Genomic DNA, 72,089 nt, shown 5'->3' on the forward strand with positions numbered 1-72,089 from the left:
CAAAACAAAACGAAAACGGGTTAGCAGCATTACAAATACTGAAATATACATGACACAATATTCAATAGAAATTACATGATATTACATTTTTACATGAAAGTACATTTTAGTTTCCCATAATTGCTTGTCAAACCATATTTTAAAGACAAGTAATTATGAATTATGTCAATGAAGTGTCTGCAAACATTACATTCAGTCCTATAGTAAGTAGGCTAATCTAAAGTGTAGCTACTTCTTTTTCACAAAAGTTATCAAAGTTTTCTTTCACGTTTGCTAAAAAGATTCTATAAGAGACACTTCTAATAAATAAATAAAAAGACACAGAAATTGTTTCATGTAGGCCTATTGTATGAAAATAAAATAATTCGCTGTTGTAATGTAGTCTACTTGTATTGGAGGTGAGTGAAAAAAAAAATCCAAGGCCAGAAACTCTGTAGAGCCCCGTGCGGTGAAAGCAGGAACTGCAGCTCAGCGAGGAGGCGGTCGTCTTTATTTGGCGCTAGATATAATATGATATCCTCCGCGGACTGCATGTAGATCATAAACAACGTCCATTATTTAGCATACTTATTTTTTAATATTTGGCCAAAATTCACTGAGAACTGCAATGAATAATATGGATAAACAGAGGTGTATGGTGTGTTTATCCTCAGTGCACTTGAAATGATAATGATGAGGTAAGTGCTTCCGGTAGCCATCTTGTCGTTTAGCCGTGTATGAGTGAGAGAGAGAGAGCAGCGGCTGCGTTGGAGTAACCGACAAACTCTTTCCTCTGTTACCTTATTAATCTTTCTATTACGAGATGTCAAAACGGCATCGGTTGGATTTAGGCGATGATTATTCGTCGAGCAAGAAGAGATCTTCTGACGGGTATGTTGAGCTTGAGGAGGGCTTTATCTGTACGCTGAGGAGGGAAAGAGCGGCTAGGTAGCACTAGCATGTTCACACACTCGTGCTGGTGTGGCTTTAATATTCCACGGACTCTGACATAGTCGCTAATAAATAATATGTATAAAATACACAGCTGATATCCGCAGAGGTTATTATAACACTCAGGAAAAGCGTTGTTTGCACAGAAGCGCGCGGGTCTTTGTGACTAGTGCCGCTAGCACGTGCGCTCACTAGGCTGCATGGGTCTGCTCGCGTGCACAGCAGCGGCTTGACATACAGCATACAATATTTACATTTCACTTGTTTTCTTGATTCGTAACTTTCTAGTTCTGGCTCGCTGTGTGTAAAGAAGCAGACTGGAAACCTTTGTGGAGCATAGATGTGTTTTAAAGAAGGCCGCTACATAAACACTAGTGTAAATATGTTGTATAATCCTGACTTTGCCGGTGTCGGAATGTGGCTCACTCGGCTCTGAAACTGTCTGCGATGAAACTAACTAGAAAAAGTAAATTGTTATAAATGAAAGTAGTAAGTTAAATAAATAAATATTGGGGATGTGAGAGTGTAATTTCTCAGGTCTTCTACTAATGAGCCGGATTTTTGGTTGCACACGGTTAAAACGCGGCCTACTGTTTAACTTGGGATCATGTGTAGTTTTCAATGGAATTTGTTTTTATTTTATTTTAAATAAGAGTTTTAATTTTTTTTTTTTTAATGATTGCTCGTAGTCGAATGTGAGTAGCGTTGTCCGAATCTTAAACGAATCGTTCTTTTGTGTCGGAACCAAATGGGTTAGGTCGCCAACTTGTTGAACCGATGATTGAACGTAGTGAATCAATGAGTTTACTGTTCTTTTAATTTAACAGCAGAAATAGCGTAAATGTTACGAATAAAATGTACTAGAACCATGATTACGGTTTGATTGTGTGATTGTCAAAAACTTCCTAACAAAGACATTAAGCCAAAAAATGTTTCATGATTATTTACTGCAAATGCAATCATCCTTAAAGGGATAGTTCACCCAAAAACGAAAATTCTGTCATCTACTCACCCTCATGTTGTTCCAAACCTGTATGAATTTCTTCTGCTGAACACAAAAGAAGATATTTTGAAGAATGGTGGTAACCAGACATAGTATGGAAGCTTGTTTCCGCCACTGAATAAAAAATAATAAAGGTAATTGCCACTTTTTAATCTCACAATTCTTTTTTCTTGCAGTTGCGAGTTTACATCTTGCAATTGTGATGTTTTTTCTCAGAATTACGTGATATGAACCTGCAATTGTGAGTTATAAAGTCAGAATTGTGAGATATATTATAATTCACAATTCTGAGTTTATATCTTGCAATTCTGCAAAAAATAAGTTAGAATTGTGTGTTTACATCTCACAATTGTGAGGGGGGAAAAAAAGTCAGAATAGTGAGATTAAAAAGTCGCAATTACCTCTTTTTTTTTTTTTTTTTTTAAATGTATTAATAATTCTTAATAATAAAACCTAATGTGCAGCAGTCAGGTTCTGGAAGTAAAAACCCCATTCATTCATAAGGGAATTGATACTGTATGATAACTCTTTAAAGGCAGACCTCTTTTGAGTTTCGAGGTTGTTCACTTTTTTAATTTTAGTTAGTGTGTAATGTTGCTGTTAGAGCAATAAACAACGTCTGCAAAGTTATGAAGTTCAAAGCAAAGGGAGATATTTTCTTATACAGAAATCGCTTTTTAAAGGAACACTCCACTTTCTTTGAAAATAGGCTCATTTTCCAACTCCCCTAGAGTTAAACAGTTGAGTTTTACCGTTTTCGAATCCATTCAGCCGATCTCCGGGTCTGGCGGTACCACTTTTAGCATAGCTTAGCATAGTTCATTGAATCTGATTAGACCATTAGCATCTCGTTAAAAAATGACCAAAGAGTTTCAATATTTTTCCTATTTAAAACTTGACTCTTCTGTAGTTACATCGTGTACTAAGGCCGAAGGAAAATTAAAAGTTGCGATTTTCTAGGCCGATATGACTAGGAACTATACTGTCATTCCGGCGTAATGATCAAGGAGCTTTGCTGCCGTAACATGGGTGCAGCAGGCGCAATGGTATTACGCAGTCTCTCACAAACGTCTCTATGGTTGCAAGGCACGCTCCCTGTGCAAGCAGGGGGTCACAGACGCTGCGTAATATCATTGCAAAGTTCCTTGATCATTACGCCGGAATGACAGTATAGTTCTCACCGCTGTCAAAATAAAAGTCCGCTGTGCCGTCAAAATAAAAGTACCAACAACAAGCGCAGTTTACGTCACTTTAGGCCCTAGGGGAACATTAGTTCTCGGGGAACCACACTGGTGGCAAAAGCCATGCATATGTTGACTTTTTTTTATTATTTAAAGAAGAAACCACACCAATATATAGTTGACATTTGAGGTTTAATGCTAAAGAAAAAAAAAAAAATTGTTTTCAAATTTTTTTTTATTTTTATACAAATATGGCATGCAGTTGCTTCAAATAATGGTATAAAGCTATTCAATACATCATTCAATGTAAATTGTGATAATTAATAATCGCAATTACTATTTCAAGGGAATAATCGACAATTATGATTTTTGTCATAATCGTGCAGCCCTAATTTTAGTCCTTTCCCTCATTAAATGCATCAAGAACAGACTTTTTGCCTGATTTTTAAATACCCTTTTGCTTAAAATCAAAGCTTTTAATGTTGAGATTTACCTTGTAGGTTGATTTGGTTCTCTTTAAAAACACATTTTTAAAATCCCTTTGGGAAAAATACTTGCGTAACCGAGGCTGCGTAAAAAAAGTGGGTGTGGACTTCTGCAATCTATAATGTGATTTAAATGTATTTTCCAGCTGATCAACATAAAAAATTAAAATCTCCCAACATTAAAGTCAGCATGAAATCAAATTTGACAATTCTTGTCTTTACATCACAATATTTAACACATTTCAAAGTGACCGATAACAGCCAACAGAAGTGACATGACTTCCAATCACTTGTAGATATCTGAAATCTTGAAGATTTTTCTGGCCTCTAAGAGACTCGGTTTCATGATTTATGTACTGAACAACCACCGACAGACAAGCTGCCTCAATTTCCAAGGCATAAACAAAACAATATAAATAAGGGCATAAAACACAATGCACCGCTGACATGAGTTGCTAGCCTATCTTGAAGTTATTAAAAGAATGAATTGGTTGCACAAATTAATAATTGATATTTACCAATGGTAAGTAAGGTTTTCTAAAAAAGTGCAACTGAAACCCAACAGCTCTATAACACTGAAGTCTTTTTTTAAAAAGATATGTAAGAGTTGGTTAACAAAGTCATGTAATTGCATGCTTAAACACATTCTCATGAACGTCTTATGCGTTTGAGCATTAACTTTTGGTTTTCCAGGAAACTAAAACATTAGTATTAAACCAAAATCCCTGCTTGTGTTACTATTCCCATCAGTAAGGACCGGGACAGAGATCGGGAAGACCGGTCGAAGGATCGCGATCGTGACCGCGACAGAGACCGAGACCGTGATCGAGACCGAGAGAGAGACAGCAAGGGATCTAGCGTGCCCCTCAGCTCCAGCTTGCCAGCCGGTGGGATGCTTCCTCTGAAGCAGACAGCCATGAATCAGCAGATCAACCCCTTCACTAACCTGCCTCACACACCGCGTTACTACGAGATCCTCAAGAAGAGGCTGCAGTTGCCCGTTTGGGAGTACAAAGAACGTTTTAATGACATCCTCAACCGTCATCAGAGCTTTGTGCTCGTTGGAGAGACAGGCTCTGGAAAAACAACACAGGTTAGACAGCACAAAGTTTTCCTAATTCCTTACAGCTTTTCACAAGCTAGTGAAATTTCCATATTTTCTAAGTATGATCCATGTGAATTGTGTAAAACTGAAAAAGAAAAAAAATTCATGCATGGATTGCATGAGCTAGCATCTCACCCAGGGTCCAAAATTAACACTTGCCAAGTGCCACATATGAGTAAAAATCTGTGTATTTTTACACCAACTATACTGTATAGCAGTGTTGCCTGCCGATTGGTTGGCAAATTTTTTAATGAATTTTAACAATGCAAGGTCATAAAAACACGATATGGCTTAGTGCAATTATCAAATCACAAATTCTGCAATTTAATCATATTGCTCCATACAAGCTCTACTACAAACGCTGTGTGTTTAGGTCAATTATAACTTTTTTGAAAACTCAACGTGCACCGACCATCTTCACAAATTTGTAATCATTTATAAATCTGTTGTCAACAAAAGAGAGAAGCTTTAAGGGGATAGTTCACCCAAAAATGAAAATTTTGTCATCGTTTACTCACCCTCAAGTTGTTCCAAACCTGTATGAGTTTTTTTTTCGCTGAACACAAAAGATGATATTTTGAAGAATGTTGGTAATCATACAGTTGATGGACCCCATTGACTTCCATAGTAGGAAAAAAATACTATGGAAGTCAATGGGGTCCATCAACTGTTTGGTTACCAGTATTCTTAAAAATGTTTTCTTTTGTGTTCAGCAGAAGAAAGAAAACCTTACAGGTTTGGAACAACTTGAGTGATGACAGAATTTTCATTTTTGGGTGAGCTTCACTTTTCTGCCAAAACAGAAACTCAATAGTTTAATGATTGAAAGCAAAGAAATTAGGATGACCATAAATATTAGTATTATAATCTTGTTGTTGTTCTGTAAAATCAAATATTTATTACTATAATATTATAATACAATAATTATTTTATGTATATTATTGTTTTAACTAGGATTTTTACTGTACACTAGTAATTTCTTTATTTCTAAATTATTAATGTTTTGAATAGTAATAATTTTATTTTATGAAATTTATTTTACAGTACAATATTTCTTTATTGTTTTGTTAGTTTCTGCAATTTAGATAAAATATTTTAAATAATACACTTTTTCATGACATTGCCGAGAGGGAATCTGAGACTGGGACCATATATTAACAAATGTACTCATTCATTTGGTTTAAGGAAAGACCTGAGAAACACAGTAGAGTGTAATAATGATTTGGTCACGTCCTCTTTTTCAGATCCCTCAGTGGTGTGTGGACATGGTGAGGTCCCTCCCTGGCCCGAAGCGTGGCGTGGCTTGTACGCAGCCACGTAGGGTGGCAGCCATGAGTGTGGCTCAGAGAGTGGCGGATGAAATGGACGTCATGCTGGGGCAGGAGGTTGGGTACTCAATCAGATTTGAGGACTGTAGCTCTGCAAAGACCATACTAAAGTAAGTTATAGAAAACAAAGATTGAGACATCAAATAATCTGTACATGTTTTTTCAAGATAGTGTTAGATTAGTTGGGTAATTTGACAAAAAACAAAACACACATTTGGTCGTTTTTGTTGATACCTGAGATGATGAAGAGTGATTTAAAAATGTATTTTGTCTACAGATATATGACAGATGGTATGTTACTCCGTGAGGCTATGAACGACCCCTTACTGGAGCGATACGGTGTCATTATTCTCGATGAGGCTCACGAGCGCACATTAGCCACAGATATTCTGATGGGTGTCCTCAAAGAAGTGGTCCGTCAGAGGTCCGACCTTAAGGTATGTCATGCTGACCATGTATTTGCACCACCTTGTGGTTGTTTTTTATTTCATATGAAGTGGGGGATATGTAGGGAAGAAGTCAACTTAAAATGGAAATTCACCCCGTCAATTTTCTAAATGCATCTTAATGATCGATTACACTTTATTTTAAGGTGCCCTTGTTAGAGTGTAATTATAGAAACGGGTACTAAGTAATATTAATGAACGTGTACTTACTATAGGGGTTTAGGGTTTGGTTTAGGGTTAGTTGGACTTTATATTACAGTCCTATTCTGTATGTATATTCAATGTAGTTGTTACAGTAATTACAATAACTAGGTACTATATTCATACATTTGTCATTGAAAGACTTCCATAGACCTGATGGTTTCTGTTTGAATAATCGGTTACATAAACATGCATTCAAAGTCATAGAAAGAAAAGCTTCAGTTATGAAGCTGAATCAAGCTGAGCCAGGAGAAATTGTCCTCATAGCAAATGCAAATCATTTTGTTAGCGTGTCTGTCTCTCTGTATATTCTTCATCGGACTGTTGCCTGATGAAGCTGCTCACACACCTGACAGCTGTGTGGCCGTTTGTTTGAAGACAAACGTGGCCATTCCACTCAGAAATGCACAGCCAGTCGCTTTAGTGGAGGTAAAGCGACTGCTGCTGGGTCAGCCCATTTGAAAGCCATCAGCCCAAGGAGAGCAGAAGCGCAGCGAGTTTTATGGCTGAAATGTGCTGGACCGATTCTCATAAAGCAGATGGGTAATGACTACTTGTTGTCAGGAACAAATCAAAGGTTATACATGTGTTCAGAGACTGTTAAATAAGGTCTAGGTGACTCCAAGTGATCCCTTGGCCCCGTGTCCCCATCCGGCTTTAAAGTTTAATATGCTTTAAGAGCAATTATAACGTGTCATGATGTGGAAAGGTGCTGGGTGGACCTCAAAATGGCTCTGTGCTTTTTTTTTTTTTTTCCTCCATTAGAATCATAATGTCCCCAGAGAGAACGAGATGTGCTCGCTGTAGACACGGGCAGAGAGTAGCAGCTTTTACCAAGTGCTGTGTGAAATGGTTGTCCGTTCAAAAGCCAATTCAGTCTGTTTATTCCTCCCCAGGTCATCGTAATGAGTGCCACTCTGGACGCTGGAAAGTTCCAGATTTATTTCGACAACTGCCCCTTGCTCACCATTCCCGGCCGGACGCATCCCGTGGAGATCTTCTACACGCCCGAGCCGGAGAGAGACTACTTGGAAGCGGCCATTCGCACAGTCATCCAGATCCATATGTGTGAGGAAGATGAGGGCGATGTACTGCTCTTCCTCACTGGACAGGAGGTAATGTTACTGATGTCCTGGAGGATTTGTGGAAAATGCTTGATTTTAACCGTTATGTTTTCAAGGTTTGAAATGTGCTTGAATTGAGTATCGTCCTCGAAAATGCTTGATATTTTTTCCTTAGTTTATTATAAACTGCTTCCCTGCACTTGAAAAGCACTGACTGTACTTGGAAAATGCGGGAAAAGTTCTTTAATTTTACTTATGAACTCTGTCTAAAGTCCAAGCATGTTACTTATATATTATATTATATTATATTATATAGTCAGCCTAGCTGCTGTGTTACCAGTGTTACTAAGTAAAAATATTATATTAAAAATATTTTTTATAGAATATATAAAAAATATTTCAGCAATTAATGTAAAGCTGAAATGAAATAATAATAATAAAAAAAAAATGAAATAAAATATAAAACTCACGGAGTAACATACCATCTGTCATATATCTGTAGACAAAATATTTCATTTATTTAAAAAAAAAAAAAAAAAAATTATAAACAAAAAAAATTAAAATACTCAAACACTAAAATTAAAGTGGACATGACATGACATGTAGCCAAGTATGGTGTCCCATACTCGGAATTTGTGCTCTGCATTTCACCCATCCAAGTGCACACACAACAGTGAGTATTGAACATATACACTTTTTTTCTTTTCTTTTTTTTTTGCAATTTAAGTATATAAATTAAGGATTATTCAAAATATTAATGAATGCTAAAATAATATATAAATACTAAAATAATACTGCTACTAGTAACTAATTTTGAACAACGATCAACCATGCAGCTCTCAGATAGTGATAGTCATTTATTTTGCCTAGATTAATTATATGTTGCTTGCAAACAAAAACATTTAATTATATTTGATTGTCTGCTGCGTTTGATATCACAGCTCTATATAGGCACTAGTGAAGGGTTTGGGTTTGTAGTGCTATCAGATAATCAGCGGTGTCATGACGTGACTGTCTGCGGCTCCAGAGTGATTTAGTCACATGGCATTTATCAAGTATTAAAATACAAATATTGTAAAAGAAAACAATAAAACCCAACTGTGGGTGCTTCCTGTTGTTTTGGTTGTGTGTAGCTTTGACTTCACATTCAAGATGCTCATTATGAGCCACATTTGTCATTTTTGACATTTTTTCAAGCTGCCTCGCACAGAACAGTTAAATAGTGCAGAAGAGATCAATGCTTAGATTGATAATGGCCATGAACACAGCTGGCCTTGGCGCAAAGGCAAAAGCCTGTGAGAGATGGCAGAGAATGACCTAGATTCAGCCCTGAAATTAAGCCATTTATTATTTTACGTCTCCACCAACCAGTGCTCACCTGAGCGCAGTGGAGGGTCAGAGACCCACCCAAATGATAAATACGGTCACAGATGGAGACTCACCAGCGTTCCCTGCTTATTTGTTCTCTTCCTTTTCTCCTTTTGCAAGGATCAAAGACAAAATAACTTAAATTCCTTAGATGCTTTACATTAAGATAATGAGAAGACAGAAATTATGCAATTAAAGTAATTCAGAAGATTCAAAACTGCATTTGCAAAACATGCCAGGCAAATGATCTTTTATGCCACGTTGAGTCTGACTTGTCAAATAACTGAACATTGTACTTCCTTCATTTGTTTCTCACTTCCTTTTTCAAAGAAAAGTCACATCTTTGCACCATCCACCTAATCAGATAATTTGACACCCTATTTATTAACGGCCGACTCCCGTCATTAGTTTCTCCAGTGGGTCTGGTCGTGTACATCCGTTTTCATTTGCAGGTGTGAGATTGATCGCTGGCTCGTTGCAGAATGAATGAAGTAAGTTGCAGTTGGAGTGTCTCCACCACCATTGGATGATAATTGAGTGGAGATTTATTGATGCGCAGGATTGTTCTCTTTGCAGTGAACTAATCATTATCAAGTCCAGAATGTCAGCGAATACAAGCGACCGATCTTCATCATGAACAGACCAATTCTGTGTTTCCACTTGTGATGTTTAAGTGTGCATTTTCTGCATTGCTAGTGGTTTCAAATGTTATATATTAAAATATTGTTCTAAACACTTGCAAATCTACTAGGGCTGCACGATATATTGTTTAGCATCAATATCACCATGTACGCATCCACGATAGTCACGTAGCAGGATGTGCGATGTCAAGAATAGGGATTGTAGTTGATTGTGATCCGTATTTGCCAACTGCCCCCCAGTTCGGAACGCATGTGATTCGTGGATTAATTGTAAAGTTTAACAATCATAGACTAAAAGTTTATCATTTGCGTGTGTTTTTAGGTCCTATCAGTTTAAACATCAGGCACAAGAAGACTGGAACTTGCGCACGGTTTTCTGTGTGTGCACAGCACGTTAAACACCAAATTCAGTTCTCTTCCTCTTCTTTTTGAGCTTGAACGGGCACGTGCACGCAAAATTAAGTCAAAGCAGTCAACACAGTCAGTTATGTGTTGTAAACTCTAAACTGAGAGAAACTGACACGTATCATTATATTGGATCCTTGCATTCGTCTTAAAGTGACAACAGCCTAATAAACCCACAGCTGTTTGTCACCAATGTTAATCAAACAACAAAAGAGAGAGGAAAAAAATCACTTTTGTTGCTTTAACAAAGATAAATTGTATTAATTAGTTATTTTAATTTATACAGACTATGTAGTGTTATTTTACATTTGATTATTCAATGTCTGTAGCCGAATACAGTTTGATTTACCTGAAAAACAAAGCACTGCTTACTCCATTTGTATCTTTGTTCTATTGAGTTTAGCTTTGCTTGTAATTTGTCTTCAAAATCACCCCAATCATCCTAAAATGATTAGTTCTTTACAAATATAGCTATTCAAACCATTTGGTGAAATTTTCATATTGCAGAAAAACAAAATATCACAATGTAATTTTTTTTTTTTTTTTCCCCAATATTGTGCAGCCCTACCATTTGTCCTGCCAAACACAGTCCTGCCCCAAACTCACGCCATTGGTTGAGCAAGCAGTTGCTGTGTCAGGATACTCAAACCAACAGAGCAATGTTGAAATCACCAACATTTTTATACAGGAAGTCAACCTACATAAGGCATTCCTAATTAGTGTGTTTACATAAAAGAAATTACACAACTTGTGACTATAACTCACACTAAAGATCCTGATATATTTCAAATGAAGTCAGAGAGCAAACTAGTGTGACTCAATTTCGAACAAAATGAGGCTGAAACAAAATGTTTGGGGTTCGAAACAGCTTGACAAAGAACTATAGTATAAATACATACAACTATTTGGTTGTACCACCTGAAAAATGAATTTAACAACTAAAACTTACTTAAACATTGTTCATGACTCAAAAATATGCATTACACCAGTTTTGAAAAGATTTTTTTTTAAAAAACACCTTTTTTGATGCTTTATTTGTCAATGACCCATAATCAGATGCTTTCTTATTAACTTCTGTTTTCTCGCCGCCATTTTTGTTGAGTGCTTTTGTTACTGAGAGTAAAGCTCAACTCATATTCACACATTCATCTAAATGCCACTCCCAGCATGTGAGTGGTGTCAGTATGTTCGCTAACAGCATATAGCTGCAAAGGTATTTCAAACTTCTTTTTACCCCCAAGCGAAGAACAAAAAAGAATTTCAGATCTAGCGTTGCAGGTATTCACTTTGGTGGCTTGTTAATGTGTTTTTAATTAGGTTAACGGACTTCAAATGGACTAGGGCAGTTGAAAGTGTGCTGTGCTTAAGCATTTCCCATCTTAAGCATATGACGAGACTAATGATCACAGTAGTGGAATTGGCTATTATATTTCACCCATTTAAAGAATGATTGAATATGCTAAAATCTAGGCCAAGAATGTGTTTTTTATGCTAGTCACATAGTAGTTCAGTTTGTTCCTTTAGATCAATTAAGGCGCCTCATTTTAGTTCAGCAATTTACACTGTTTGTCCACTCCGTTATAGGGGATAAAAAGGTTACTTATTTTTCTTTGGTCCTGTTAATGGAACGAAACTCCGCAGAAGAAATGGATGACTTAACTCTTTAGGCTTTTTTTGCAAACTTGCAAACAGCAATTAGTTTTAAACAACACAATCTTTCAAAAAGAAAAAACCCTCACAGATACGGTGCAGTTATTTGTTCAACTTTGCTCGTTCAAATCAGGTCTAAATTACCACTGATTAAGATTAGTGTTTTCCTTTAGATCTGTGCCAGCTAATTTGCATCTGCAGCATGTAGATTAAAGGGGCCATTTAAAATATTTTCCTCCAGCATTGTATCGTGCCCGCTGTGAGAAGCGAGGGATCTGGATTTGGCGCCCTGCTCCAGGTGCAGGCTCTTCTGCATTGGCACAGCCGCATGTCCCTCTCTCCCCGGTGCCTTGGCAGCACGGATAGCAGTCCTCCTGACAGCTGCCGCTTCCCAAGGGCTGATGGACTATTAATACTTTGGCTAATTTGATCAATCCATTCAGATTTGCCTTGTCCTGCTCTGTTGTGGCAGAGCTTTGATTAAGATGCACATGGCCACCGGCGCCATTTTCTGCGCATATTGTACCCCAGGGAGCAGTGTAGAGCGTGCACGGACTACCGTGTCTGGGATATCAGCACGCTTACGAGCTTTAATGCTTTTATGGATAAATGATCAGCTATGGCTGCTTGGATACGCAATGAAAGAGTTTCAAGTAAAATGTCTCTGAGATGTTTAGGGCCTTTAGATGTCGCAGTGCATCGATAAATGCTTTATTATAATAGCCTGAAGTTTTTGTAGAGATCATTGCTTGACTGTTTATCATTGATCTCTTTCCTGTTTAAATCGCAATACTTACTTTGACCTCAGGATGGCAGTACTGCATAAGCTGTGACTTTGAAATCAGTAGGACCATTCCACTTGTGATGAGCGTAATGTGCTCATGCATAAAGACAAAGCTTTGTAGTAAATACAGAGCATTCTTCATTTGTGAATATAGTGAATATTTTCTCTGACTTGTGAGAGAACGCATTTAGTAATAGTAACGGTGGTCTAGATTAACTTTATTTTGACACATTCCTGTAAAATGTGTAGCTTGTTAATGGTTTGTGCTTCAGTATGTACTTTTTAAAACACATTTGAGCTGGTTGGTTCGGTGCTATCTCTAATTTGCTATGGCGACTGTCATGTATTTCTAGATCTCAAGCCCGCAATGTTTGTGACGTTCAGCATCACTTAACTAATCTGTTGTGATTTGCTCCTGGTTATGCATCATTGCCGCTTTCTCATCTCACATTAGCCCTACTACATTGCCATCTGGAATAATAAAGCTTGCGTGTGAGAGTGCACATGCCCTTGTGTCTGCCGCTGTTGATAGCGCAGCCATAGGGATCTTACCCAAGCACCATGCACGCCATGCACTCCAGCTTTTCTTTTTCTCACTCTGTCGACACAACTGGCATGTCAATTGTACCGCAACTAAACCACCCAAGCCTCAGTGATGCTGGTGTTTCCAGCATTGGGGAATTGATCTAGCAGTTAATGATGTTTGTAAAAGTGGCTAAGTTGGAGATTAATGGGTAGCTGATCCAAAATCAGTTGATATGAGTTGAAGTTGGACAAATAGAGAGCAGATTACACAACTCACTGATCTGGAGTGTATAATGTTGTAAAAGCGTATGAAAATAATATTAGTGTCAAAACACTCTATTCTCCCTGTTTTTAAAAAGATAGTTCAGCAAAAATGACAATTGTCATCATTTACTCGTTCATAGTCTTTCCAAACCTGTATGACTTTTAAGTGTAACATAAAATAAGATATTTTCCATATATTGGAAGTCAGTGGAGTCCAAAACAACATTGGACTCCAGTGATATTTGCTGTATGGACAAAAATAGTTTAAACACCCTTCAAAATATTTTCTACTCCCAGGGAAACTGAACCAGTTACAAAATCCTAAGGGAACATTGTGGTTTGTTACAATGTTTTTGTTAGGTGTCTTGGGTCAAATTGAAGGAAAAAACTAGCCATTTTCTGGAAGAAAAACGGGACTCTGTATCGGCAGATACTCAATATTCAATGACTCAGATAGGATCCAGGGCACAGGAAAAACTTGGATCGGGACATCCCTAGTTACTTGCTGTTTCATTGTAATTATTTAGACAGTGGTAATTTTGGACCTCAGTCTGTGGCCTCTAACGTCAGTCTGTTTACATTCTAGGAAATCGACGAAGCCTGTAAACGGATCAAACGTGAGATTGATGATCTCGGCCCTGAGGTTGGTGACATCAAAATTATCCCGCTCTACTCCACGCTGCCACCACAGCAACAGCAGAGGATCTTTGAGCCACCTCCACCCCGCAAACCCAGCGGCGCCATCGGCAGGAAGGTAAACATCACCGCCACACATCACGATACATGTAACAAGATTGCGTTTTGAACTGCTGCAAACACAGCATATTCATGAAAGGTATCGCTTTTAGTCCCTCTAATGTGTGGTGTTTTATTGTTTTTGGAGAGAGATTAACATTCCACAGACAAAAGTGAATGGGGCTGTTGACCCAAAAATGAAAAATTACTCAACAACAAACGTAAGACTTTCATTCGTCTTTGATTCTCTGAATTTTTGTCCATGCATTGAATGTCCATTTAATCTAATCTTCCATGCGTTAAAATGAATCATAAAAGTAGTGAACAAAAGTCTAATGGATTTGGAATAACATGAGGGTAAATAGTTTTCATTTTTGGGTCAGCTATCCCTTTCCCCTTTGTCAGTGGAATATTATATCAAACAATCAAAACATTGATATTCATATTGGCACAGCCATAGTAGCCTCTTCAATCCATTTAAAGAAAGAAGAGGATGAGAGAATGACTCAAGTTTGTCTGTAAAGGGAAGAATGAGGAGCAAGGAATGGTGGAAATTAGGTTTTCTTTTTTCTTCCCTTCCATCTTTAGCTTTGGTAAAGCAATGACTCATAACATATGCTGCTTTTGTCAGCATATGATTCTTTTCTCTAATTTTGGAAAGGAAATTTACTCATCCTTCTATCATTTGAAAAGTGTTAGAGCAGTAATTTTTTTTTTTTTTTTTTTTTCTTCTTGAGTCTGTTTTGGACCGTTTGCTTTCACTCCATCCTGTTCTGCTTCCCATCTGTCTCCTGACTTGAATATGGTCATTTGCCATTTTTTGGCATGTTGGCTTTGAAAGAATGAGATTCACTGTAGATGTTTTATCAGAGCTCATCCACTGTAAAGTGTTTCATCATCTGTCATCCTTTACACTTAGCAGGAGGTTGTGCAGACGCAATCGTCCTTTTGTTTTCTCTGTTCCCATTTCACTACTTCTCTCAAACAACCCTGACGCACCTGGACGCCTGCGTGACGGGCCAAAGATCTGACAGAATATCACAGCTGATCATCGGCTATGAGTTTGCAAACATTTAGCTGAACATCTGATGAGTTGATAAATGAGTCATCGCCCCAGCTTCCCATACAGAAACCGCTCCGCTTGTCATTATTGCGGCAAAGATTACTGATGTCCTAATGAACGAACGCAAACGTTCAATGATCCGCAAAATTCCTCGTTCTTGTTCCTTCAACTTGATGGCTGTATTTGTAGCCGTAACAAAGTCTTGGCTACATGCCTGGTTTGTGTTTTGATGTACCAAACAGCAACAGCATCAGCATCCGCCTGCTTCAGATATCAAGTATCTGCCTCGTCCATTCCTCTCCGCTAGGGCATTGTCATTTCATCTCTCCCCTGACCACTTCCATGTTTAAAGAGGCTCTGGGTTTCTCCGAGGTTTGATTACTCGTAAGCCAGGGCATAAGCTGCTTCAGAAGTTCAAACATTCACCGCTGTTTGCCTGCACTGTTCAGAAGAATATGAAAGTGAACATGGATTCACGGGGGCTGATGTGAATATGCTGCAACCCCTGTCATGCAAACTAATGTTGGGAACAGAACTGCTTGTTCAGAAAAGGTTCTATTAAAAAAAAAAAAAAAAAAAAAAAAAAAAAATTTTAATGACATATTTATTTTGTTGCTATGTGTTATTTTATCTTATTTTTTTAATGATATAGGGCCAGATTTACTAAACAGGGCAAATTAGCGTGAACGCAATTCAACAAATGCGCTGATGGGAGTGGCAAGTTCTGCGTGTGATCTGCTGACGCGCAAATTAAAGAACACAGACGTAACTCAAATCATTTACATAATGACCAATGCAATCTACCAAGAGCAGCACAAATTAGCGTTGGGTTCACAAATAAGCAAGGCTGATGCTCATCAGGTGCGGGTCGGAATTGTGATCCGTAAAATCTTCGTAAATAACTATAGGCTTGTCATACATCATTGAAAAGGTCTCTCCTAGCAGAATACAACAAGCATATTTGTTTCAGTTAGAGACCTAACCATACCAGGTATTGGTATGAAAAAGCGCCGCCAACGCACATATAAACAGTATACATATGATGCTTTTGCGTCATGTTTTGACGAAACTTCGAAACATTAGTAAACCATAGTAGGTGGTCTCGATTAGTGTGTCATGTTGCCATTTGCGCATGTAAAACTAAACCCCAGGAAAAAACAAACAAAAGAAAAAATCACGAAAATGTGTTATTTTCAAAGGGTCACAGACACCCATCTATTTTTTGAAATACTAATATTGTTGTTTAACGGATAACGATCAGTTAAAAAGCGTCGGTGGTTCAGAAAAATATTCTAAATGAACAAAATGCTCTCATAACAATTCTAAATGAAAAAATTTAATGACATATTTATTTTGTTGCTATGTGTTATTTTATCTTATTTTTTTAATGATATAGGGCCAGATTTACTAAACAGGGCAAATTAGCGTGAACGCAATTCAACAAATGCGCTGATGGGAGTGGCAAGTTCTGCGTGTGATCTGCTGACGCGCAAATTAAAGAACACAGACGTAACTCAAATCATTTACATAATGACCAATGCAATCTACCAAGAGCAGCACAAATTAGCGTTGGGTTCACAAATAAGCAAGGCTGATGCTCATCAGGTGCGGGTCGACACAACTTGTTACATGTAATATATGGGTACATCTTCCTCTGGCATTCCAAAGAAATGAATACGAGTGGAAAATATTTTCTCCCTTCTACCACGCATTCTCTGTTCTCTGCGGTGTCTCCTCCTACTAGCAACATTTTCAGCCGTGTTGCAAAATGGGTTAAGACAGGCTTTTTTTGGGTGTTAAATAATGGCGCAAATACCAGTACATTGACTAGCACAAACCTTAGTAAATCACATTGCGTGATTGATTTAAATACTCTCTTCCCATAAATTTTGCGTCTGAAAGGGAAACTCCTACAAATGCACATGCAATAAGGTCAGCCGCAAAAACAACTGTCCACGCCTTTTCAGCGCTGCGTGTCTTTAGTAAATCCCGACAGTAGTTTTTTACTAACTTCGACTAAGTTATCACGTTACTTAAAAACCATTTGCTTTACCAACAAAACGTCATTTTAAAGGTTAGAAGCTTGGCTTTACGGTGAATATAGGGATTATGACCATCACTTAACAAGTGCTTTTGAATTTGCTGACATTAGAAGTGCTCTATTTTCATAGCATCAAAAAATAACTGCTTTTAAATGGAATTGTGATCCGTAAAATCTTCGTAAATAACTATAGGCTTGTCATACATCATTGAAAAGGTCTCTCCTAGCAGAATACAACAAGCATATTTGTTTCAGTTAGAGACCTAACCATACCAGGTATTGGTATGAAAAAGCGCCGCCAACGCACATATAAACAGTATACATATGATGCTTTTGCGTCATGTTTTGACGAAACTTCGAAACATTAGTAAACCATAGTAGGTGGTCTCGAGTTAGTGTGTCATGTTGCCATTTGCGCATGTAAAACTAAACCCCAGGAAAAAACAAACAAAAGAAAAAATCACGAAAATGTGTTATTTTCAAAGGGTCACAGACACCCATCTATTTTTTGAAATACTAATATTGTTGTTTAACGGATAACGATCAGTTAAAAAGCGTCGGTGGTTCAGAAAAATATTCTAAATGAACAAAATGCTCTCATAACAATTCTCCACCAGATTTGCTATGCTGCACCTAAGTTCACATTAACTCTGAAACAAACACGAGCTGAAACCCGATGTGAGATTTGATCGTAGCCACCGCTCACGTCCATATTGATAAATGGCAAGTTTGGCATGGAAATGAGCGTACACCCAATTTTCTGTCGTACGTTCATTTAGTAAATGAGGGTCATTGTGTAGAGACCAATCGGACACCGTTTTACCACTGGAGCATGCTTGGATTGGTTTGATAGCTCAGATTGACTGGTCTTGATTTACTACGCACCATATATTGGAGCGCACAGCTGACACGGCGCTGGAAAATCACTCATCCACCAGGATCTTATTACTTGTTGTTTATTCTATGTACTTTTATTGTGGTATTTACACAAGTAGTTCTTGTTCAGTAAAATCACTTGTTTGGAGGGTTTTTGGACCCTTGGTTTGTTTCAAGATAAACAGCTAGCCTACCTAATCCATTGCATGGCTTGAAGACATTAATACATTTATGAGCCATATGCACTCTAATGATGACCCTGCTTAATTGCCCATCGATACGTTTTGATTAAATTAACGACAATTAATCGATTTGTCAATTAATCATTAGCATCCCTAGTTCCTTTTGTCATTTGTTTTAGTACATCAGGGTAAACTAAATTAAAATGAGACGATGTTTAACTATTACCTGGAACTTCATAAATTTAAGTTCCTGTGTTGGTTAATAACTAACATGCTAAAGATAACCATTTTTATTATTTATAGTTTTTTTTTTTTTTTTTTTTTAATGGTCTCAATACTGGCATTATCAAGGTTAGTTGCATTAGGTCATTTTAACAAAGTAATTTAAACAAGCAGCAAAATCTTTTTTTTTTTTTTTTTTTGAGTGTGCGGTATCTGTAGTGTCTTCGATTTATTTTTCTGGCATCTTGCTTTTCTGTCCTTCGGTGGCAGCGGTACATACGGATAGGCTCAGATTACCTTGTAAAAATGTCAGCTCTTCACACCCTCTGGCATATATTAAATACAATGCATATAAGCCACCTTTGGCAGATACGGGGTGCGTGTGTGGATATTGAGATCCGCACCTGTGCAGTCACATCCTCCTTCGGGACAAATCCAACAGCCCTATTGCACTGCTGATGCATGAATTTATTAGATGGGATTTAACTTCATGTGACTCTCAGCAGTCACATGTATGGAAATTGAGGACTGTGGCAAATTTTGGCAGCAAAATTCTTGTTGATCCTTGAGTTAATTGGGATGTGGTAAGATCTCCCTTGTGCTGACTGCAGGAATGGAGGGTTATGGAAGAATTAAGGAGATAGTAAGGTTGCCGTGTATGTGTTGACCACCTAAAACTATCCTTAACGAATACCTGCTTTGGGTTGCAAGTTTTGCTTGTTAATAACTGTAACTGGACAGAAAGTGGTCTTCCTCCAGATGCTGCAGAATGTGAGGTATTTACACACTTCTAACCTGATAGAGACCATGTTCAGGCATGCCTTAGCTTGTAGCCAAAATATTTGATGTCACTCTTCACTATAAGCAAAGTCATAAGCATGTCTGTTTTACATCCATTGGTTTTAAAGGTTGTCGATACAGCCCAGTAATAATGATGATAATGATGTTTGGAGCTCCTTCCCCTCATGCTGCTTAAAAACCCTGAGGCACAATGGAATTGCGCTATTGCTGACGAAATGTCTGTTTAGTTCAATATAGAAGCAGACAGACGGGAGCCGTCTCAGTTTGTTTGCAATTGCCGTGGTTTCCATAGTCACATTTAATTCAGTGTGATTGAAGGCAGGATCTCCCTTATATTTCAATATGAAATGCGAGCGACTCTGTCTGGTCAACTTCTGTCATGGCGGAGCAACAGTTTAAAAAGAGTTTCTCAAAGTAAAACTGTCGACATGCTTGTAGCTAATTGCCTGAATAGCAGCACATCCGATTTAATGGCACAAACATTTGAATGTAAGACTCTATCGCCCACCAGAGGCTTAGTGCCGCAACAGAAATGCAAAAAATGCACTTGTAAAAAGCATTTGTTTGCAACACTACCATCAAGTTACATTACCAGTCAAAAGTTTGGGATATATACGCTTTCTTTAATGCTTTTGAAATAAGCGTTCACCAAGGCTGCATTTAGTTGATCAGAAATACAGTAAAAGCAGTAATAATGTGAAATATTATTACGATTTTATTTCAATAAAAAAAAAAAAATTACTTTAAAGTATTTTATTCATGCGATGATTGTGTTACTCCAGTCTTCAGTGTCGCATGATCAAGAAACATTTCTCATCAATGATCGAAACCGCTTAATATTTTTGTGGAAACAGATAAACTACCATTTAAAAGTTTAAGGTATTTAAAAAAATAATAAAAAAATTAATACTTTTATTCAGCAAGGACGCACTAAACTGATCAAAAGTGACAGTAAAGACATTTATAATGTTACAAAAGTTTTCAAATTCAAATAAAGGCTGTTAAACTTTTCTATTCATCATAGAATCCTGAAAAAAAGCATAATCAGCAAAATTTTATAGCATTTATAATATTTCTTGAGCAAAATGGAGTAATGATGCTGAAAATTCAGTTTTGCCATCACAGGAATAAATTACATTTTAAAATATATTCAAATAAAAAAAAAATTGTTTTAAATATTTCACAATATATCTATTTTACTGTAATTTTGATCAAATAAATGCAGCCTTGGTGTGCATAAGAGAATTCTTTCAAAAACGTAAGTTTAAAAAAAAAAAAACTTAATTATTCCAATCTTATGACCAGTAGGGTATGTAGGGCATGTGTCTACCTTAAGGTATTTTACCAAAAATGAACATTGAATAAGAGACTCATTCGAGAGAATTGAAATTGCACTTATTCAAGTGAAATGTTGCTGGTATTAGCCTTGTTCGGTCAGCCCGCCAACTTTTTTCCAGACCACTTGCGCATGGATCATTGCCTCCTAAAAGATGCAATTTCTCAACACCTCATGGTTCAATGAGTATGACTAAGTACTTGTAATGCATTTAGTGTTTTTGCTGTGAAATTCATTCCAATGGTGCTCACCTTTCGATAATTTCCATGGCTACCACTCTGGAATATATTTCATCTCAAAGGTCTTTCCCAGGTGGCCCTATTTTCTGAAAGGATGCAGACTGGTTAGGAGCCCTCATTTCTTTTTATCATATGTCTGGAGTGCTCTGGACCCCGCTGTCATTCAATGGTCTGTTAGGAGCACCCTCTGTGGGCACTGGGTCGTAGCCCCCAGTCTCCAGACTCCAGATGGCCTTTTTTCAGCAAATTCTCCCGGCCTTTCTATGAATATATAGGTAGATGGTTCTTTTCAGCAGCTGAATTACATCGGGTCAAAGGCTTCATGAATAGAGTTAAAAAAAAAAAAAAAAAAACTGCTGAAATCAAGCCAAGCATTTTGTGGCTAGAGAGAAATCCATTTATAAAAGTAGGATTTAAGTGTCTGAAAGGCATTTGAGGAGGCTGAATTACATGAAATATAAGGTTTGTCTCCATTTTTTCTGTTAGTAATGGAGGCCAGAATAAAAGTTTTATGAAACTCAGTTTACATTTAGTGAATTTACATAGCAAAACATTTTTTAGTAGAGTGCAAAAGCAAGCACTCGTAATACTATTGCTCCCACTTAGGGTTAGGATTTTAAATAAACCCCTAACCTAATGAATTAAACTTTAGAGCTTGTTTCTGCTGTAGGCATGAATTATAGCTCAAACTATGTGCGTATTGCTGCAAGACATCTGAATTCTTTTTGATAAAAAGGTGCAAAAATCCCCTAGATTTTAATTGAAAGAGGGTACCTGAGCCATATTTAGGGACCAGAATATCACAGAGACTTAGTTGGCATGAAATGGAAATTCACCCTATTCATTTTTTTATTTTATGTATGATTCATCTATGCATGTTTCATTTTCTTAAGTTTATTTTTGATCTTGTAATTTTTAATAAAACAGTTATAACTTGATCTTCGGGTGAAACGTTAGTCTTCTCTCTGGTGATGTGCACCAAACTTCTCCAGTCATTTAATCCATGACTTGCATGCTTGTAACATTCAAAACCGTTGTTTTCTATCAATGTAAGCCTCTCTTTGTCATCCATCGACAACATCCATCTATAGCTCTGGGGCCTACTCAGATTTTTCTGGGCCACTTACATAGATTTGAATTAAAAATGATAGAGACTTCGCCCTACCGGTCACTTGACTCAGATTGGTGTTTCTCGTTCTGTGATGCATGACACTCCCATTTGGCTTTTTTGACTTGGGCCAGTAAGCCACCCTTACCTATGCAATGTTGTAAAGCTCTTCTGAAGCTTTAGCTGTCGTCTTGGACACTGTCATCTCAGTGTATCAAAGACTGTCCACAGTCTCTAGCTGAAAGATGATTTAATATGTCACTATACCACACATGATGAAGGCCACCTGTACTGTAAAGGGACAGAGAGCGAAGGAGCGAGACGTGGCATTAATAATACAGTTTCTTAGAGGTGGGCTTCTCCAGGGAGGGGAAGATGGCTGCGTGCTGTGCACAGACGTGTATCTTGCCGCCAAAAAGAGCAGTAGTAATGTGTCTGGACGGGCTGCTCGGCGGAAAGCAGTCCGGCTCAGCCAGCACACTCCCGATTTGACTTGATTGCAGCAACTGTTGCCTTACTCCCCCGTTGGGTTGTATTAGTCTTCCAGCTTGCGACAGCTCACTGAAGTGTCTTTAAGGATTTAATTCCCACTGATTTTTTTTTTTTTTTTTTTTTTGCCTTTTTTCACCCCTCTCCAGTTACCACAGAACTTTTTTTTTTAATTTGATTTTTTTTTTTTTTTAGTTTGCCTAGAGCAGTGCAGAACAGTCTAATCACCAATGAAATGTGCTAAAAAAAGCTACCCTGCTGGTGTAAAGAGTGGTTAAAAATTTGAATAAACCCGCTCCCCCAAGTATTCAACTTAGCCACATTACTTGTCCCGCACCACTTGTGCAACTGACATGAATAATTTCTCATTGTGTTACTTGAGTAAAGGGATATTACTCTTAAGACATTTTAAAGTTTTTTTTTTTTTTTTTTTTTGTCCCTTTTGTTCATTCCTTCATAGCAGCGTTCTAAAAATCAATTCAATCATTCAGAACAGAATAGCAACCACAGCAATGTTGCTAAAAACATTCAGAACATCATAGTATTTTTATAGCAACATAAGTAAAAAAAAAAAAAAAACACTCAACACCATAGCAATGTTCTTAAAAAAAAATAAAAAATTCTGTCATTTATTCACCCTCAAGTTGTCTATTCTTCAAAATATCTTCTTTTGTGTTTAGCAGAAGAAAGAAATTCATACAGGTTTGGTGAGTAAATGACAGAATTTGAACTATCCCTTTAAGTGCATTTCAATAAAAACATAAAGATGTTATAACATAAAGAACCACTCAGTACACCATAGCAACGTTCTGCATTTTTATAGCGATGTACTTAAACACTCAGAACACAGTAGCAACCACACAGCGATATTCTAAAACCCATTTAGAACATATTTACATTTTTATGAAACAGTTAAAGCACTCAGAACACCATCGTATCTGCATAGCAACACCTTGGCAACCACTCAGTCTCAATTGTGGCAGTGAGTTTAGCTCAGGCAAGCACCACTCACATTTTCTTCAGAAATGTCAAAATCTACATGCTGATTTTAAGTTTTATCTATAGTCATCCAAGTTATTTTAGAGTGTCTGGTACAACAAGTCAAAAAGCAGCTGGACTTCGATTTTCGCTTTTGTGTTTTGTTTTATTTCTTTGTCGAGTTGTCTGGTCAGTTTGATCTCAATCTTGACCGTATTGTTTCGGCTCCCATAGGTTGTGGTTTCTACAAACATCGCTGAGACGTCCCTGACCATCGATGGCGTGGTGTTTGTAATTGATCCTGGCTTTGCCAAGCAAAAGGTTAGTCTTCTCTTCTCTGCCTCACTTGTCTAATCTCACCCCATCATCTGTTTCTCTTGCCTCTGAAATCCCCAGATAAACCCAGTGGCGGGGCTCTGACAGCGACTTGAGATGGAAAAGCTAGTTATTTATTCTGCTGACATTTCCCTAGCCCAGCTGCTGCTGTCATACATGTAGTCCAGTCAGAGATGAAGGATGGCTTCGCTTTGGCATATTGCTGTGGTGCAATGGTGTGCATTTATTATTCACACAGCTCTTTCCTTCTTGTCGCACAGGTGTATAACCCTCGTATTCGAGTCGAGTCGCTGCTCGTAACGGCTATTAGTAAGGCTTCAGCCCAGCAGAGAGCCGGCCGTGCTGGACGTACGCGCCCGGGAAAGTGCTTCCGGCTCTACACCGAGAAGGCCTACAAGACTGAGATGCAGGTTTGTGAAACGGATCATTACTGCTGTAGGCATCTGGGAAGCGATTTGATTATATGCCAGTGATGTTGGTTGGGTCATTTGTTGATCAAACAGCAGATGAACTCAGTGGTCAAGCCAGACCCTGGTTCCTTCACAAGTCTTTAGTACTTCTGGCCACTTCTAGCCACCTTTTTGTACACATACAATGGAAAATGTCCATATCAACTAAATGAGTTGGAATATTTCCTCAGGAGCAGCAGCTTGAAGGTGTTAATAGAGAACATCAGCTAATTTGTTTTCCTTTTTCTTTGTTTATCTTCATTTCTCCTCAGGATAACACATACCCTGAGATTCTCAGGTCGAATTTGGGCTCTGTTGTGCTACAGCTCAAAAAGCTTGGTATCGATGACCTAGTGCACTTTGACTTCATGGACCCACCAGGTATAGAATAAAGTTTTGAGTTTGTTCCTCAGAGTCTGATACTATAAAATGGTTCTGTGTAATGGGACAGCACACTTTTCCACACATAAACAGACTGATATTTCTGTGTCAGGCTTTGCTTTGATCGTGTAATTGCTTTTATGCTATATGAAGACTGATGTGGACATTCATTAAATCTGCATGATGGTCAGGCTTGTAATCGCTGAATAGTAACAACTGGAACATTTCCTTGTGATTGGCTCATCATCTCTTCTGAAAGGTTCATGATCTTAAAGATCTCTGAAGTCAACCTAAAAGTGCTCTCTCTTATTGAAGCTTTCTATTTCTTAACATACTAATACATTTGACTACTTAAATCCACCTAACTAAACGTATGGCTGGGTAATATATAAGAAAGGCAATATTCAGTATCGTTATTTATGCGTTTGTTCTGAAATATCTTAAAAGTGTGAATTTTTCCCCTCCCCCCCACCACCATAAACCAGGAAGCAGAATATATTAAAAATGAATTCAAATTCAAATGAAAATGTAGTTAGTGACTGTTAATTTATATAAACCAATATAACAATACAAGGTAATAATACAACTCTCTCTCTCACGCACGCACACACTTACACGTAATTATATAAAAAAAAATGTATTAAAATATTTAAAACTGTTAAAAAAAAGTTAATTTTTGATGATGCTAACAAATATGCTGAAACTAATATAGGTCTTTTAGTTGAAGTTCCCAGGGTACCAAAGCTTATGTATTTGTTTACCTGTATTCAGTAAGCATGGGATTAGATGCACTCAATCTGGCACACAAGAAGCCAAATGAAAACAGCAGGAATTTGTAGCACCGGACGAAGCCAATAGAAGCCATTTGCCTAGTGACATTTGCCAAATGCTCGCTTATACTTTCCTTATTTTAATGTACCTTTAGCTTTCTCTCTCATTGATTTGCCTTCAGTTAACACATCGGCACGTTCCCTGCTATAGTTCATTTCTGATGTGGTGTCCACAGTGTGTAAATTACTTTTTCCAGGCGGGCTCACTGCATGGCATCTGTATTTAATTATTGCCCAAAACGGATTACTTGCCTTAGCATGAGTAATGCTATATCCTTTCTAAACAAATAGAAAAAGTATGTCTGATGTACAAGATCAATACTTGTTCATAATAACAAACTGACCGCTGCATTTTTTAATTTTTTTTTTTTTTTTTTTTTTTTTTTTTAAATTAAGTTTTCCTGACTCATTGATAAAGACAGCCACAGTCTTTCATCCTATTCAGCAAACCCCACCAAACCTTAGGCAATGCTAATTTTCAGTTAACATGCAACTGGTCATTAGAGCCAAACTCTCTAGAGCCAAAGGTCAGTAATTGAATTTGTTGGTGTGTGACCGGTGTTGATGCATTAAGTAGAGGTTCCTCCCTATAATTGAATTAGTGGCGCTGCTGTTTGGAACTGTTTGCATGTCAGATGAAAAATTAGCCCCCTTTGTCTTGAATTAAAAGTTAGTTGTTGTCCAGAGGACCACAGCCGCAACGTTTTCACTTGTTGTTGCTTTTTTTTTAATTAATAAATAACCAAGGTAGCTAATGCAAGTATCCCTTATTACTTTTGCTCATGCTTTTGGTTATAATGTTTGATATATATATATATAATATAATGTATGTCTATGATAATATTGCAATTGTTGTTTTAACAATGTGCAACCTGACATTGCCACTTGCTTTGCAAAAACCAAACAAAAGCATGCCTTCAGAATCCAGGCTTTCACTGCGAGAGCAGAACCATTATGTGTCTCGGAGCTGAATGAATCTGCATTTTCGAACAAATCATTTGATTGAATGATTCAGTGACTATTTCAGTTAAGGTTGGGCCGATAGACGATGCCATCGTCCATCGCTGATGGCAGACAGACATCACTGTTGAACCGGCAAAAATGGCAAACGAATTATAGGCTACTAGATGTTTTACACAAACTAAACCATAAAATTACTTTTAGTAGTCATTTAATTGAAGAACATCAACAACAAGATGCATAAGCGCCAGGTAACAAGTTAACAACTTTACACATAACAATTTTTTTTGTCATTATCGCACAAACCTACTCAGAACACCTCCAACAATCTGGCGTTTTACTCCAGTGGCATTTTCCAGTGGCATAGTTTAATACACAAAAAATTCACAATTTATTATTGTATTGTATTGTATTGTATTGTATTGTATTGTATTGTAATGTAATATAATATATTTTTCTGTCAGCTCCTGAGACACTGATGCGAGCCCTGGAGCTGTTGAACTATCTCGCGGCACTGAATGACGACGGTGACCTGACGGAGCTGGGCTCCATGATGGCTGAGTTCCCTCTCGACCCCCAGCTGGCCAAGATGGTCATCGCCAGCTGCGAGTTCAACTGCTCCAATGAGATCCTCTCCATCACCGCAATGTTATCAGGTAGTATATGCTCATGTACACACATGATCCCTGCATATGATCTAAGAATTATTAGAGAAGAATGGCTATGAAATATAAATTATTTGTAGCTCACTCATTTTCAATTAGATGTCTGTCTGAATATGCTCAGGACAAAACAACAAACAAGATGTTAGTCTTCTGTTTTATTGTCTACATATCCACAATTTCAAGTTGCCAACCAAGTTAATCGTAATGGTTGAATAAACAGTCTGCTTATGCGTTTAGCTGCTTGGCTGAAGCCATTATATAGAACGACTCTCAAAGGAAGGACTCACAAACTGTCCGGTCTCTTAATGTGTCGCACTGTAAGACTGCCAAATCAGAATGGCGTTTGAGCTATTAAATGTCTGTGATGCAGAGGGGTGGGGGAGAGTAGGACATATGATACAGCCGCTTAAGAGCTCGCTTACTAGGTTCAGGCTTTGTTTGTCAGATCTGAACTGACCTGAGTAACCCTTTAAACAATGCTGGGCTTCAGATCACGTCCAATGTAACCTAAAATCATAGAAATTTGAACCTCAGTTTCCTAATTAAAAATAGAAATATATTTAAATATTTTAAAATATTTAAAAAATAATTAAAATAATTCACACCAAAAAAGTCTCACCTGAATTTAAGATTTATGTATTTGAATTGCATATCAAATTTTCATCCATTTGGATTAGTTCTAACAAATTTAATAAAAAGAAACTTAAATATTGATCATAATTTAATCTGAAATAAAATAAACTTAAATTTAATGTGACTAGGCCTGTTATAACTACTTTTTGTTGGGCGATATATTGTCCCAGAAATAATTGCGATAAATGATAGTCATTTTAAGACCTTTTTATGCCACTGAATATAACAGCATAATAATGCAAGTAGGCCTACAGTGTCAAAAATTTAAATATCTTAAATTGAGTAAATAATAAATAAATCTTTGCTAAAGTGCAAAGTAACAAGTAGAGAAAAAAAAAAAAAAACACACTTGCAAATGCACAAGTCACTTGCATCTACAGATTTTCCCCTGACCTTCTTTTCTCCGTAAAGTAAGGGTGCACATTATTGCTGAAAAACAAACCCTACTTTACAGTCAGATGTCCATATGAATAAATGCCCAACAGGCCATATCTGCTGCTAAATCTATTGTTCTAGGGGCGTGTTTTCTAAAAAGTTGAACTTATTTTTCCTCGAGCGCCACGTTTATAATGCCGCGTTATGGTCGAGATGTTGCAAAAGACATTCTCAAATGATGCCTCCTTTTCACCCATCAGTGTCCGCTGTGTATGACGGAGCTGGCCAAGCTCTGCTTTCGCTTCCGACATGGAGGGCAGATAAGAAGATAAATTATCAGTCATGTCCATATATCGTGCGATAAGTCGATATATTGATTATCGTTATGGGTTTAAATGTGACGCATATTCGTCAGTCATAGATAAATGAAACAGGTAAGCTTTTTCGTTCAAAACTGTAATCCAATTGAAAATTTTATATGCAATTCAAATAAATCCTAAATTTAGGCCTAAATATATATATATTTTGAGTATATATAGCAGCATGTATTTTAAATGAACACAAGTAACGTCAGTCAGGATCGACTGTGCCGAGTGACCTCGTCCTCCCCAGAGGAATATCAGATCACAGGTTTAGCTCAATTTCCACCGCCGCAATTTCTCTATTCCAGAAAGGCAAATGAAAAGCCGAAAGCAGCAGCTCTCCCCCTACCCCGTCCTGCTTTTTGGTGTAGCGTACCCTGTGCCGTGCTCTAGCCTCAGAACTAGGCCTTGTGTCCTGTCTGGGTGAACGCTTGACTCATCCCTATGGGCGGCTATGTTGGGGCCCATACCAACCTTGTTTAGTCCCACAGTGCTTTGTGCGTCCCACCGAAGCCAAGAAGGCAGCTGACGAGTCCAAAATGAGGTTTGCCCACATCGACGGGGACCACCTGACCTTGCTCAACGTCTACCATGCCTTTAAACAGAGTACGTATATATATACACACACACACACACACACACACACACACACACACACACACACAGACACAGTTGCATCTTGTGCTCATGTGAGATGATTCCCTCCCCCCATTTTTAATTAGCCTAATTGCCTAAATCTATTACAACTAATTTCAGGTTGTTTTTGTAGGTGGCCGAAAATCGTAATTTGCTTCATCAAAATCAGTGCCTGCGAGGCAACGCGGTACTAAAACTGTTCTGAAAGACAGCAAATTATGTGCAGTTCATTTCTCACTTCAGCTTCCATATTTTCTCTCAAACTCTCATGGGGTTTCTTGCATCTCACGTTATCTAGTAGTCAGCTCTTATTTGAAACTTGATAACAATCATGAAACTATGTTTGTGTTCATGCGAAGCTGACATGTTTTTTGTTACAGCGTTTTTATCTGTCAGTACAAAACTCCAGTGAATTTGATTGTATACATTTTATAAACCCTTTAAATTAGCACCAAATTACATGAATTTTGAATTAGCAGAAAGCCCTCAGAGACCAAACTATTGATATTCATAATTTTGAATTTGCATTGTGGTATAACTTGGAAAAAATGTTGCAAAATTGCAATGCTGATCATTTAGGGTTGCAAAATCACCACTGTTTTTCAATACACTGAAAGTTAAAGGTAAGGATATAGTCAAAGTCAGGGTTCCTACGCATGTTGGAAAAGTATGGAATTGGATTTTAGTATTTTCCAGGTCTGGAAAAGTATGGAAAAAGGAAGACAGAGTATGGAAAAATATTTGTTTCCCCAGACTATTTTCCTTATTCAGTTTTATGAAATACAGAATTAAGAATTTCTAAAAAATAAATCTTATCAAAGTGATTTTTATGGCAAAAGTTCAGTGATTCTCAAATTCAAATGAATGAATTCAAGGCGCACATATTCATTATGCAAAACTGTTTGTCTTTACTATAAGCCAGTCTCTTTTTAACTTCACTAATTGTGTCAGAGGTGAATATATGCAGGTTATAAATAATGCTACAAAAAACAATTATTTTGATAAGCTATTAATCTAATTATTAGAACAGTTAATTGACTGTTATTGACGATTATTTCACTGATTAATCAGTGTGTTTGATCGATAATTACATTAGTTGCGTTACAGCACACTACTGGTCAAACTGCGTTATTGCAGCCCCTACAAAAATATTTGTCCAATTATTTATTTATTTTATTTTTTTATTGTCCATATCAACTAATCGTTTCAGCCCAAGTTATGAAACGTTTTAGGTTTCTTCTCATCATGTAAGCACATTATCACTTTGAGAAAATCATTGGGAAAGATATAATGCTGAATAATGAACTGTTTATGCTAAATACTAGAGGTTTGGAAATTTGAGTCTGGAAAAGTATGAAATTTTGAAATTGAAAATGTGTAGGAACCCTGTAAAGTCATGAAATATTTATATATGTATTGAATAGTTTTTGTAAGCTTTTTCCCATAACTGGACTAGTAGAAATAAAATTGTAAAAAAATTAGATGTTAAATACTTTGTGAATGGATGCATTTTTCCAGTAATTTTTTTTTTTTAAAGGTGAAGTGTGTAAATATTTCTAAAGTCAAGTAAGCCATTTGTAGTTTGATTTCCTCGAAAGCATGATGTGGTTCTGAGCCACTGTTTATTTGAACCTCCTGACAACATTGCCTGAAGCAGTGGCTTGAGTTTGGGGTGGGACTTTGTTTGGCCTGCTAAAAGCAGATGTGGAGAAATGTTTTGGAAAAAAAATTGTTTAAAATGGTCCAATTTTGTCCAAATGGTGACGCGAGTGCTGCAGAAGTTACACACTTCACCTTAAATCTTAAAATCTTTGAAATATGTCATTTTTGTTATTAAGCTGCATAATTAGCTATTTAGAAGTTTATATAACTTTGCAGTGGTGGTCTAAGTTCAGATCTGTTTGTATGTTGCTCTTAACCTGGTTTTAATGTGTAACCATTCTATTCCAAGACCACGAGTCAGTGCAGTGGTGCTATGATAACTTTGTTAACTACCGCTCGCTGATGTCGGCTGATAATGTGCGGCAGCAGCTCTCACGCATCATGGACCGCTTCAACCTGCCACGACGCAGCACAGAGTTCACCAGCCGTGACTACTACATCAACATCCGCCGCGCTCTAGTCACCGGATTCTTCATGCAGGTGTGTTTGTCTATAAAGGTGCCAAAAAGATTCAATTACGCTTGTTTGTTTAAACTGTTAACTGTCACTGTCCTGATAGTAGGATACTTGGTGTTATTTTATTTTATTTATTTTTTTTTTATTACCTTTTGTCCCCATCACATATTTTAGTAATCATCAGGAAGTAGGTGTCATTTGAAAGCTTAAACACTCAACCCAACCTTAGGTCAATATTCAAAAGCATTCGTGAATTACATCCATATAAGTTCAGATCTCTGCTCAAGAAGGGGGACGGTGACAGTTAAAAGGTTAATGAACAATGTAAAAAAAAAAACCAACCTGCTAAGTCTTGTGAATTGCGATTGTAGATATCCATGCATGAAATTGTGAGATACATGAGATGTATTTTTTGGTAAATTGTAATGTCCTCAAATAGCAGACCGCAGTCCGGTTCTGAACCTCGGTTTGGTTCCAACCGGACCACCAGATAAAATGACAACTGTAGTAACGGTAAAATATTGCTTTAAAGCTAGCAGCACGTCAAAACAACGAAGCTGTTCACACCACAAGCGCTCAGGGCCGTTTATGGTAATGGTCATTCTGTATCCTCTAATAATATTTTTATTTAGTGGCAAATACACTTTATTCAAGCCCTTTCTGCTCCGTGCGCTCTCCCGCTCAAGAAGTAATATGCTACGGTTATTTTAACAACAGCAGCAGAAACACTGAGCAGCGACAAAAAAAAAAAAAGATAATTTCATTGTACATTGTAAACATTGAACATTGTAGTGCGCCTCCCATCCAATGAATGGCAATAAACTTTGCATTGTTACTTTTGAAATGAAACCGTCTCAGATTACAAATTCTGTCCATTTTGTTAAAAAATTCAAGCGATAAATACCATTTTGCTGCTCTTTAATGCGGCGTAATAGATTGCTGTAGAGCCTCAGTTCAAGTGAACTGATCATCTCTTCCACTTTAGTATTAGTTACAGCACCAAATAAACATGAATGAACATCAGGTGTTGAAAGATACAGTGGAGCTTTCCAAAATCCATGTCACGTCTTGTGTAATCTCTCAATCAGTGTTTTAACCGCAGAAAGATGTCAATAAAACAGCTTGTAGACAATGTCACGTACTGTTGCATTTACCTCAGAAAAACCATTCACAGATCATAAACTCGATAGTCAGCTAGAAATAAAACTCATGCATTTGCTAAATATATGCACCATATTACATATTCATTTTTTTTTTTTTTTTTTACTGTTCTTCAATATGTAATGTATGTTTGAATAAATCCATGAAGTTTTTGACAGCCACAATTTAAATGTTTATATATATTAGGGCTGTCAAATTTAACGCGTTTACGTATGCAATGAATTGTCAGTTTAACACGTTAAAAATATTTAACTTGATTAACACAGCATCTGTTTTTTTCCGTCATAATTTGACTAGCGTTAACTAGAACACGCTGTCTGTGAACGACTCGTGTGCACAGAAAGACATTCGCCAGTATCAAGTTGCTCCCTTTGTAGGCCTCACTGAGCCATCGGATTTAAACAAAAATATCTCAATTTGCGTTCAGAAGATGAACGAAGGTCTTAAGGGTGTGGAACGGCATGAGCGTGAGTAATAAATGACAGAATTAAAAAGTTACAATAGATCACCCTCAGTGTCAAAATGACTGATGTCCAAATCAACAAATCTCTATTGTGAATGTAGTCACAGCTGAAGGGCCGTCAAGACAATAATGCCCTTTGGCCATGATTATTTATAATAGAGAAGCCTTGGATGATCTTATAGCTTAAGGCTTTAGTTAATTATTAGTCCACTTTATTTTTTTTTAATCTTAAACTAAAGTACAGCTACTTTTAAAGTAGAGTTTGATTTCTCCTTCTAATCTCTGTCTGAATTAGAAGATACAGTGTCTGTTGGGAATGCAGAATCACTGAGGCTTGCTAATGTAATGCAAGGCTTTCTATCAAAGTGTGACCATTTAAACGCTTGCAAGAAATCAAGGCAATTTTCATCCCACGTAGTGAAAATAAATGACGTTTTTATCGAGTCGCTCTCCAGGAGGGGGTACCTGAAACAAGTGACCTGACTAGTTGAATTACTCCATTAATATTGAAATATTTGTCAACATTAACCTTTACTGGTGAGACAAATTTCCGCCTTGGTGTACGAATTACCGGGCGTTCTATTACCGACGTCTCTGTTTGAGTCGGCCGTTTATTGAGACTGATTGCTCAGGTTAATCTCGACATCCTCACGCTGCCCGTGTAGGTGCCTGAAGAAACGTCAGTGTGTGCGCGTTTGGTTCGCTTGTGGTTGATTTATTTGTTAATTTGCGTCTCTGGTGTTATCAGGTTGCTCACCTGGAGCGCACTGGCCACTATCTCACAGTGAAGGACAACCAGGTGGTCCAGTTGCACCCTTCTACCGTACTGGACCACAAGCCTGAGTGGGTTCTCTACAATGAGTTTGTGCTGACCACCAAGAACTACATCCGCACCTGCACTGATATAAAACCCGAATGGTAAGCTAAAACATTCAAATACAGAATCTGTTTGTGCACTGTTGGCAAAGAGTAAATGTTTTTGCAACAAAGAAAGGAAAAAGTGAGTAAACATTCTGTGTACCATCTCATCCTGTAGGCTGGTGAAAATCGCTCCACAGTACTACGAAATGGGCAACTTCCCTCAGTGCGAGGCTAAGAGGCAACTGGAGCGCATTGTTGCTAAACTTCAAACCAAGGAGTACTCTCAATACTGAAACTACCCAACGGTATAAGGACTATACATTTTGAATTCAGTATGCGCTGTGCAATGCTTCTGAGGTTGTACATCGTCACACATTGTCATTCAACATTAGATTTCTGTCTGTTTTGTTTTCTGTTTTTGATTTGTTGTCAAGATATAATTATTTTTTTATAACTCTTTGCTCCCAGCTCCGCCGTGCATTTTGGCACCTGATAAAAACATATTGTTAAATTGGTCAATATAGGCACTAAGGATTGATTGGGAGCAAACGCTTAACAGGGATACCACCATCAACTTTTTTTGCATGAGCATTCATGTGGATGTTGACATTCCTTATTGACATTGAGAACTTCCTGCTATGTTATTGAGTAGAAAAGTCCCTGTTTATTCTGTAAAGGAGCTTTTACTTCAATAATAAAAAACCTTGATATCAGTCATGCTCAATCAAGTTCATGTGTACTATTCTTTTTGTCGACTTCAAATAAAAGAATCAATTAATACAAATAGTTACTGCATTAGCTTACGACGAGGGCCTAAATTGCACAAATGCATTCACAGCTTTGCAGTTAGGATCAAAATAAAGCAGTATAGATCATAATGTCTATTAATGGTTTGGGTAGAGATTTATTGAATGCGAGTTCTGTTCAGCTATTATTTCTGTAAATTGTTTTAATAAATTAATGAAGTACATCAGTGGTCATCTTTGTTAGGGTTGAGATTAGGGCAGTCATGCTAATGTGCTCATTTATGAGGTTAATTGCATGTTTTCCAGCATTAATTTTTTAATCATATTCACCCAATTTGGGATTCCAGCAGTTTTGTTCTGTTTTGTCAGATTTCTAAAGACTGGTAGAAATACTTCCACCCAAGAATAGTTGTTTTGCTCTGTTGAATACACACAACAATCCAGTATCTGGGTGCTTGTTTCTCTGTTAATGATGAAGAAAAACTGGATTCCAATGGGACTAGTGAAGTCATTTGATTGCTGTCTATTAAAGAAACAAATGTACAGAATGTCTAAAATATCTGCATGATTGTCTTTTGATTAAGGTTTTTCTTTTCTTACATTTTCTCAGCAATTAAGCATCCGATGCACTGTAATTTCTAAAATATAAAATTATAGACCTGGAATACTGTTTGGAGCACAAAATATTATATCTTTTGAAAAACTTTGAATATTGTGTGGCTTATTTGAGTTCAGTATCATTCATTCAAGTTAATCTAATTTGTCTCTTAATTCAGTTTGTAAAGCATCACTCTTATGTATTGTTACTGGAAAAAGTGGATACCATAGATATTGTGAACAAACTATTAAAACCATAGGAAATAGGTCAAATTAAAATATAAAATAAAATAATTATAAATAGAAGTATTTAAGAAAACTAATAAAAAATGACAAGCACATAAAATTACTTGGATTTAAAATAAAAATGTAAAACTTTTAAATATTAAATACTATAAATCTAAAATGTCTACAAAGTGATCGAAATAGTTATAATTCATTATCTAAATAGCCCGTTTAATATCTAAATAACTGGTGGTACTAATTAATTTTTAAGGTCACGTAAAATACATGCAATTTGTGCATCATCAGAGGGTTTCAACTGATTCTATAATAAATACACCTCAATATGGAAAATCCAACCTCTGGTTTATCAGTTTTGTTGCAGAACCTGAAAGAAAAAAAAAATATTGAAGAGCACAAGGCAGGTGATGGATACAAGTCATTAATTAGCCCTCACCCTTGGAGTTCAGTAAAATCAATAATTAAGAAATGGAAAGAGTATGGTTGTCAATGTACCTAGAGAATGATGTCCTCAAGTGGCCATGCAAGAAGGACACTGTTGAGAGAGGCCACCAAGAGACTGATGACCAATGAAGGAGTTACAAGCTTCAGTGGCTGAGATTGGAGAGACTGGAAACAACAACTGTCATCTGGGTTCTTCACCAGTCACAGCTTTATGGAAGAGTGACAGAGAGAAGCCACTGTTGAAAATGTCATATGACATCTCGGCTGCAGTTTGCCAGAAGGCATGAGGAAGACTCTGAAGCCAGATGGAAGAGTCGTCTCTGGTCTGATGAGACCGAAATTGAGCTTTTGGCTATCAAACTAAATGCCATGTTTGGTGTTAGCCAATTGCTGTGCATCGTCAGAAACACACCATTCTGACCATGAAGCATGGTGATGCTGTGGGGAAGTTCTCTGAAATTGATGCAGCCAAACACCGGTAAAGAAATCCTGGAGGAAAACCTGATGCAGTCTGAGACATCTGCGACTCAGGAGATTATTTATTTTCCAGGACAATGACCCAACCATTAAGCCGAAGCTACACAAGAAGTCCTGAAGTGGCCAAGCAGAGATCTCAATCAAATTGAGAATTCATGGGTGGACTCAAAAAAGGCTGTCCACTCACAATCTCCATAAAACCAGACTGAGCTTAAGAAGTTTTTCAAAGAGGAATGGGAAAGCATTGCAGTGGCTGACTGAGACCCATCCACACAGACTAAAGGCCTGTGAAGCACTTCAAAAGGTGCATCAACTAAGTAGAGTTGCTCCATTCAGAACAGAATTGAGAATGCCTTTTAAAATCCAAATCAGTTACTGAATTAGAACTTAGGTTGTTAAAAGGATGCAAAATGCATTTCAAAATTCTACTCAAATTTGAGTAGAATTAAGATTAATTGCAAAGAAAATCATGTGACATTTAAAAATAAAAAGCACTGTTTGTCAGGTCAATTCAGTACATTCCTAACTTCCAATTCAACATCATATGAGGTGAAAAAATCAAATTTACACTTGATGAATGGAAACCAGTAGCTGATTGCATAAACTGCTTATGGCGCTTTTCCCACTGAATGGTACGGTTTGGTATGGCTCACTTTTCAGCGCTTTTCCACTGCATGGGATGGCTTGGTACGGAACGGTACGGCTCACAAATAGTCAGTATTGCCAAGTCGGAATTGGGCTACTTTTACACTGTTCCAGCGGGTTGTTTTTCATGTCCGCAGGTTGAAGCGACCCAAATAACATGATATTTAGAATGGATTGCGACTTTTAACTGTTCCAAGCGTGCCAAACCGATACTAAATGTGACGTGTAAACACTGCAGATCACTGATTGGTCAGAGAGAGTCGTCACTACCAGCATCATTGGATTTGAAACACGAGACACCAAACCCGCTAGATTTAAATAGGCAGTAACATATGTTCGCGTGACTTTTTTAAAACGACTTGCTGTAAATGACTGTTGCAGGCAACTTGAAAAAAAGAAATGGCTGTAACGTGGTCAGTAGATGAGGTGCGGTACTAAACTGCAGTGGAAAAACAAACCGAAAGTAAGCGAGCCGGGCCGTGCCGAACCATTAGGAAAGAAAAGTAAGACTGAATACAAATTAGCTAACTACTAATTGATCAAACTCATTTTTAAGAGTAGTGTTTGTTTATGCAACTGGCCCCTGTTCTCAAAGTGCCTCAATTATGCTTCTTTGGGATATTATATAGCTGTTTGTAAATGTAAAAGGTCTGTAAAGTTTCAAAGATCAAAGCACGCGATGAATGGAGTTATTGTCCCCCAAGAGAAAGAACGAGAAAGATTCTGAAGTGCCTGAAAATAGTTCTCGGTAATTCCATTCTTCCTGCACGAATCTACGTAGGTTTGTAACCAATCTTCGTAATACCTACCTATGGTCTTCACTGGCTGCCCATGAACAACGTCTACTTTAACCCGCTCTCAAACACTGTTGTAGCATGGAAGAGATTTGATTGTGTTGTCGACGTGTTAAGAAGGCGCTGTTTTCTGCATTGCGAAAGCAGATTCACTTTTCATGCACTTCCAAAGAATGAGGACTTGGACTCTAATTAATACTGTAAAACCGACGTCATCTTTACTGTTTGTATCACTGTGTATACAAGTGCTGAAGAAGCTTCCAGGGCTGAAATTCAAATATGGTAATGGGTGTTTCATTTCCAACATGCGCTGTAAGCGGTCGTCCTATCTCAACAGACTGGCCCTTATGACCAGTAGCCCCGCCCTTTTTCAGTGCTGCTCTCACGTTGTGTTTGTATTTCCACAGCATAAAGGAAAGATCTTATGGATTTAGGTTTTAACCGCTCGTTTTAAAATCTTCCCAGTCTACTGATATTTGTTAGGATCAACAAACATTGCAATGCTCATGCTAACTTTCGTTAACTCTACAATAAGTAAATCCACTTCACCAGTTAATTACTCTTTGACAGCAATGGCAAAGAAATTTACAAGACTACCACAGAAGTCATTGAACGGAAGTTCAAAGACAAAATTCTAAATAGGGCTGCGCGCTTGTTTCTCTGACACATAAGGTTTATTAGAGCAGAGTATGTTATCGGAAAGGAGGGGTTTAGAAGACCGGATCCCTAATTGAACCATTTCAGACACTAGCTATGTTTCCATCACCCTGTTTTTATGCACATTTTTAAGTATTGCATCAGAAACGAGTGATGAAAACACCCATTTTCGAAAAAAAAAAAACACCTCAATTCGGAAAAAAGTTTTTACGTTTTTTAAGTTTTTAGTTTTTTACGCTCGCTTGAGGTGGTTTTTGACTTCAACTTTTTTGAAGCGTTAATGCGAATAATGGGAGATGGAAATGCATTTGCCGAATAAATTCTGATAAACCCACGTGACTAATCGCCTTTTTCCGCTGATAGTGTTGTAACAGACATGTTATACATTTATGGCCACGTTCAAACAGTAGCAGAATATGATTGTCAGTCCTGTATTTGAGTCCTTAATACGGTTATGTTCATACACAGTACGGTTATTTACGGGAGTGACAACCGCATCTAAAACCGAACTCACACCCGTAAGTTTTCAGGACTCAGAACCGCATTCTCAGAAATTCCGCGCTGTGTGAACGAAACAGAACTGGACAACTAGTTGTCTGTCACGTCATACAGTGCGAAAGAGCCGCTCTGCTAAGGTGTTTTGTGTGTGGTTTCGCTTTCGGTAACTTACAGCGGCAAAGATATGAGCTTTGCATCTTCTTAAGGTGTTAGATCTAGTCACTGTTCTCATCCTGAGTGGCTCCCATCAGTTTTGTGTTTCTTTTCCAAATTCAAATGCCGTGTCATGCACTCTTTTTTTTTTTATTGTTTTCATATTCATATGTGTTTAGGCGAAGCTTTCATGAATGCTTGGTCATGTTTTTTTATTTACTGTTGGTTACTAGTTACCATACCACTGTCATCCGCTCAAACACTTTGATGGAAATGCAGCTACTGAGAAAAGAGGCAATGCTGCAATGTATATTATGAGAAAATAGTGTTTTTTTGTTCTTGGATGTATGTAAACCTATCCACCTGTTTCCGCGGGGCGCTACTGTAAATAAGAACGTGGGTACAACTTCCGGTGAGGCGGCGGAAGTAGCATACCAATGGTATTTTGTGTGCTAATTAGCGAAGAGGCTAAGTGTTTTTCGGATCATTGTAAAGTTGCAAACCTTAATGAGAGATGTCGTTATGGCACTCAGGGACAACATTTCAGTTTAATAGATTTATTAGTTAATAATATCACAATACAATAAACAGTTTTCGTGCCCTTAATTGTCCTTTATTTTACTGACCTTCCACAAAAGTGCTGCTGCATGACTACAAGACCATCCTGGCCCTGCAACACATGAACAACCCGCTGTCTGTTCTTCACCTTTCACTGATGCTAGCACCAAAGCCTTATGATGTGATATTTTACTCCTACTTGTGTCGCGCGGGCCAGAGCCAGTCGCGTTTCCGCTGTCATATATGCGATGCTAAAGGCTATTTATGTTAACCATTGCGATAATAAATACACACGTTTATGAAAAATACCAGAGACTGCTTGAGGAACGTAGACATTTCTTATATGATTATAATCGTGTATTTATTTGGTTTAATGTTTTATCTCTCTCTTCCCTGTGCCTTTGTTGATACCGGACAAATGCATACGCAAACTTTCACAGATTCACACACTCCGGTTAACTCGTATAACTCATAACTCCTGTTTTCCTCTCATGAGCTCCCTCTGTTGCTCTGGCTGAAAGGATCAGGATAGATAGACAGGACCCAGATAGCACACATACATCTGCAAGATGTCTGTTAAAGATCACTTCATCTGGAAAACATCTGCTGTTTACAAACATCTGATAGACATCTTTTAGATGTCAGTTTTACATACATTCTAAATCATAAACATCTTAAAGACATCTTCTAAACATCTATTTGACATCTGACAGGAAACGTCCAATAGACGTATTGCAGATGAGCAAACACTCTAAAAAAATATGTCTTCCAGACGTAAACACACACCTAAAATAGACGTCTCAGAGATGTACGTGTGCTATCAGGGGAGAGATCCCTCAAATGTCCTCGGGTTCCCTGATAGCACACGTACATCTTGGAGACGTCTATTTGAGGTGTGTGTTTACGTCTGGAAGATGTATTTTTTAGAATGTTTGCTCATTTGGAATACGTCTATTGGACGTTTCCTGTCAGATGTCAAATAGACGTTTAGAAGATGTCTTTAAGATGTTTATGATTTAGAATGTATGTAAAACTGACATCTAAAAGATGTCTATCAGATGTTTGTAAACAGCAGATGTTTTCCAGATTAAGTGATCTTTAACAGACATCTTGCAGATGTATGTGTGCTATCTGGGTTGCAATCATCGCATAATTTAGAGGAAAATTAATAGAAATGCTCAGAAAAGTGATGAAAACATAGGGTATGTTATCAATACATTTCTAAATGTGTAAGCCTTTGGACTTAAAAACCGTAATGGGGTTATTTTGTGCACTCTTGTGATCGTAAATAAATGGAAGCAGGTGCAACTGAATAGGTATGTGTTTTCTTTTTATGTCAATATAAATATCAGTTAGATTTAGCATGATTGATGTGCACTCCTGACATAAATTAATAAATTACTGTTACTGTAACATTTTTTATTGTAAAACATTGTTCAAATATTGATGCTGGAATCTTAAAACTTTAAGTAAAAGCCAAACGTTCGCAAGTTTGGATCGCTAAATCTTGAATGACTGTCAACTGTTGAATGAATGAGTGTCACGTCCAACTTGTTTACTTCGAACCGGAAGACGCTCCCACTTTTGACGCAAGGCCTCATGGGGCGTAGGAAACTTGTGGATAGGAGACCGCCGAAACAAAACTAGGAACCTTTAAAATAGCATAATTGGGGCACTTTAAATTCTGAACTTTACACATTACACCTTCTAAAACTAAAAGCTGAGTGGGTAAATACTTAAGCAAACCATTTTTAAAGAAGTGTATTACATTTTATTTAGCAATTTCTTTTGCTAAGTTTTTTTTTTTTTCCGCTTTTTAATTGGTCAATGTCAAAAAAAAAAAAAAAAAAAAGCTAAATGTTCTGTGGTTCAATGTTGTAAAACAATTAAACATCACAACTTCATATACCTAAATATTTTTTATAGGGATTGTAAATAACTTCTCCAACTCTCATTCTGTAGGCTAGTTCTTGAACTGTCAGCCTGCTGAGCTTGCTGAAGTGTGAAACCAACAGAAATTGTACAGCTGAGCTGGGCATCTTAGAAGAGAGGGTCCTTGAAAACAGTGGCTTCCTTTAGGCCCAGGTCAGCTAAGGTCCACTGAACTTGCCTGTGGTAAAAGTCTCATTGTTGTTCCTTTGTCACTGCATTTTCGTTGTATTTTAGTAGTGCTATCATAAAATTAAAGCATCACTTGAAGCTCAAACACTGAAAAAATGATCCTGATAATGGGGGAAATAGCTTAATATCTCATTTTCACTGTCTTTTGGAAGAGCACAGGTATTTGTTTCACCTTTTTTTCCGAGACATACAGAAGGCAGTGTCTTATTAATCCATGGCAATGCCTTTCCCCTTGGCCTTGAGACTTTAAAGTTTCATTGTTGTGTTTTGCTGCACTTTCGATAAGAGAGAACACGGCACCCAGGGGGTCTTTTTGTTCTATTTCCATATTAATCCATTAGTCGTAGATGAGGACCAAATCCATTTTTCACCTATGGCATTATACACCACAGTTATGTGCGAGGAGAGGGGATGAGTCATTTGCAAGGTGACACGTGAGGGAGATGCGAAAACTTCAAAAGCGACCTTAAGTTAGCATTTGCCCTCAATTGAAGTTTCAAAGGAATATCACCAGAGAGGAGGGGTACTTGTGTTGTGTAGATGGGAAGAGAGGGGGAAAGGAGTTTCACATCAAGGCTACCACGTGTGCAATATGCAAATGGTAGAGATTAGCATGTTTATTTTGATCTTTTCTGACTGTTGGGGAAAAAAAATTGTTCAGCCCCAAGTTTTTAAATAGATGGCTTTCTACTCACGAGCACACATGTAACCGTGAAATTGTGCCAGAGATTACTGTGGTTCGCTGAAGCCAATAGAAAACACATTAGTTTGAGCTGATCTAGAAATTATGTGCCATTGATCTAGAGGGGAAAGGGGTTTTGTCATACTGAGTGTTTCCAATTGATCCTTCCCAGCATAATTACCCAAGAAAATCATTATTTTTCTAAGTAGTCTCTTATTAGACTGGTCACTCGCATGAGCTGGAAGCAAAACCAACAATTTTGGCTTTCTCATCTTGTTTCAATAAAACTGTTTTGTTGTACAAGGTTTCATTTAACCCTTTCTTGAAGGCAGCACATTTTAATATATCAATGTCATAATTATTCTTGCCAAGATCAATTGATAAGCCTTTTGATGTGAACTTACTAATTCTAATACTGATTCATTTCTTCAATTTCTTATAGATATATTGCAGTCAAAAAACCTAGAAACTAGTTAACATTTTAGCACTTCCAGTTCCTTTGTCTTGACGTCAAATTTTTTTGGTGAAATGCTTGAAATAAGGTCTGTGGTTAAAGGGATAGTTCACCCAAAAATGAAAATTCTTTCATCATTTACTTCAGCCTTAAATTGTTCCAGACTTGTATTAATTTATTTCTTCTGCTGAACACAAAATATGATATTTTGAAGAATATCAATGGGGTCCATCAACTGTTTGGTTTCCAACATTCTTCAAAATAACTTCTTTTGGAACAGCTTGAGGGTGAGTAAATGATGACAGAATTTTCATTTTTGGGTGAACCAGCCCTTTAACAAGCTGAAGATATTTTACTTTAATTGGTCACAGAGTTTATTTTCTGCAATAGTCCAAAAGCCAATGGAAAGGGAAAGGCTGTTTTTCAAGGGAACCAGGGTGATGCTAACTTCTGGGTTGACCTACGCAAATACATGACTGCAACGCTCTATAGAAGTATTGTTTTGGTTGAATTGTTTTATTTGCTGTCTGTTCACACATTATATCATATTGACAGTATGAAAACTCTTTAAGGTTGTATTTGCAAATTAAAAATAAAAAAATGAGATCTATGATTACTAAGATCCTCCCACCAATGACTAATTCATGATGTGGAAGGACACATCTGGTTTTACAGCGAATGTGATTTCACTAAGTTCAACATGTTCCTGGATCAGCATCTTTGTTGATCCTGGAACAACATTCCAAACAACCAATCAGATTTGAGGTTACAGTTTGTGTTATTCACCTATAATTTCCCTATAATTTTAGGGATAAGTTATGGTAGGGTTCGGTTTTGGGTTAGGCATTGGGTTAGGACTGTTTTCAGATAAGAATGTTGTCCCAGGATCACCAAAATATGTTTATCCAGGAACATGCCTTGCTTGGCAAAATCATGGTGACCCTGGTTTTACATGGTTCCATAGACTGTACATGTTGAAAGAAAATCCAAGACAGTCTAGAGGTTTTCAAAGAAGGGTCTGGCAATATAATTTTTACCTCGCACAGTGTAAATGGGTCTTTGTGCATAGAAATATTATATATTATCTATATTATAAAAAGGTTTACTTGCAAAGGGAATCATCATAGGGGTTGAAATAAAAAAAATCTCCTGTTCTAGACAGTTTTGTGGTAACTTTCGAGGTCTGTAAAGATATGGTTTACTGAGTCTAGAACAGGAGTAGGCAATGTCGGTCCTGGAGAGCCGCTGTCCTGCAAAGTTTAGCTCCAACCCTAATCAAACACACCTGAACAAGCTAATCAATATCTTCAGGATTATTAAAGCTACGGGCAGATGAGGGTTGGAGTTCAGCTCTCCAGGACCGACACTGCCTACCCCTGGTCTAGAACATTGACTAAAGGAACTATGCACACTACTGCCATCAGCATGCATCAAATCTTACTTTTCATTAGTTTACATTCTTAATTCCATTCAAAATTGTGTGTTATTCAGGCCTGAGAGTATTAAAGGTTGCTTGGAATCAAAATTTGGGAGTAACAACATCTGTATGTAGACATTGTGCTGCTGCATTGTCTTGCAAATGTACCCAACATTGCTATGACCAAATATCAAGCTGATGCACAGGCCTACAGGACCACCCGCGGCACTCTGAGGATGTTTCCTTCAGCTGGAATTGTGTTTTTGTGGGCAACTCAGCATTTCCCTACCTCCCTTTTCATGTTGTCCTCCACCTGTTGTCCTGAATGAAGCAGAGACAGGTGTCTTATCTTCATCGCACAGTGTTAGCGAAGCCAATCTCGGAGGAAGATGTCGACTGGAATGTGACAAATCCATCTGTCCTGGTTTGAATTTGTATGCTAATTTGAAGTAATGGCCCCTCTGGTGACAGAGCGATGGAACAATTCAATCATGCCATCTCTGACAGGAGCTCAGCAGCCTACCTGTGATAGGTTCCTGCGCAACGTACCCAAGGTTGCCGTTGATATATTAGTCCTACAGGGAGAGGAAGAGTAGCCTGCTTGTTTGAAATAAACTGCAAATGGTGAATCTTTGAGAAATTAATCTCACCTCAGTTAAAAGACAGTTCAGGGAGATTTGCCACCATCTGCATTGCTGAAAATGTGAGAAATAAGAGCTTAACAAGATTCTGGAGCATATGCTATGATTTCTATTTGCTTTACAAACTTTCTCAGTGAGAAACAAAGGTGTGTTGGGCCTCAAAGTATACAGGTGCATCTCAGTAAATTAGAATGTCGTGGAAAAGTTCATTTATTTCAGTAATTCAACTCAAATTGTGGAACTCGTGTATTAAATAAATTCAATGCACACAGACTGAAGTACTTTAAGTCTTTGGTTCTTTTAATTGTGATGATTTTGGCTCACATTTAACAAAAACCCACCAATTCACTATCTCAAAAAATTAGAATACTTCATAAGATCAATAAAAAAAAAGGATATTTTAAACAGAAATGTCAGGATTCTGAAAAGTATGTTCATTTCTATGCACTCAATACTTGGTTGGGCATCCTTTTGCATGAATTACTGCATCAATGTGGCGTGGCATGGAGGCAATCAGCCTGTGGCACTGCTCAGGTGTAATGAAAGCCCAGGTTGCTCTGATAGCGGCCTTCAGGTCATCTGCATTGTTGGGTCTGGTGTCTCTCATCTTCCTCTTGACAATACCCCATAGATTCTCTATGGGGTTCAGGTCAGGCGAGTTTGCTGGCCAATCAAGCACAGTAACACCATGGTCATTGAACCAGCTTTTGGTACCTTTGGCAGTGTGGGCAGGTGCCAAATCCTGCTCGAAATGGAAATCAGCATCTCTATAAAGCTTGTCAGCAGAAGGAAGCATGAAGTGCTCTAAAATTTCCTGGTAGATGACTGCGTTGACTGTGGACTTCAGAAAACACAGTGGACCAACACCAGCAGATGACATGGCAGCCCAAATCATCACTGACTGTGGAAACTTCACACTGGACTTCAAGCAACATGGTTTCTGTGCCTCTCCACTCTTCCTCCAGACTCTGTGACCTTGATTTCCAAATGAAATGCAAAATTTACTTTCATCTGAAAAGAGGACTTTGGACCACTGAGCCACAGTCCAGTTCTTTTTCTCCTTAGCCCAGGTAAGACACTTCTGATGTTGTCTTTGGTTCAGAAGTGGCTTGGTACGTGGAATGTGACAGTTGTAGCCCATTTCCTGAAGACGTCTGTGTGCGGTGGCTCTTGATGCACTGACTCCAGCTTCAGTCCACTCCTTTTGAAGCTCTCCTATGTTCTTAAATCGGCTTCGCCTGACAATCTTCTCAAGCCTGCGGTCATTCCTTTCATTTGTACACCTTTTCCTACCACACTTTTTCCTTCCAGTCAACTTTCCATGAATATGCTTTGGCACAGCACTCTGCGAACAGCCAGCTCTTTCAGCAATAACCCTCTGTGGCTTACCCTCATTGTAGAGGGTCTTGATGATCGTCTTCTGGACAGCAGCAGACTTCCCCATGACTGCTTTTGGGATTACTGACCTAAACCCAGTATTTATACCCTGAGAATGCTAATTTAATAGAACTTGAAATTAAATATTCTAATAATTTGAGATACTGATTTTTTTTATTTTGATGAGCAGCAAGCTGTAATCATCAAAATGAAAACAAAAAAGTCTAGAAATATTTTACTTTATGTCTAATAAATCTAAAATATATTTAAGTTTTACTTTTTGAATTAAATTACAGAAAGAAAAAAAAAAAACTTTTTCATGATATTCTAATTTATTGAGATGCACCTGTATATCAACTCAGCAAAAAAGAAACATCCCTTTTTCAGGATACTGTATTTTAAAGATAATTTTGTAAAATCCAAATAAGCTTTACAGATCTTTATTGGAAAGGGTTTATGTTTGTTCAATGAACCATAAACAAATATTTACACATGCACCTGTGGAACAGTCCTTAAGACACTAACAATTTACAGGCAGTAGTCAATTAAGGTCACAGTTACAATAACTTAGGACACTAAATAGACCTTTCTACTGACTGAAAGACACCAGGAGAAAGATGGCCAGGGTCCCTGATCCCCTGTGTAAGCATGCCATAGTCCTGCTGCAAGGAAGTGCTATAGGAAGGATAGTTGATTGTCCTTGCAGTGCCAAGCCATGTAACCATACATCTCCCAGATGTGTTTGAGAACTTGGAGGTGGCTTTGTGGAAGAGTGGGGTAACATCTCACAGCAAGAACTGGCAAATCTGCTGCAGTCCATGAGGATGAGATTCACTGTAAAACTTAACTGCTGGCCACACCAGATACTGACTGCTACTTTTGATATTGAGTTCAAGGACTCATTATTGGGAGCAACTCAATGCATTTAGGCATGTAGACATGGTCACGACGATCTGCTAAAGTTCAAATTGAGCATCAGAATGGGGAAGAAAGGTGATTTAAGCTTTGAACGTGACACAGTTGTTGGTCTGTAGTTATGTAAAGTCTGATTCATTTCCGCAAACTAGTTCTTTTGGACAGTTCGTTTCAATGAACCGGTTCAAAATCCGATTCATCGGTTTATTACGTCATCAAGCAATGATGTCACTACGGATTTCTTTTCTAACAACTCAGTGCCATGTTATATCAATGAAACATTCAAATAAAGTCATTTGTGTCAACACATATTGAAACATTCAAATAAAAAGTTTGAGTGTGAACGCATATTATTGCCTTTCATTCACTTAAGTCTTAAGTTAATCTTGTTTGTGGTCACAGATTCATTCGTGGATCCTTTGACATCTCGGATATGACTGACCAGTATTGAGTAGCCTACATTTTGGATAAGATTCCTAAAAGATTTGCACCTATAGCACATATTACAGACATTGATGCACAAATGCGGATGTTCTATATGTCTAAAGTAGATAGAAAGAACAAACCTGTCTTATAAACTCCTTGATTTTGCTTAACAACTTCAAATATGATCTGCATGCACAATAAACTATAGTAAATTTTATTTACATCTCTAGACAGAAAGGTTTTTGCAGGTTTTAATAAAATGTTATTTAATAACAGTAGTCATAATATGCATATTTCCAGTATGTGCCTCAGGCTTGCATAGTATCATCAACTCACTCATCAGACTCCTCGGTAATCCTCTGCAAACTTAGACAATTCGTTCATTCAGTTCTTTTTGAGTTGAACGTGCTACTTCGGCTTGTGCGTCTTTAACTCGGAACTAAAGTTCGATTCAGTTTGATTAGTGAACCAGCTCGACTGGTTACTTCCTGATAACTGGCTCAAAAGAACGATTCGTTCAAGAATTAAACAGCACTACTGGACTGAGAATTTCAGAAACTGCTGATCTACTGGGATTTTCATGCACCATCATCTCTATGGGAATTACAGAGAATGGTCTAAAAAAGAGAACATATCCAGTGAGCGGCAGTTCTGTGAGTGAAAATGCCTTGTTGATGCCAGAGGTCAAAGAATGGCCAGACTGGTTTGAGCTGATAGAAAGGCAACAGTAACTCAAATAACCACTTGTTACAACTGAGGTCTGCAGAAGAGCATCTCTGAATGCACAACACGTCGAACCTTGAAGCAAATGCACTACAGCAGCAGAAGACACACGAGTGCCACTCCTGTCAGATAAGAACTGGAAACTGAGGCTACAATTCACACGGGCTCACCAAAATTGGACAAACATTGCTTGGTCTGATGAGTCTTGATTCCTGCTACTACATTCAGATGGTAGGGTCAGAATTTGGCGTAAACAACATGAAAGCGTGGATCCATCCTGCCTTGTATCTGTGGTAAAGGCTCTAATGGTGTGGAGCATATTTTAATGGCACACTTTTGGGATCAAATAATCTCAAACTGGATTCTTGAACATGACAATGAGTTCATTATACTCAACTGAACTCCACAGTCACCAGATCTCAATCCAATAGAGTACTTTTAGAGATGTGGTGGAACGGGAGATTTGCATCACTGATGAGCAGCCGACAAATCTGCAGCAACTGTGTGATGCTATCACGTAAATATGGACCAAAATCACTGAGGAATGATTCCAGCACCTTGCTGAATCTATGCCATGAATAATTACGGCAGTTCTGAAGGCAAAAATGGGTCCAACCCAGTACTAGCAAGGTGTACCTAATAAAGTGGTCGATGAGTGTATATATATTATAAATACGCAGTCTTTAACACTATCTACACTAAAGGGAAATTATCAGATATTGTGACAGCACAGTAAGGATGGTGAACAAACCAGTCTACTGTGTTTTGGCCTGCATCACTTCTGATACCAGAGTTATAGATTTAAAAGAGGCTTTTTTGATAACTGAGTAATATCTGTTGGCTGTAGATTTATTCCATCTCAGTATATCTCATTCATTCACAAAGCAAAAGGAAATATTGCATGAAAGGGCTCTCTAAGAATCACTAAAATTAAAGTCAATAGATAGCCATCTAAACTTTCAAAAGCACTTACCATGCACTGTGCTTGTAAGATAAAAAATACATCTGTTACAACATTTGATCAATGTATCTATGCTCTTTGATATGTAGAGCAGGCTAGAGGTGTTATCAGGAAATTCAAAAAGGAAACATTCCCACAGAGGATTTAATACATGACTGTAAATAATTAAGAAAACAATGTCAATTTTATTATCCTGTTAAATCACAGAATGAATTAATAATTCGCCGTCATTGATGTCAAACCCTACACAACACGTCTACAGGCACAAGTTTTTAGCAACTAATGACACATTTAGCCTGATTGTCATTCAAAGCTATTATTTGGCTTCAGAAGACTTGGATTATAATGCATAAGTTATGGCTTTTTTGGTGTTGCTTTGACACCTGTCATTAACATGTTATATATTTGGATAGTATCTGGATATTCTTTAGCTGGATTCTATTTAAACCTTGATATCAATGGAAATGACACTTCTTAAATATCTCAAAGTTAGTGTTTTGTTTACAGAACCTTTTCAGTCATTTACCAAATTTTAAAAACATTGACAGATAATTCAAAATGCTTTCCATCCTTTTGATAGATAAAAAAAAAAAAAAGGAAAAGAAAAACGTAATGCATGCTAATAGGGATTAGAAATGAAGATAAGGGTAGAAAATAAAGTTTTAAATTGCTTCCAAGGAAAAAGAGGGAAAGAGATGTGTGTGAGGATTTGACAAGAGTAACTCGAAATTCCATGTACAGTCCAGGAGAATAATTAATGAGATAGTTCATTAAAATGGGTGACCAGAACATTGTGCTTGTCTTTGTCACATTGTAAAAGCAAAATATAAAGAAAAAGCCAAAAACCCACAACACTTGTGTGCTACGGAAGAAAGAAGGTTATACAGGTTTGGAGCGACATGAGGGTGAGTTTCATTTTCTTGGGGTAAACTAAGCGGACCAACAGTCTAAAATTCTTATGGAAAATATTATGTGGACTGTTGGTCTGTATATCCCCTAATCAGAATGAAGCTGGTTTAACTGTCCACCATTATAAGTAGTGCAGAGTGACAATTCATTATGCATCTGGAGAAATCTCCAAATATTTCCAAGACAGTTTGCTACCCATCCTGATGCTTGGAACAGCTCAGGCCTCATTAGGTGATTAAGGTTAATTAACTGTAATGAGACATACTATTCTATGCAGTTTCACTAGTTTCATTTTATACAACCTCATCGGAGTCAGGCAGCACCGTTAGTCATATGTTTCACAATAAAGATACTTTAAAAAGGGTTTGCAAACAGGAATGAAACATCCCTGTGATAGTGGAGAGATCCTGGTTTTTGGAAGCGACGGTGTGCACGTGACGGAGCTGAGCTGCCGCCACAGCTGCCGTTCGTTAAACCCAAGGACGACGGAGAACCGAACCGGCTGAGAGTCATCGTGGGGAAGAAATAAACGTTTTCGGCGAAGAAATATTTGAGCGGGAGCGCGAGACGATGGACGCTTATGGGCTTTCGGATGACGAGCTCTTCTCCTCCTGTCTGCTCAACTTCACCTGGGAGAATTCATTTGAGCAGGTAAGAGTGTCACACCTCGGGATACCTCCTCTCGTCTGCTCTGCGATTCTATTTATAAGCCTTTTATCGCATTCTGTGTGCGAATTGTACAGTGACTTTCAGCGGAGTTGTGTAGGCAGTTAGTAGCCTGTCTTGAGGTAATTCTTGGGGCTCAGTACGGTTCGTGTTGCTCCTATTCAATACTTTTTTAAAAGTTTTTTTTTTCTTTCAGTTATGTATATCTACAATAAAGTGGTTAATAATGACAATACTTTTATTTTTGGTGGTGTAACATGCAATGCTTATGATGACCCTAAACATTTATCTATAATAAGAGATCAGTCCTAAAGCAAAGCGCTCGAGCGGCTTACTGTTGTTGTTATGGTTACCTCCCAGGCCTTCGTAAACTGATAGCAAATTTTGGTGGCAGATGAAGATGCGATACTTTTACTTAAAGTTGTTTGAAAATACTATTGAAACGTTCTTTATGTAATAAGTAAAATGATATACTTTGTACATTAATGTACTTTGTTTAAATGCACACGTTAGACCTTCCAAAAGCCTGTTGTTGTTTTGGTTGTGAAGTTGTACATTGGATATAACTTCAGACAAAAAGTTATTAAGCTATTTTTACACATTAGCCTAGTGTGTAAATCTTATGGCTTTATTATGAAAACAGTATTTTAAGGTTACTGGATTATCCCAATTCACTTCCATTGTAAATGTCTCACAGTAACCCAGAATATTTGGTTTTTATAGAAAAGAATGGACTAGTCGAAATTATTTTTATTTTGTGGTAATCAACATTATGCTACTAGTGCTGTCGATATGAATAACGTTAGTCCTTTTAAGGTTTAGCTTACCCAAAAATGATAATTTTGACATCAATTACTCACCTGCATGTTGTTCCAACAGACGTTTGTTCACATATAAACTGATCAAACACAAATATAGAGAACATGATGTATGGTAAACAGATGCTCAAACATACTTGTGTGACACGTGAGAACCAATGAGCTTTGTTGTTGCATGTCAAGCAAGCATATTTTAGCTTTGATTTACCGTATTTGATGTGCTCTCTGTACGTGTGTCAAAGTTTTCGTGCAAAGGATTTTCAACAGAGGGATATAAAATCTCTCTGAAATATATTTTCATTCATACTTCGAAGATGAATGAAAGTCTTATGGGCTTAGAACAACATGAGGGTGAGTAATTAATGACATTTATTTCCATTTTTGGTTTTGAATCCAACTTGTATTTCCTTTTTAATATAGTCCTCATCATAAGCAGCAGATATGAGCAAAGGGTGGCCACAGCTGTGTGCTAGACCACCTCTTGTTTTATGAATCTGACTCACTTTCAAGCAAACGTCAATTCACAACACGGATGCCTCGATGAGGTTACTTGGAGATCAACCCCCCCCCATGTCCTTGATATTAATAATGAACACAATTGACAGAATAGGAAAATAATCCATAGCAGCAATCACATCTATAAAATAAAAGCAAAGAGCTTCACCGTCCTGTTTTGAAGCAAATCAAACCGAAATGTGATTTTGGTACAAATCTACAGAGATGTAAGCTATGGATCTGTGTGTCAGATTCACTTTGACATCAGTGCTCTAGAGATATTTGAAATGAAATTGTATTTGACACATATCAGTTGAGACATGTGCTGGGCAAAGTTTAAATGATGTATGAGTCTGTTGGTTGAAAAAGGCACCTGACATACAGGAGTATTGGATTGTGCAATTTCATAGCACACGGGCCTTACTTAAGACAACTTATACTGGAATGTAGTGGATGGGTGAAGGCATTCATTTGATGTTTGTGTATTTAAGCAACTGGGGAAATAAGCTACTCACCTGAATATCACGAAGTTAAGAGCTACAGTTTTTTTTTTTTTTTTTTTACTCAAAAGCTTCTTTTTTGTGCTTATTCATAGTTTTCAGTCATGTGACTGTTGCAGTACATTCTAAAATGCTTAACATAAAAACACTTAAAGTGCCCTTATTATGCTTTTTCGAATATTGCCTTTCATACAGTGTGTAATATAGCTGTTTGTGAATGTAAAAGGTAAGTTTTAAAAATCAAAGTGCATGACAAATAAAGCTATTGTCTCCTAAAAGAAAGAATCGTTTCTGAACTGCCGAAATGAATCATCAGCAATTCCAGTCTCACTTCCATAACATACCTAGGTTTGTAACAAATTTGCACATTGCCAACCTATGGTCTTAATTGGCTGCCCGTGAACAACGTCTACTCGTACATTGAACCTGAAATTCAGATATGGTAATACGTGCGCTGTAAGCGGTTGACCAATCACAACAGACTGGGCCGTCTGACCAATTAAAGCAGAGTAGGCTCTCGGAATGGAGGGGTTTAGACTGAATCCTTGATCAAGAGGTGATGTGCAATGTATATTATGAGAAAATTAAATTTGGTATATACCTGATTGATGATGGATACTAAATACAGGCGAGCAGATGAGCACAGAACGCTGGGTTCATCCACTTGCCTGTACATAGTATGCTTTAGTAATGAGGTGTACACTGAATTTTGTTCTCCAGTACTCTTAATGCATCGTCACATTAAGCATTTTCTTTATAATGGTTTTCTATGGGAAAACACTTAACATGCAATTTAGCACAGTGCATTTATATTTTGGTCTCTTCTGTATGCCTACAAATATCGGTATCGGTATGTGATGTTATATGTGACCCGTGCTAGCAAAATGAGTTGCAATGAGCACATTTTCAAAAATGAGTTATTGTTATTTTCACAATCTTTATTAAAAAAAACCCTTCAACATGATGTATGATTTGTTGGAATCAGAGAAAAAATGACTGAGCTACACCTGTTTGAAGTCGATAGAGTCAGCAAAGTCAATTTTGAGAAAAATCGAGTTAAAGTTTTCTGAAGATTCCAAAGCAAAATCACTTAGCCACCATACCTTAAAATCCCTCACCTTATTTGGTGCACACATCTCGTCAAAACCAAATATGGCGTCTTTGTGCGTGCGCTTCGGATCTGTCAGTCAGCGTATCGATTTGTTTACATCAGCATGAGTTTGAAAATCACATTTCATTGGTTCAGAATCATGCCATCAAAAATTCGCTATGAATATTCACAAAGTTGGAATGCTGCACTTTAAAACGATACCAAACTTGTGCTGAGGGGAAGCGCGAGTGGTGAAGCGAACAGAGAAAAACAGCATTTTTCATGGTCAAAGGAAAGGTACTCCTCTCAGAAAAAACTTACAAATAAAGATACATAGATGTTTAATTGCTATTTGAAGCATGTGAATCACTAGACAAGAGCTTAATGAACTAATTTTTGTGAAAACCTCAAATTCGACCAAAATTGACATTTTTCACTTGTTTTGCCTATAGCTTGAAATTAGCCTGTGCGCATTCTGACTCATTTTGACAGCACGGGTCACACATGATATATATGTCTTAATACATTAAGCCTCGTTAAGTAATTTCTTTATAATGGTTTTCTATGGGAGAATGCTTAATGTGCAATTTAGCGTGTTGCGTTCATAGTCTGGGCACATCTGCTTACCTGTAGGCCTATATAGTATGGCTCATCAATAAGGTGTATGTTACATTAGTATTTAGTACAAACCTGTTAAAAATGGTAGAAAACTGGTGGGCAATGGAAAAAAGCCTGGTTTTGCCTTCCAGGTGGGTGTTCCAATACAGGTGTGACATAATGTGAGCGCTATGAATTAACCACCCTATTTTATCCTTTCAGTACTGTGAAAAGAAAAAAAAGCTGTAAATATGTGGATAATAATTGTGTATTTTGCTCAACAACACTCTTGATTTTCCCTCTTGCTAACAATGTAGACAAAAGATTGCGTTTATGCAAATGTATCTTGAACTACTAATAGGCAGTGCTCTGAATCGCATTACCAGTGTGCAAATAATAAAAACGTAGAATTTTAACATGCCATATGATTGTACCATCAATAACCCCCAAAGGATTCCTCGTTTAATTGGTGTTCAGCCCTAAATTTAGCAAGGTAATTAAAAGCCAGAGATGCTCCTCATTTCCAGAACTTCCAGAGCCGATTATGCGGCTAATGCACTGAGCTCCTTCACTGTCCGTGTGCAAGCCTGTCCACCACTGGGATCCTGAAAGCTTCACAAAAAATGCTTTTCCCTGAAAAGAGGTGGACGAGCTAAAGAAAGAAAAACTTGAGAGAGTGTACTTTTTCCTCCTGCTGCCTTTTTCCTCCTGTCTCGGATGGACTAGAGAAATAAATAAATAAAAATAAGTGCAGTGTTGACACACTGTGTCCTTGTGGCCAGATTATCCACTCATGCCTGAGCGGTGGGTAAAGCCTCTACATTATTCAGTCAGCTGTGCGTGGCATGCAGGGCCTGAGCTGGGAGAGAGAGAGAGATGTGGAGAAATGCTGGGAATTTCTCTCAGAGAGAGATTCACTAGTTTTAAGTTGGACTTTTAAGCTTCCTGTGCTTGCAGCGTACACATCCGCCTCACAGTCCGTAGGAGGGATGACAGGTTCATTTATGGAGTGTGCTGTATTCTCTGGAGTAGCTCAAGTTTTGTTAGTGAGTAAAGCATTGGGAAGCGTTTTCAAGGCTAGTGCTGCTGCTGGAACGCCTCTTGAGGCAGCTGTCCAAGGTGCTGAAATTTTAATCGTACGTTTCACGTGTGCCTTAGAAAAATTCCAGACACAAACAGTCGTCAGGCTTTCTGTGCTCTTAAAAACTACATACGGTTTGTCTCCACTGATCAAACAAGTGTCCTTCACATGGCTTGACAATGTCTTTCATGAAGTGGAAACAATGCCAGACCTTCTGAATATTTGTTTAGATCTCATCTTGCTATTCAGTGTGTGAGTATTCAATTAGCTTATGTCTGTTTCTTAAAAAGTCTTATGTGAACAAGGCAATACTACAACTTTATAATTCACCAAGCTTGCAGAGATGAAAAGAGCCTTTCTCTGTTTTTTTTTTTTCTTTTGGGAGAACGGGATGTTTTTAGAGATTTAAAGGGGTGGTTCAGTGGTTTTTTTCTAGGCTTGATTGTGTTTATGGGGTGCAGTTTAACATGTCTTAATGCTTCGTTTTTAAAAAAAAAACACTGTATTTTTCATATATTGTCCTTTATTCTACACCGCTGTTTACCCTTCTCCTAAACACACTCCGTTGAGTTCCTGGTTCCATGAAGGCCCTCCCTCAGAAATACGCAATGGACTGAGATTGGTTAGCTGGCCCTGTGTATTGTGATTCGCTGTCCGGAATACGTTGCCACGATTCACGTTGTCCGGAAACGCCATGCCCCTTACCATTACAGGCCAAAGTCTCATGTGCTTCGGGGTCAATGTCCAGTCGCTTCGGTGGAAATGTAAATAATGGCGTCAATATTGCTGTATTAATTTGAGCCCGAATCAGACCCAGATAGCAGTAATGATGAAGAGGGTCAAGCAGAACCTCTGTAAGCACGGCTTTTAATGGACGTTTATGAATGTTAAGTATTTTTGTTTGTATTTGTCAAAGTGTTTAGATATGCTGTCACTTGTAAATGTTACTGCTGTGTTCTTATTAAAGCTTTACTGTAGCTGAATACATGACTGAGTAGTAGCATTTTTGTAAAGATATTGTTTAATTTATAGCATGAATTAGCATATGGGTAAACACAACATAAAAGCCGTAATGAAACAATGCTGTACACTGATAACATAAACGTCAACAAACACCAACAGAAGTTCGCTGGTGTGATTACATAGAAGTTTGTTGGTGTTTGTTGGTGTTTGTTGGAGAAGTATGAAGTAGAATTTAGCTAGCTGGCTAGCGAATCCAAAGCGTTGGTCTTTGTTTACGTCCCAGAAACTATTTAACTTTATAAAAAAATAAAACATACTTACAGTTAGGGGCCCATAAACAGCAGCTTCTGCTTTTAAAGTGGGAATTGTTCTATCTTTCAGTAATAGCCTTTGTGCAAATCCAGCATTGAACTTGTGTAGATTCCGTAAAATGTGCAGCACAGAAAGCTAAATTAGCATTATAATTGTCAGGAGCAGAATTAAACATAAATTTTAAACATTGAAGTCCAGCGTCCCTAGGAAGAAGACTTGTATGCACGCAACATGGCCTCGCCCACTTTGTTGCACGTTCCCGGGTGCAGTGTTTATGTTAATTGCAGGGTTTATGATGTCACCAACCCGGGAAGAAGCTTGTTGTAGTCCAAACCGGTCGTTTTTGTAGGCATTAAACTGCCATAACTTTAAAAGACAATATCTCAGTTTGCATTGAACTTTCAGCACTGTAACTTTGCAGATACTGTTTATGCTCAAGCAGCAACATTACACACTAACTAAAGTTAAAAAAGTGAAATCGCAATGAACCACCCCTTTAAATAGTGATTTAAAAAGATTTAAATAGCGATAGATTTTTAGTGATTTTCACCACAGGGGGACTTTAAAACACAACACTGCAGAAGTTTTTCGTTTTATTAAAAAAGATGAAAGTTATGAATAGCCTATATTATAAGAATGACAGTGTGACAAACAATGGCACATTCATTCATAATTCCGTTTGCACGAAACACCGTTTCGTGTTATCATTTGTCAACTACAACTGTGGTAACTCCTTAAACTTTGCCACAACCAAGATGTATAAAGCATTGTTTCACATTGTTGGCCACTGTTTCAACAATGTAACGAGATATTTTTAACATCGGAAGTTTTCATAACAATTCCACATGTGTAATGGCAGAGATGTTGGGACTTATTTTAATATGCAAAACTGTTACCCAGTCATAGCAGTGGGCATTTACTTCCAAGTAGAGGTGTAATGGTACACAAAACTCACGGATTGGTACGTACCTTGGTTTTGAAGTCACGGTTCGGTACGGGTTCGGTACAGCAGGTGGGGAGAAAACTAAACATAAAATTAAACATAAAATTGTTTTTTTTTTTTTTATTAAACAGTGGTTTACTGAACAAATTCTGTCTCTGTCTTTAAATATATTAAAATAAATTATAACTAAACGTTTCTTAAGGATAAAAAATGATCTCTGCTAATGCTATAAACTATGTAGGAGCCCTTACTTGTACATTACTATAATATTAAAGGACAACAACTGAGCCCAAACTATTAGCCTAAATTCAATCACTATTTATTCTTAGATATAATAATCAACACTCAAATAACAAATTGTATGCAAACATGTAAGCTGCTCATAAGGCAGTTTTTGCATTAACTTCATTAATAAAATTCAATTATAAAATTATGTTTTACTCCAATTCGTTGTTGAAATATAATCATTTCTACACAGTGGCTGTCATTTTCACGACAGATTTATTTAAACCTACATTAAATAATCAAGACATAACTAATAGATAAGTAAAATATAATGAATATATAGGCTAATACAGTGCATATATTTAGTAAGAGTTCATTTCTCTGACGAAATAACAAGCTGTTGACACAATGGCTTTTATGAGGTAAATGTAATACTACATGACATATTGTTTACAAGCCGTTTTATTGATGTCTTCCGCCGTTGAAACACTGATAGAGCGATTACACGAGATATGACCATTTCAGTAAGTTGTACTGTATGTGTCAACATACCTTCAGATGTTCATTTATGTTTATTCCGTAACTAGTATTAAAGAGTAAGAGATGATCGCGTTCACTCGCGCTTCGCGCTGCCGGTTGAACAGAAACGCCAGAGATCTGTCACGCTACATCAAAGCGCGTCAAAACAGCATTTACTGTTTAAATGTTATGATTTCGTGGACAGAATTTGAAGGATGACACGTTTCTTATCGAAAGTAACAAAATGCAGAGTGTTCCCAAACCGAAGTGTTCCCAAATAGGAGACCGTTGCAATGTAATGCATTCAGTACACATGTGCGGAAACGGATCGGTACGAATACATGTACCGCTATACCCCTACTTCCAAGTCTTGAATGTGGCACGCCCATCAAAACAGAGTGTTTGAAAGAGAGGTTTCAAAAACACAATAGAACATAGCCTATTACTTCTAAATTAGGATGTTTGTTGATGTAAAAACATCTTGGTAACATTATAAGTGGACCACAGAGAACATTATAACACACACACACACACACACACACACACAGTTCATGGCCCCTTTAAACTGAAGTCTGCATATGAATTATAACACCATATTATTTGGTATTGAGCCACTCAGTATCTCTCATCCTCAGATCATGATTACAGGTGCCTAACCAATGTGTCTACCACATGAATTCATCTCATCATAGTGTCTTTTCTTTGTGCCATATTGCCGTGCCATGCATGAATGCCTGTCTAATCAGACTTCTCAAAAGAGCTGCTGCATGTTCACTGCTGACCTGTTAAACATCTTTTTGTGTCTGTCTGATTTGTTTGGTGTGTGTTGTATGAAAATGTGAACACATAGCACAAGATCTGGAGATACCATAAAAGCACAGAAAGTCTAGACTGCTGAATTATTCTCTTTCAGTTGCTCCACACAAATGCATGAATAAGTGTGATTAAATTGTGGCCCATCCATACAAAGAAAAATATTTAAAGGTGTAACAATAAAATATAATAAGTTGTTGAAATAATTAGAAAAAAAAAAAAAAAAAAAAAAAAAAAAAATATATATATATATATATATATATATATATATATATATATATATATATATATATATATATATATATATATATAATCTTCAAATAAAAAAATTAGCTTTGGTGAGCACAAGACACTTATGAACACAAGGTTTCTCGTGGAATGCAAACATTTTGCGGTCAAATGCAAAGTTTCTCAGGGGAGCACAAAACATTTGTGAGAGAACTCAAAAAACATTGACTTATTTTTTTTCTCCCATCTCATATTTTTTTTCCAACACCATGTCCCTTTAGGGGCTCTGTACTATATCAAAAAGTTATCAGTTACTATTTCCATTATGATACTGATTCATACTTTTTTTTTTTTTTTTTTTTTTTGCTTGCATTGAGGTCAGTAGGTATGATGCATTGTTTCTCCTTTAAAATATCAGGGCTTGTTACAAGAGGAAAGCAGCAGCATTTGTTGATACTGGTGTGCTGTCAGTAGACAGCATGTGTTTGATGATTGTTTACTGTAAAGATGATAAACAGGTCTTAGAATCAGTGTTTTACTCCTGGGTAGAGCAAAGAGATCACCTCAACATCACCTTAATTGCTCAGGGTTCAGGGTATGTTTGTGTGTGTCTATGAATGTTTGTGTGTTGTTTTCTTCTTCTCCCTCTTTGCATATACTGCCTCACTGTGGACGATAGCATTGGACACCCACACACACTTACCTGGAAGTGAATCACTTATACGCTCCTATCTCAGTCTCCCTTGTAATTACGGCCCATCCGACTTTCATTTCCATTTATTTATTTATTACATGTAATGACTCCGCAGGCTCTTGTTTTGGTGGCAAGCCTGGTCAGGTCTGGCCAGCATGGGTATATTAATTTCCAAGGCCAATCTGCAGCGGATGGATGAAATGATTTTGGTGCTTTCAAGCTTCTTCGCCACATAAATGTATTCTGTTATAAAGCAGCCGGTAGAGCCGACTGCAGGTCATTGCGAGAGGTTGGGAGGATTTTTATGCAGGGAATATTACTCTGCCACTTCTTGAACTCTCCTTATTTTGTGATTAAATAGATTTAGGCCTTGAGTTCTGCTGCTCCAGCACTTTCATCCATTTTCTTTTTCCCTTGTGTGTTTTTGCTCCGAAGCATTTTACTCCTGTTGCTTTTGAGACGCTCATCACATACACACTTTATAAGACAATATCGCGATTAAGTAGAGGGAGTTGTGATTACTGAGGCAAGTTTGAGAAATTTAACAGCAGGCTCACGTTGTGCTTTCACACTGACGGTGTTTCTGCTGTGCAACAGAACTGCGGCTCTGTACGGAAAATAAAGTGATCTCTAGGTTACGTTATTGAGTATTTTCCATAAATTATAAAATGGTTATTGGGAGTGTGTCATTTACATGAGGAAGGGGAACGTATTTCGGTAACGCTTTATTTTGATGGTCCCTTTTGAACATTCTGGAACTGACTAACTTTGCAACTACATGTCAACTAACTCTCATTAAATTATTAGAAGACTGTCTGCTTAATATCTGCTATCTCTTTATTGTCATGCTCCCAACAGACATTCTACTGACTATAAGTAACTTTGCAACCATGTGTCAACTTATTTTAACCCTACTAATACTCTACTACACTAGTTAGTAAACATGTAGATGCAACATTATTATAGTCAACAGAATGTGTTAAAGGGACCATCAAAATAAAGTGAAACCCATATTTCTATTCAAATGGTAATTAATCTTCACTGAACTGAACATTAAGCCCTGGTTTCACAGACAAGGCTTAAGCCTAGTCCTAGGCTAAAATGCATGTTTGAGCTGTTTTAACTGAAACCAACTTGAACTGACATATCTTAAAATATGTTAGTGCTATTGTTTTGTATCAAGATGCACACCAGTATTTTTTTTTTTTTTCCTAAGGCACGTTTATAAAAGCTTCTTAAATGTCCTAATTGAACTAAGGCCTAATCCTGGCTTAATCTATGCCCTGTCTGGGAAACCAGGCCCGAAAGTGTAAATCATCTTACTGCTTAAATCATCTGGATTCACACATAAAAGCATATATTGCAAAAGGTTTTGTTTATAGACTTACAGAGCTTTTTCTCCTTTTTTTCCACTGATACATAACACCACCAATTGACACTAATGACACTAAAAGAGTCCCAAACCCTTTCAATGTGATTTTTTTTTTTTTGAGATGTGATGTGAAGTGAAAGGTACCTAAGAGGGTAAAATGTAAGTCCATTAGAGGATTTTAAGAGCCCTTCTTGCACTGGCAATAGAATGAATGAATAAAATGAAAGATTAAAGGATTAGCAATATGTACACGCAAATGTCTGGGGTTATATATATAACGGTGGGTTGCAAAAACAGAAATAAAAGAGCTGGATCTAAATTCAAGCAGTTTGTTTTAATCAGAAAGAACTCAGAATTACACTTAAACAACAACAACAAAAAAACACTAGAAACAAAAACATGGGAAGCATAACAACCACAGTAATGGGACCAGAGAAGGAACCGCTGAGAAAATTTATATTGCCAAAAGTATTGGGACACCCCTCCAAATCATTGAATTCAGGTGTTCCAATCACTTCCATGGCCACAGGTGTATAAAATCAAGCACCTAGGCATGCAGACTGCTTCTACAAACATTTGTGAAAGAATGGGTCGCTCTCAGGAGCTCAGTGAATTCAAGCGTGGTACCGTGATAGGTTGCCACCTGTGCAATAAGTCCATTCGTGAAATTTCCTCACTACTAAATATTCCACGGTCAACTGCTAGTGGTATCATAAAAAAGTGGAAGCAATTGGGAACAACAGTAACTCAGCCACAAAGTGGTAGGCCACGTAAAATCACAGAGCGGGGTCAGCGCATGCTGAGGCACACAGTGCGCAGAAGTCGCCAACTTTCTGCAGAGTCAATAGCTACAGACCTCCAAACTTCATGTGGCCTTCAGATTAGCTCAAGAACAGTGCATAGAGAGCTTCATGGAATGGGTTTCCATGGCCGAGCAGCTGCATCCAAGCCTTACATCACCAAGTGCAATGCAAAGCGTCGGATGCAGTGGTGTAAAGCACGCCGTTACTGGACTCTAGAGCAGTAGAGACGTGTTCTCTGGAGTGACGAATCATGCTTCTCTGTCTGGCAATCCGATGGACAAGTCTGGGTTTGGCAGTTGCCAGAAAACGGTACTTGCCTGACTGCATTGTGCCAAGTGTAAAGTTTGGTGGAGGGGGGATTATGGTGTGGGGTTGTTTTTCAGGGGTTGGGCTTAGTTCCAGTGAAAGGAACTCTTAATGCTTCAGCAGACCAAGACATTTTGGATAATTTCATGCTCCCAACTTTGTGGGAACAGTTTGGGGATGGCCCCTTCCTGTTCCAAGATGACTGCACACCAGTGCACAAAGCAAGGTCCATAAAGACATGGATGAGCAAGTTTGGTGTGGAGGAACTTGACTGGCCTGTACAGAATCCTGACCTCAACCCGATAGAACACCTTTGGGATGAATTAGAGCGAGCCAGAGACTGTGAACCAGGCCTTCTCACCAATATCACTGCCTGACCTCACAAATGCGCTTCTAGAAGAATGGTCAAAAATTCCCATAAACACACTCCTAAACCTTGTGGAAAGCCTTCCCAGAAGAGTTGAGGCTGTTATAGCTGCAAAGGGTGGGCCAACTCCATATTAAACCCTACGGATTAAGAATGGGATGTCATTAAAGTTTATGTGCACGTAAAGGCAGGCGTCCCAAAACTTTTGGTAATTTAGTGTATAAACCTTGTGTGTGTGTGTGTGTGCGTGTATGTGTGTATGTGTGTGTGTATATATATATATATATATATATATATATATATATATATATATATATATATATATATATATACATATATATACATATATATATATATACATACAGTGGGTACGGAAAGTATTCAGACCCCCTTAAATTTTTTACTCTTTGTTATATTGCAGCCATTTGCTAAAATCATTTAAGTTCATTTTTTTTCCTCATTAATGTACACACAGCACCCCATATTGACATAAAAACACAGAATTGTTGACATTTTTGCAGATTTATTAAAAAAGAAAAACTGAAATATCACATGGTCCTAAGTATTCAGACCCTTTGCTGTGACACTCATATATTTAACTCTGGTGCTGTCCATTTCTTCTGATCATCCTTGAGATGGTTCTACACCTTCATTTGAGTCCAGCTGTGTTTGATTATACTGATTGGACTTGATTAGGAAAGCCACACACCTGTCTATATAAGACCTTACAGCTCACAGTGCATGTCAGAGCAAATGAGCATCATGAGGTCAAAGGAACTGCCTGAAGAGCTCAGAGACAGAATTGTGGCAAGGCACAGATCTGGCCAATGTTACAAAAAATTTCTGCTGCACTTAAGGTTCCTAAGAGCACAGTGGCCTCCATAATCCTTAAATGGAAGACGTTTGGGATGACCAGAACCCTTCCTAGAGCTGGCCGTCCGGCCAAACTGAGCTATCGGGGGAGAAGAGCCTTGGTGAGAGAGATAAAGAAGAACTCAAAGATCACTGTGGCTGAGCTCCAGAGATGCAGTCAGGAGATGGGAGAAAGTTGTAGAAAGTCAACCATCACTGCAGCCCTCCACCAGTCGGGGCTTTATGGCAGAGTGGCCCGACGGAAGCCTCTCCTCAGTGCAAGACACATGAAAAAACACCTGAAGGACTCCAAGATGGTGAGAAATAAGATTCTCTGGTCTGATGAGACCAAGATAGAACTTTTTGGCCTTAATTCTAAGCGGTATGTGTGGAGAAAACCAGGCACTGCTCATCAACTGTCCAATACAGTCCCAACAGTGAAGCATGGTGGTGGCAGCATCATGCTGTGGGGGTGTTTTTCAGCTGCAGGGACAGGACGACTGGTTGCAATCGAGGGAAAGATGAATGCGGCCAAGTACAGGGATATCCTGGACGAAAACCTTCTCCAGAATGCTCAGGACCTCAGACTGGGCCGAAGGTTTACCTTCCAACAAGACAATGACCCTAAGCACACAGCTAAAATAACGAAGGAGTGGCTTCACAACAACTCCGTGACTGTTCTTGAATGGCCCAGCCAGAGCCCTGACTTAAACCCAATTGAGCATCTCTGGAGAGACCTAAAAATGGCTGTCCACCAACGTTTACCATCCAACCTGACAGAACTGGAGAGGATCTGCAAGGAGGAATGGCAGAGGATCCCCAAATCCAGGTGTGAAAAACTTGTTGCATCTTTCCCAAAAAGACTTATGGCTGTATTAGATCAAAAGGGTGCTTCTACTAAATACTGAGCAAAGGGTCTGAATACTTAGGACCATGTGATATTTCAGTTTTTCTTTTTTAATAAATCTGCAAAAATGTCAACAATTCTGTGTTTTTCTGTCAATATGGGGTGCTGTGTGTACATTAATGAGGAAAAAAAATGAACTTAAATGATTTTAGCAAATGGCTGCAATATAACAAAGAGTAAAAAATTTAAGTGGGTCTGAATACTTTCTGTACCCACTGTGTATATATATATATATATATATATATATATATATATATATATACCGATCAGGAATAACATTATGACCACTGACAGGTGAAGTGAATAACACTGATTATCTCTTCATAACGACACCTGTTAGTGGGTGGGATATATTTGGCAGCAAGTGAACATTTTGTCCTCAAAGTTGATGTGTTAGAAGCAGGAAAAATGGGCAAGTGTAATGATTTGAGTGAGTCTGACAAGGGCCAAATTATGATGGCTAGACGACTAGGTCAGAGCATCTCCAAAACTGCAGCTCTTGTGGGATGTTCCCTAGTCTCGCGTAGCCAGACCTTCAGACTGACGGCAGAAGGTCTGGACTCTATCTCAGCTTTCATTGGTGAAGGACCGCCCAAGAGGACGTTTGACTGACATGTAACACAGCCAATTACAATTAGTTTTTCTCCACGTCATGTTTAGGGGCATGAAAATGTAAAGTCGATGCCCTTACAATAACAGACCGCTCTGCATCTAATAAATTATTCATTCAAAAACATTGTGTAAGTTTACTGCAACAGCGGAGCCGCAAACTTCACATACTTTTGAAACTCCAGCATTTAGTTGATCCTGATACGTTCTCATTGTCACAGTTGTTCTTCCACGAGGGGGTCTGGCGTCGACATTTGTTTCCAGGCGGACCGTTAAAGAATGCGACACACACATCTCCCGGACATCCTGTACAATTCAACCAACCAGATGACGACTTCGAGTGTTTCCAGTTAAGTGTGCCATATGCATCAGACGTTCAGCCAACAGTCCATGGGCGTGACGTCTAAGGCTGAGACTAGGTGTTCCCGGTCTGCAGTGGTCAGTATCTATCAAATGTGGTTCAAAGAAGGAACAGTGGTGAACCGGCAGAGACAGGGTCATGGGCGGCCAAGGCTCATTGATGCACGTAGGGAGCGAAGGCTGGCCTGTGTGGTCCGATCCGACAGACGAGCTACTGTAGCTCAGATTGCTCAAGAAGTTAATGCTGGTTCTGATAGAAAGGCATCAGAATACACAGTGCATCACAGTTTGTTGCGTATGGGGCTGCATAGCCGCAGACCAGTCAAGGTACCCATGCTGACCCCTGTCCACTACCGAAAGCACCAACAGTGGGCATGTGAGCATCAGAACTAGACAACAGAGCAATGGAAGAAGGTGGCCTGGTCTACAAGGAGTTGCAGAAGTTGAAATTATAAATCCTTGATCACTTTTAGTCAGCTTTGATGAAACTTCCCTCAGCTAGCAAACTTTTCGAAGGGACTAGCATCCTTGTCACCTGACCTGAATACTGCGCGCTTATCGGGTTGTTTACACAAACAACAAGGGTGCTTGTCGGTTTCTGCTGTAAAACTTCTGCTGAACTTGTCATGCCTTGACAGTGGGCAATACCGGCTTTTTTGACAAAATGTATTTAGGGTTCAGAATGTGCTATATGTGGAAAATAACGCACGACAGTCAGTTCATTTATCGGTTTTTGCAATTGAACTCTTCAATTTTATGATATAAAAATGACTTAACGTTTGGCAGTCTGATCAAATTATGGGTTAACTAATTTTACTTTGGTTCATTCATCACAAGTCAAATGTATTGCACAGAGTACACAGTGTTCACGCAGCATTCAGACTATATACTGCAGATGTAGTTGAGTGTTATGGTAGTATGTTATTCTGAACACCCAGTGCATTTTGCTTTTGTACTTCTGCTCAGTTACTCATTCAGTCAGTCACTATACTGGACGCAGCTCGTGAGCAGCACAACAGTACAAACAGACCTGCAGCTACTGTCCAACTGCCTTTATTTATTCTTTCCTCTAACTTAGCCCATCAATTAACATCAATGGAATTCAGCAGATCAGCAAGTATTGCCTCAGTCCAGGCTTGTTAAGTCCGACTCTGTGGGATAGCAATCCATAAGACTGGGTAATGCTCCGAGCCATCAGGACACACACAAACACACAGGACTCTCTCTCTCTCTCTCTCTCTCTCTCTCTCTCTCTCTCTCTCTCTCTCTCTCTCTCTCTCTCTCTCTCTCTCTCTCTCTCTCCATCTCTCTCTCCATCTCTCCATCACATGCTGAATCCAGAAAGCGAATCAGACTGGAGTTAGTTAATTGAGCTGGGAGAACCTGCAGGGGAAAAAGGGTCCTCTCATGTTATTCCACAACTCTCATTTCCTCTCATTTCTCCAATTAAAGACCTAACTCTTTTATCACATAGATCTGAATAGAATCATTTTGTACCAGATTAATATAAAACATGAAGAAAAAAGAAAATATATTCAATTCTTTATCAACCACAAGAAGTGCATTACTTTAAAAGGAGACCTATTATGCCTTTTTTCAAAGCCTTGATTTTGTTTTTATCTTCTTAGGTATTCGAATAGGTTTTCATATTTGAATGTTCAATAATCATATTATTTTCTTACATATTTTTTGTTGCAGCACCTTTCTTCCCATTCTGTCAGTAATGCTCTGTCTAGTTCCAGTCTCTATGAAGCCCTTCCTTCCGAAAAGTGCAATGTGCTCTGATTGGTCAGCTGCACCAGTGTGTTGTGATTGGTCAACTACTTTGAGCGTGTTTCGGAAATGTCACACCTCTTACTGAAACCGCAAGTTTTGTGTATGCCTTGGGTGGGAATTATTTAAATGAGGAACATTGTGGCATGGACTTTGTGCTTTGTAACTTTGCAGACCTTTTTCATGCTCAAACAGCAACATTACACAATAAATAAAGTGTCAAAAACCATAATAGATTTTATGTAAGGTTTGTGTGTTGATAAAAAGCTAATACTTAAGTCATAAAAAGGTGGAATAAAAAATAGGCCCTACTTAGAGAAATGTAGAGTTTCACAGAGTATATGCAAAGTAATGTTTTTGCCATTTGTCTCCTTTAAAGTGAAAATATTTTTGTAAATCCACTGGTCACCTGACTAGTGGTTGGTGTGTGCAATTCCACAAAACTGGAAGACTTTCCCAACATATATACTAAAAGCGCTAGGCTTTTTTAAGAACGAAACTTAAAAGAGAAGAAAGAGGATTTAGAGAGAATCAACAATTTTGTGTGAATAATATGTAATCATTTAATCAACAAAAAAGTAACTGTGATCTGATTATGAGCTTTTTAAAATGTAATATAATCTAATTACAAGTATGCAATTTTTGGTATCTGATTACAAAATTTAGATTCCATATAATCAGTTACTACCCAGCACTGAAAACAATGTAGAAAGAAGCAAATCATTCAGACAAGGCAGCTGGTGCTTTGCATGTTGTCATATTGCAAATAAATGCAGTGGCAAAGGCAGATTAATTTAATCTGAGTGCAATAAGACGGTTTATGGCACTCACCAGCCCTAGAGGCCAATAGTAAAAGTCATCGCAAGCTGTCGAAGGCAAGACTAGAGGCCTGTTTAACAGAGTGAGCTTGAATGTGACTGATTTCAGACAAGCAGCCAGGCAGATCAGGGAATTATGTTTGTTTTATGTGAAGGAACCTTTGAAGTAAACCGATTTCAGACCTGCTTGATTTAGAACAAATTTAAGTGAGACAATTAAGGAATACGATGCTTATTTTCTGGTGAAAATAGAAAAAAAGAGAGAAAAAAGTAGATGTTTCATAAATGTTTGCTTGAAACTTGTCTTGGAAACTAAATTTAAATGTCGAAAACATCTGTACAGACGGTCTTTTTAACCATGTAATATGTTTATTTTATATTACAGACATTTAAATAATCACATCAACACAATAATATCTGTGGTAGCCATCTTTTATCATTATATACATACGTTATTTTTATACATTTATCATAAATTTCTTCTTTTCAAAAGAGTACTTATTACGCACATAAAATACTTTAAAGGAGTCATATAATGCCACTTTTACAAGATGTAAAATAAGTCTCTGATGTCCCCAGAGTGTGTATGTGAAGTTTTAGCTCAAAATACCCCACAGATCATTTTTTATAGCATGATTTTATAGCACTTTTTGAGGGCGAGCAAAAACGCTGCGTTTTTGTATGTGTCCCTTTAAATGCAAATGAGCTGCTGCTTCTAAGAAGATGGCGGAGTTTCAAGAGCTTGTGTTCGCAGCGCCGATTACCTCACACAGACTCACTGAAAATGTCAGAAACTGTTCAGCCTTTTATGTTCAAACCGAAGTCGGACAATGTAGAATGCAACAAGACTTTTCTGAATGGTTAGTTAATGAATTTATGTAGCTGATGTGGAGTTAACTATCTTAAAGTCATTGATTAGCATATTCTGTCATTAAATAATCTATAAATCGCTCATGTGGGATCTGTTGTAAAATGCCTACAGAGTCAGAGAATATATGCTGCATGAAGATAGAACAGGTATAGTTTAGTTTAATTACGGTTATAACTTATGTTGTCATCTTGCTTTTATGACATGCTATTGCATTTGTGTTACTTACTGTATTGCAATAACATGGCCTCACCCCTTTGTTGCGTGTTCTCGGGGGCAGGGTTTATGTAAATTTTAGGGTTAGTGATGTCACTAACCTGGGAAGAAGCTTGTTGTAGTCCCTACCAGCCGTTTTTTGTAGTCCTTAAAAAGCGATTTCTTTAAAAGAAAATCATAATCAACCACCCCTTTAAAAAAATATACTTAAATGTGAACTGAAAGTAAAGTTTTGAACACTTAATTGCATGTTAATTGCAAGTAAATGAAAATGTTATAGTTTAAATTTATATTAAATGCAATTAGCTGAACTTTCGGGTGCTTTTGTAACTCGCTTAAATAGGACTTTAAGTACATCTTTATATGTAATTTCATAATACCTTCTATTGTGTTTGAAATATGTACTGTACTGCTGAATGTACTGACAAGCATTTTACTAAAATATACTTTAATGTCATTTCTAATGAAATAGGTTAGTGTACTTCTTTAAAGCATGACAAAATATTAACACATTAAGATTTATAATGTACTTCAAAGTAAAACATTTAAAAGTGTACTTAAGTGTGTTAAGAAACAGTCATGAAAGTGTACTCTATTAAATACAATTATGTGGCCCTTTATTTCATTAATATTATATTATCTGCTGCCCCCAGTTTAGCTTGAATGGGCATGACACTTCCGTAACAGCATGGTGTTTCACAGAGACACTGGATCCCCTAACAGCAGCTCCTCACAACCATGTAAATTGCAAATTACGTTTAACACTAGTCATTCGAGTGCACATTTAGAAGACACTGACAATCTAAAGAGAGGCAGTTTTAAGTTAAAATCTTCAGAATGTCTTGCTGCCAGTCTGTCTTAATGGAAAGCCATTAATGCCGGAATGCCTGAACAAATGCTTCGGCTTGCAGGAATCGCATTTGTTACCGAGGGCATTTGTTATTGAAATGGGTGGCGTGCTGCTATTTTGCACATATGTGCATGAATAATATCCCCAAATCCAGCAAGTTTATTTATGGCGAGAGGCTGTGTGTCTGTCTCCAGTGTTTTATTTGTTGGGAATATTCTGTTGCTATGAGTCCTGAACAAACATTCTTGTGTGTGTGTGTGTGTGTGTGTGTGTGTTTATTTCTTTATTCTTTATTGCTTAGCTGTGGCAGAACAATTTTCTCACTAGGCAGTTTAACATTATAGACCAACTAGTACTATTCTAGAGTGGAAGTATCTTCTGTGTTTTTATTGTAAATATTTGTTATAGAGCTTGTGGAAAAAATGCATAACATCTTGACATTCATGTGACTTTTTACCCATGAGAACAACCCCCATCTAGCAGCTCTCCAGAAAACATGTATAAGGTTTTAATCTTAGTCTCAAATGTTGATCCTGTTCCGTCACATTAGCTAATGAAGAAGAGCGTTTGGAAGCGCCGCCTCTTAAAATGCTGCAATGGCACTTTCATGGGAACGCCACGTCCTATATGTACCTGGCCGAGGACACCAACAGTCTATAGAGTGTGAGAGACAAAAGGAAAGAGAGAGGAACTGGTCACCTTACCCTGGGCTCATTGTGACAGCTGGCAGCCGCTGCAGAGTCACCTGAGCGGCCCATTGGAAATCAATAAGCTCACTCTTTAATTGTGTAAGAAAAGAGATTCAGTGTTTACGGCACCACATCATCTGTTAGGACAACTTGACTTTGGTTCCACTGCTCGTGATTGCTGATCACTGGACAGATTATGACAATGGAGCATTCCATCTGGATTTTCAGGCTCCGTTTAAAATGCATAGAGTCACAGTGTTCCTGCCACAGGCGTTTTGTATGAGAGCAAACTGCCACAGGCATTCCCAGTTTATTAGTGGTGTTTAGTAGGGCAAGTATCACTATTAATATTGCAACCTGTTGCGAATCAGCTCAAAGGGGAAATGTTAATAATTTATTCATAACTCATTATGATTATTCATTATGATTAATTATGAATATTTGAAACAGTTACTCAGATTAACATGATGTAGCTATGTTAACATTACACTTAATCAATCAGTTCATCCTGTGAACACTCTGTATTGATTATCGATTAATTCTAAGAGAATGGTATTTTTCATGGCCACAGAAAAATAATTCTTTCTTTGTATTTGCAGTGCTTAGAGCTGGTAACAAGATCTAGATCATTTAAGAGACTATCTATTGCAGACAGGGAGTCAGAACCAAATATGTATTGTGCACAAGTTTTGTTAACTAAATCACAAACACATAACTAAACTAACAAACACATACATACAATTCACGCATACATAGGAAATGAGAGAGTGGAAATTAATTAGAACCGTATCATAACAGGGGAATGGAGCGATGAGAAAAGTCAATTAAACAAGCTTGAAGGACCATCAGTTTTCTCAGTAATAAAGCACCTTTGCTAACAAAGGGGGTTCACAAATTAATACTAGATCGCTGTTTAGTGTTCAAATGTACGATACTTGCAAAATGCCTTTAGCTGTTGAGGAGCATCGGATCTGCAGGCTGAGGAGAAATCCTTGATGGTTTGGTCCGAAGTTGTAATCAATATCTTCTGCGTTGGAGGAAGAAATATGAAACAACTTAAGCTGTTAATTTGATTCTTGTAGTAGGAAAGAGTTCTTTCTCTCCAGGTTAAGCACATGGTGGGGGCAGGTTTAGGCCTGCAGGCCCACAGGCAGCACCCCGCAGCTGCAGTGTCGTCAGAGTAGGCAAGAGAGAGGGGGAGGAACATTGTGCGCTGGCTTTTAAGGTCCGGGAGAAG

The 72,089-nt window shown here is 37.8% G+C and overlaps 1 protein-coding gene across 2 annotated transcripts; it reads left to right on the plus strand.

Annotated features, from left to right (window-relative positions):
* The first annotated feature begins 470 nt into the window (after nt 1–470).
* On the plus strand, nt 471–34,404 carry dhx15 (DEAH (Asp-Glu-Ala-His) box helicase 15). 2 transcript variants are annotated; one of them, XM_051900650.1, is made up of 14 exons: nt 471–677; nt 4,350–4,692; nt 5,949–6,142; nt 6,310–6,469; nt 7,576–7,794; nt 13,967–14,134; nt 23,685–23,771; nt 24,047–24,196; nt 24,508–24,616; nt 26,871–27,062; nt 28,925–29,047; nt 31,029–31,219; nt 33,568–33,737; nt 33,856–34,404. In XM_051900650.1, the coding sequence occupies exons 1-14, from the start codon at nt 664–666 to the stop codon at nt 33,971–33,973; spliced, it is 2,238 nt and encodes a 745-aa protein (XP_051756610.1). In that variant the 5' UTR covers nt 471–663; the 3' UTR covers nt 33,974–34,404. The 2 variants fall into 2 exon arrangements, with proteins under 2 accessions (XP_051756610.1, XP_051756609.1); XM_051900649.1 differs by lacking the exon at nt 471–677 and adding an exon at nt 684–870.
* Nucleotides 34,405–72,089: the final 37,685 nt, after the last annotated feature.

This window comes from Ctenopharyngodon idella, chromosome 7 (genome assembly GCF_019924925.1).
Source record: "Ctenopharyngodon idella isolate HZGC_01 chromosome 7, HZGC01, whole genome shotgun sequence".
NCBI lineage: Eukaryota > Metazoa > Chordata > Actinopteri > Cypriniformes > Xenocyprididae > Ctenopharyngodon > Ctenopharyngodon idella.

Excerpts from the sequence above, each read along its gene's own strand:
- dhx15 (XM_051900649.1), top strand. The coding sequence starts at position 803 with ATGTCAAAACGGCATCGGTTGGATTTAGGCGATGATTATTCGTCGAGC. Across the intron at positions 6,470-7,575 it reads GTCAGAGGTCCGACCTTAAG|GTCATCGTAATGAGTGCCAC; the intron begins GTATGTCATGCT and ends ATTCCTCCCCAG. Across the intron at positions 29,048-31,028 it reads CTACCATGCCTTTAAACAGA|ACCACGAGTCAGTGCAGTGG; the intron begins GTACGTATATAT and ends TTCTATTCCAAG.